This window comes from Aulonocara sp. 'chitande type north' Nkhata Bay, linkage group LG6 (assembly GCF_057382095.1).
Source record: "Aulonocara sp. 'chitande type north' Nkhata Bay isolate Kocher_YH1m ecotype deep benthic linkage group LG6, A_spYH_male_GT1.1, whole genome shotgun sequence".
Lineage (NCBI taxonomy): Eukaryota > Metazoa > Chordata > Actinopteri > Cichliformes > Cichlidae > Aulonocara > Aulonocara sp. 'chitande type north' Nkhata Bay.
In genome coordinates, this window is record NC_141349.1 from 4,602,335 (window position 1) to 4,673,475 (window position 71,141).

The 71,141-nt window shown below is 39.3% G+C and overlaps 4 protein-coding genes and 1 long non-coding RNA gene across 6 annotated transcripts; 2 read left to right on the forward strand and 3 right to left on the reverse strand.

Annotated features, from left to right (window-relative positions):
* Positions 1–14,215: 14,215 nt before the first annotated feature.
* Positions 14,216–20,354, reverse strand: LOC147327084 (uncharacterized). The gene is made up of 4 exons (XM_086297359.1): positions 20,116–20,354; positions 15,163–20,019; positions 14,352–14,598; positions 14,216–14,269 (listed from the first exon to the last, which is right to left on the reverse strand). Exons 2-4 carry the CDS (start codon positions 19,155–19,157, stop codon positions 14,216–14,218), a joined length of 4,296 nt encoding a protein of 1,431 aa, XP_086153485.1. The 5' UTR covers positions 19,158–20,019; positions 20,116–20,354.
* A 1,761-nt stretch (positions 20,355–22,115) lies between these two features.
* Positions 22,116–26,943, forward strand: LOC147327085 (uncharacterized). The gene is made up of 6 exons (XM_086294691.1): positions 22,116–22,196; positions 22,927–23,835; positions 24,104–24,200; positions 24,574–24,684; positions 25,133–25,299; positions 25,632–26,943. The coding sequence occupies exons 2-6, from the start codon at positions 23,480–23,482 to the stop codon at positions 26,092–26,094; spliced, it is 1,194 nt and encodes a 397-aa protein (XP_086150817.1). The 5' UTR covers positions 22,116–22,196; positions 22,927–23,479; the 3' UTR covers positions 26,095–26,943.
* Positions 26,944–28,966: 2,023 nt separating this feature from the next.
* On the reverse strand, positions 28,967–30,982 carry LOC147327086 (uncharacterized). 2 transcript variants are annotated; one of them, XM_086294692.1, is made up of 7 exons: positions 30,941–30,982; positions 30,744–30,832; positions 30,529–30,631; positions 30,177–30,279; positions 30,045–30,097; positions 29,854–29,932; positions 28,967–29,632 (listed from the first exon to the last, which is right to left on the reverse strand). In XM_086294692.1, exons 2-7 carry the CDS (start codon positions 30,797–30,799, stop codon positions 29,097–29,099), a joined length of 930 nt encoding a protein of 309 aa, XP_086150818.1. In that variant the 5' UTR covers positions 30,800–30,832; positions 30,941–30,982; the 3' UTR covers positions 28,967–29,096. The 2 variants fall into 2 exon arrangements, with proteins under 2 accessions (XP_086150818.1, XP_086150819.1); XM_086294693.1 differs by having other exon boundaries at positions 30,744–30,947.
* A 17-nt stretch (positions 30,983–30,999) lies between these two features.
* LOC147327087 (uncharacterized) lies at positions 31,000–32,569 on the reverse strand. The gene is made up of 3 exons (XR_015129794.1): positions 32,325–32,569; positions 31,437–31,462; positions 31,000–31,134 (listed from the first exon to the last, which is right to left on the reverse strand). It is a non-coding gene; the product is annotated as an uncharacterized LOC147327087 (long non-coding RNA).
* Positions 32,570–54,214: 21,645 nt separating this feature from the next.
* Positions 54,215–60,525, forward strand: LOC147327088 (homeobox protein OTX1 B-like). The gene is made up of 4 exons (XM_086297472.1): positions 54,215–54,555; positions 56,384–56,575; positions 57,817–57,968; positions 59,163–60,525. Exons 2-4 carry the CDS (start codon positions 56,479–56,481, stop codon positions 59,955–59,957), a joined length of 1,044 nt encoding a protein of 347 aa, XP_086153598.1. The 5' UTR covers positions 54,215–54,555; positions 56,384–56,478; the 3' UTR covers positions 59,958–60,525.
* The last annotated feature ends 10,616 nt before the right edge of the window (positions 60,526–71,141 follow it).

Here is a 71,141-nt window from a genome sequence, read left to right on the forward strand (position 1 = left end):
AGAGTCTGTGACACCAAGCATGTCAAATCAAATCCACATAACCACCAAGAAAAAGGCATAGCATTAATATGCTAGAGTGCAACTCCTACAACACGTACTGGCATGAGCCCAGCCAAACTGCTCATGAGATGAAAAATCCACACCACTCTCCACTCATTAAAAATAAACTGATTCCAAAATGTTCAGATAAAGCTCTAATCAGAGGCAGAAATGCTGAAGCAAAGCAACAACAAGGCCTTTAGTTTAACAGAAGACATGGAGTGTAAGACTTTCCTCCGCTTCAGTCAGGAATCCAGTCATGGTGGAGCTAATTGAGGATACGAAATGGAAATGACTGGTGTGCTTGTATCAGTTGTACTCTCCAAGAGAGGGAGAGATGAGAAGGAACAGACAATATTTGCAGCTGTGGATATCATCAGAGGAAGCCACTGAAACCATGCCAATGAGGTCAGAGCCGGTAAGAACAGAGACATGTCAACAGGACTCTTGTCAGAAAGACAGTAGCAGTGATGCATGTAAAACTGGAAAGTCACACTAAAAATCCTTTTGGAAAAATCCTATAAACCTGCTGTGAGACTATGTTGGTTCAGAGAAATCAGAAAACTTGGGAATCTTTAAGTGGAAAGACATGAGATCTTTATGTCAATGCTTTTATGTTATGAGAAACTTTATTAGTTAAAGTTAAGTTACTAATTTTAAGAGAGAAATATTCAAGTATGTATTTGGTGCTTTAAGTGTTAAGATTTAAGGTTACAGCATTATTATTATTATTATTATTATTATTATTATTATTATTAAATTAATGTTTCTATTTGCAGACTTATATAACCAACCTTAAGACTCAGAGGGAGATCAGTTTATGGAGAACATGTCAAGGATTAGAATATTTGATATTTAATTACTGGTGTAATTGCAAGATGATTCCAAGGACCATTCAAACGTACACACACACCAAAGGACACATGTATGTAAAATAGTTGTGTATGGAGCTAACAGAGTTACATACTGAGTACAAATAAACTTTTTTTTTAATCTACACCTGTCAGCATCTCTGAGTTCATTGATTAGCATTTTACACCAGAGCTGTTAAATGTCTGTGAAGGTACATGTGCTTATGTAATGCACAACTAATTAATGATTCACAGTGACCCAAAGCAAGATGTATGAATTTCATGCTCACAAAAAATTATCACAGGTTTATTTGATTATTATCATTTTTCCATTGACTTCAATTATTAATGACTGATAATTCATCAATTTAATCCATTAAATTGATTACATAATCTGTGTCCATCCATGGGTCAACAACATTGCAACACTGAAACACTTAGTCAGAGAGAAACATAGGTTTGGCAATCAGAAAAGGAACCAACATGTCATCCTGTACCATGACTTTGACGGATGGATGGATGGATGGATGGATGGATGGATGGATGGATGGATGGATGGATGGCATTCTGCAGAACAGTAGACAGAGTGAAACTAGCATAGGATCATTTTAATAATAAAGGGATAATAAAAAGTGATAAATTACAAATGTTCGCTTGTTGAATGTCGATGTTCTCTTGCATCAAATGACCTTCACTGATATGTTTGAAATCTGATGGAAAAAGCCTAGAGTTCAGAAGATGTATATTTGTCAGGCTATTTATACTTGTACTATTGAAACTTGTAACACTGATCAGAGGTTAAAGACAGTTATGCAGTTAAGTGATGATTAATCAGCTCCTGTGTGGACGTCACTGAGTGAGTTCTTTCTTTCTCACCAAAATGCATTTTAAAACGTCCTGCAGAAGGTTTTAAAGATGCATAAACGTCTACTACGCTACTTTACAAATCTTAAAGCAACTTTAGCACCCATCCCATTTTCAAAACACAATGTGGGTTTAATGTGCAAAGATTGTGGATAAGAGAAGTTCACTTGTCAAATATTTGTGCAAAGCAGGTAGATAAGTTTAAAACATAACAACAGTGCTGATGGATCAGCAGGTGGCTATCAACTGCTTGCCGACAGCCTGTCATCCTTTCCATATCAGTTAATCTGCAAAGACTGAATCTCTCCCAGTAATCTGCCTCCATTCACATGCTAAAAGTACCCATCACTGCCATTTGTCAACAGTGTTTCAGGTATTGTGATTATCACAAATGAATGATTTTGGTTTCCAATCGAACCAGCCCATATGGAAAAGATATATATAAATCTTATAAAGTTTGTATCTGTCTTGTGTGAAACTTGTATGAAAAGCATACAAGAGTGAAAACAGATATAAGATCCCTTGAAAAATTATATAATGAAACTTGTATGTTTTGGATACTTACTAAAACAATGTATGAAGGTAATGCGAAAGTGGCCACTTTCATGAGTAAATCATGTAAGCCTTATATGATTTACTCATGAAAGTGGCCACTTTCATGAGTAAATCATGTAAGCCTTATATGATTTACTCATGAAAGTGGCCACTTTCATGAGTAATCACATATAAGTTTTTACTATTTCTTTTCCGTATGGGAGTCCTTGAGCTAAATCAGATATTATTTTTTGTTTGGTATGACATGCTGAACATGAATATATAGATACTACCAACTGACTGTCTTTCAGATTCAGAAAGGTCAGCACTCAGAAAGTCACTACTAATTATGTATTTATCTATTTTGTTATAAAAATTAATCAATTAAAAAAGAAGAAAAAACAATTAAAAAAACGAGAAGATAAAAATGATGTTCTTCGATCGCTATTATTTGAATGTCAACGCCGTTGAAGTTCATTTATTTATTCCCCCAACTTGTTCATTTTATCCGTTTCCTTTATTAGTAATATCATGATTTTACAGATGAGGTGAAATCTTCCTTCCCTGGTGGAATCTGACGCCTCAGACGGCTCCTGGTGCTAATGGAGTTAGATCAGCCATTAGCAAAGCAGATTGATTCATTACACTAATGTGAGTCTAACCCTGTTGGCCCTGTTGAAATGCGTGCAATATGACACTTCTCAAATTTGTTCTAACACATGCCCTGGGGAGCCAAACAGAGCTGCGCTAATGGGGGAGGTGGAGTCAATTATGCAGGGAAGAGCTGACTGTCAACATATATTAGCGCTGTGTGCTATCAGCTGGCTCAGCCCACTCAAACACAGCAACGGCTCTTCTTCTCTTAGTCTGCAGAAAAGCAGTTTTACAGTTTCACAGTTGATAAGAAGAACTTTTTTTAAGTAAAAAGTACCTCAAACCCACCTGTTACTATCTTTAAAATTAATGATGATTGATGACGAGTCCGTCTGTAAGAACTGTTAGATACAAGGCCTTTAGCTTGTATTTATTTATGAAGGTCTGCATCTGCTTACATCATTTAAATAAGTCATATTTAAAAGTATATATGGCCACATATAGATTTTGGATATATCAGTTACAAAAACATATAGGCATAAGTGATTTATTTTTCATAAAAAAGTATATAAATAGGAAGTTAACTTCAGAGTATTTTAATTCTTTGCTTTTCCCTATGAGCTAGGAACTTTTTAAATGATTTGTGTTGTTTTGACTAACAAAAGTATATAAAACAAAATTCTTGTACACAAACCTACCCTTGCTGCAAAATCCATACAGCTAGCACTGATGAAGACTATCAAGTCACTGATGTCACCAAAACTGTAATTTTTATGTTATGTTCTTCCTGCAGACAAACTTATGGAGTATTTAAGTGTTAAAAGCATAATCCGTCAGATTCATAATCAACAGTGAAAACAGTAGCTAAAGCTGACCTGCTCCAAACATGGGTTGAGAAGAGAATATGCTAAGGCTGGGGGAGTGGAACAAACTCAATTTAATGGTATATAGTTCAATATAAATGCCAAAAAAATAAGTAAGACAGAAACAAAATATAATACAGATGCAGATCTATTCAATAGATGTGTTGCTTTTGGCCAGGACCAAAATAAATATCCTATCTGCATAGGACCTTGGCAATAGTCCTGGTTCAAATGTAAAACTTTACATTTGCATTGTCAGTGAATTTAAGAAAAGTCTGGCACTGAAAATAAACAAACTGGAACTAAACTCATACAAGACACACTTTCCTGCTTCAACATACATTTCAGGAGTGTTTTTCTGGGTTCTTTTACCAGTTGCAGCTTAGATAATCTGCATAAACTGTTTGCTCTTTAATAGCATGTTTGATCATCTTTTTGTAACAATTTTGTAATAAATTAAACTTTGTAATAAACTTTCATATCTTTAGTTAAAGATCATTTTGTAACACTAAACTACAAAAGCTTAACTGTATGGTTTTGGGCATATTCCTCCATAGGTTTCCTCCACAGAATTATAGGCTGACTGACCTCATTCAAGATTCAAGCGTTTATTGTCATGTGTACAGAAAAGCATTTCTCTGTACAATGAAATTCTTTCTCTGCTGTCCACACACAGATGCTGGTTAATATGTACAATAGAAGTAGAACAGATACTTACAATGAGTATATGTAAGTATTTGGTTAAAGCTTTATAGTCATTCCCCATTGAATGACTGGGAAACAGATAACATTAGTGATTCCATTATTGAGGTTGATACTAGTGTCTGAAAACAAACTTTGGGTTCAGCAAACCACAGATTGTTGTTTGTTTTGTTTTGGTTTTTGGTTTTTTTATTTTATTCTGTAGGGAAACGATGTCTGCGGCAAGTGGAGATAAGGCCAGTTCTTGTGGATGTGAGGGTGGGTGGTCTCTATTTACCTGTAACTGAAGGGGATTTCAGCTCCCTGCAGGTCACTGCTTTACATTGTGTCCCCCTTTTGTGCTTCGTCAGCACTCACGGCAAGCACTGCAGAGTCAACGGACTCATACACAAGAGACCAAGGAACATATGGTCACCCTCTCCTCATGAACGCTTTCATGCAAACAATGACAGGGATCAAAACATGGTGAAATGAGCTCGAAGTTTGCAATTGAGACTATAATATTTGGCTGTGGTGTATTCATAGTAGTAACTGACTATGGGACCGCACTGGTCTTCAAAAAATCCCAATGTGTGTTAAATAATAACTAATAGTAGTATGTTTTTTATTATAATTTTATTCTGATGGTTAGTTTCTGATGTTTTTCACAATAACTGTTTTCAGTAATAAAATATAGAACATTGGGTCTAATTTGGGTACTAAAGTAGATTTTCTGATAGGTAGTTACAGTATGCTTAATTGTAGAATAGTCACTATGCAAACACACTGGATATATTAATAATGTAGTATAATCCTAATGAAATTATATAAAAGCAAATTTTTTACATAGTAGTTTTTAATTTTGTTGTTTATTGTACCATTTATTATATTTCTTGTGGAAGTGAAGTGTATTTTAAGACACTTGGACAATATGACTGCCAAATTAATGTAATGCAGTGTTTATTAGTTGTTGCTTGGTTTTTTTTAATTTACTGATTTCTCATTCTTTGTGTGTTTGCTTACTGGGAGGATTTTTAAATGAAAGAGTTTTTTTGTAAAACACTATAAAACATCCTGATTCTTCATTTATAGTCAGTTTCTTTAAATGGGTAGACAAAACAAATCTGGTGGCATATATGTTTGAACCCATCTATTTAAAATCTTTTATGACAGAGCTTGCATCTTCGTTTACATTTATATCGATATATTTAACAACTAGTATGAAACACTCCACTCCATTATGTCTGCTTTAATTTTTGTAATGGTCACAATATTTTTTGGTCGTGAACTTCATGAATTAATTTTGAATCATGAAAAGTGTAATTGTTTTTGTTATATTACTATTGCAGAGCAGTGTAGTATCAAAATCTAAACAAAATTATTTTGAAAAAAATGGCACCTGTGACATTTCCTACAAATTAGCAACAAGTGCGGTTTGTTGAAATGATTTTCATAGTTTAAGAAAGTCAAATCCAAAATGTAAATTCAGCAATTTCCACACTGTGTTAAAGTTATTGTAGCAGTTATTAAAAATCTTGTGCAAATTTCAGGAGAATCTGAGAAAATCAAACCACTTCAGTTCGTCACCCCAGCTCCAAATTTATAAATTTTTGGCCAAGCAGTTCCTGCACTGTTTGTTCATTTGTGTGAATGGGGAGGTGTCCGTATTGCAGTACATCTGCTGTTTTAATAGCATAGCAAGGTCTGGCTGCTATGCCACGCAGGTGCGGCTCCTTCCCCCCAGAAGGCCAAATTCTTCTATAGCCATGTGCTGCCTGAGCAAACTGTGCTTCTAAGCAGGCCTATCCCATCGCTGACTGCCCACTGCCCTAGCAACATGCATTGTTGCTCTATGCAAATCCACTCACATTGGGACAGAGGGTTGGGGAGGGGTATCCTCAGCTCAGGAGCTGAGATAGAGAACGGAGGCCGGCCAATAAATGAAAGTTTGCCTTAAATCCTTTGGATAATAGAGGCAGAGGTTGGGACTGAGCTTCGAAGCCGAGATAAACAGAGGGATTACTCCTCGGTTTTGCATCGCTCAACCTCCTCTGGGTGGCCCTTAACCATCAGGAAAGCAAAGACGGGTGTGTGTGGGGGGAGGGGGGGGGCAAGAGAAGAAAAAAATGTTTAGCTCATAGACATTCACACACCACATACGTGGAAAGAAGTGAGCCTAATTCCAACAAAGACTAAGAAATTAGCAATTAATTTATTCCAACCTCCCTGCCCTGGCTCCTTTTCTATTTTCAGCCCAATTGTTGGTTAGTTCGGCAACATCTGGTCCAGAACAGTCAGTGCGCCTGATGATGGATGCACCCTCCATTAAAGTAGAATGGCAGAGAAAATCTTCCCTTTTTCATTCATTTCTTGTCCATGGGAGATTAGTTTGGTTCGATGTGAAAAGTAATCATTAAAAATGTTGCTCTTTTTGCAGGCCATGCATATCCACCTCAGGCAGCACCTTTATTTGCAATTGTAATTTGAAGAATAATTAAAGAAGTTAAATGATTCTGTAAATGTAAAACAACTTGAGTCTTTGTGCTCAAGGGTGCATGAACCTGCGTCTTATGGCTGGTTGCTCTGATAAACTCAGTAATGAAAGAATGTCATTTGTGTCTAATGACAAATTTTGAAGTGTTTTGGATTTGCTCACTCCCCTGTCTTCAACTCATGCGCCCTCTCATGACTGACTTTAATCTGGGCAGGCTCTGGGGAAGACAAACCGCAAAGAAGCCTGCATCAATCATTTCTATCAACTGGTCACTCAACTGGTCAATTTAGGATTTTATCTGTGAAATATGTTTGTTTGTTTTTTAATTGTTCATTCATTTGCAGATTATCAACACATCTGTTTGGTTTGTTTTAAAATTTATGAAATTCATAGAGTATTAACATATTTGAATGCTTCACTTGAATAAAAGAGAGAAATTTGTTGACTCAGCACCAACAAATTAAATCTCTAGCCGCTACTTTATTCAGTAAAGTGGAGAGGTGGCTTAATATCAGTCACGTCAGTCTGCTTTTGAGCTGCATCACCAGCACTTAATATACGCCTCTCCATAACAAACACTCTCCTGCACACACACACACACACACAAACACACACACTGAGAACGAGAAGGCCAGATCTCGTGGAAATGAGCTGTTGACATTATTTAGTGTCATTGTCTATGATAACAGGACCAACTGCTGGGATTTAGCAGATAAACCCTTTGAGTGAAACCCACGTCCATTACAGTTTTCCATACGTCAGTTACTGTTGCCCCATTTAAACAGAAAGATTTTGGTAACATTTACATGGTTTTTAGGAAATTACTATAAGGAAATATGTTGAAAATCTTCCTAATGAGAAAGTGAGGAATAAAAGAACTCGTGACATCGACCTTGAATGAAATAGTGTCTGACGCTAAAAATAGATCTTTTGCACTATTGCAGTCATCCCTGGAGAAATTTCTTTAACAGTTTGAATAATAAAATATCAGTTTTAATTTGAAATACTGGCCATTAACACACATACACAGCTGACAACAAACATGATGCTGTGACTACATTTGCAACATTTTTTGGCCATAGCGCCAAATTACAAACAAAATAATAATAATGATACTCTGCTTGAGTAAAAACGCTATGCTGGATCAGAGAAAAATGATCACTGCAAGTTAGCTGCTCTTAATTTACTTTATTTTATAATGCAAAGCCAGAAAACAGTTCATAAACCTATAATGGACTAAAGATTTTTTTTAATCTCTATTTTATCTCTCTCTTTAATCTCTGCTTTTAGCTAATTAGGTTGCCAAAATCCCAGGGCTGAAGGATGTTTCCATTGTTTGTCCTCATATCCCTGATATATCCACATATCCTGACACCCATTATTATTTTATTTTTTAATATAACCATACCGTTTCATTTTATTTCATTTATATCACTACATCTCTGCAGCTACCTAAGCTTCATAGCCTGACACAATTCAGTGTTGGTAGTGTCATAGCAATGATGACACTATGGAAAACCAAGAGGAAATCAGTGTGTCCTATGTAACTAAAGGGTATGTAATCATACTATTTTGAGTTAATGTTCTAGGTTAACACAGTTGACTTTATTTATATGCATAAAGTCTGAGACACAAAGTCATATATTTAACACTAACCTGGAATAAAATGGGCTTATATTTAAATGTATACAAATCCAAAATAATCAAAGCTTTCTTCTGACCCACTGAGTTCACTTTGGGTACCTAATGTCTATTTGCTTTAACCAGATTTATTGCTGGAGTCTTCCTCAAAGCTCCCAGTACTTTTCCATTTGGAGATAGGACAATAATATGACTTCACTGTGTTTCATTGTGTAATTTCACTTTTATTTTGATCAATCCATTTTCCCATGATCCTATTTGCAACATCCCACCTAGAAAAGCAGTCGGACATAACAAAAAAAAAAATCTTGAAAGAACACAAAGGCACAAAGAGGAGGAGGGTACAGCAGTTGAGACAGCCGTCTCAAGCCTAACAGGGAACTTGGTCTTGCCATACAGCCGGGCCACTCCAATTCTGAGCGAATGCTAATGAGATTGCTCTGATCCCTCCAGTGCTTCCCATGTTTTCAACACCTTCAAGGACCACATGGCGCTTGCAGCATAAAGACAACTAAATGAGAAATCTGAACGTTTTTTGTGACGCTAGGGGCCTCCTTGCTTTTCAACCTGGCCGCCCATTCAATGTACCTCCCCAAAAAGAAAGGATAAGAAAGAGAGTGCTGCAGGGGGTATGGATGAGTAAACTTTTCAGGGAAAATGGCAAATTTGTGAACCTGAAGTAATAATCAATTTATGGCCAAGATAGGGCAAAGCCTTTGACGCAGGATGAATCATGAGTTGGAAAGACTGAAAGGGATGCGAATAGGAAGAGAGATGCTCAAATTTGGAGGCTGTTTCTCACAACCGCTGTAATGAGATCACTAACATCTTGAGCTTGCCTTCACTATAGCCACCAAACAACAGGCTGCTAGATGAAAGGTGAATCCGTCTAGGTTCCTGCTGGCTGGTTCAGAAGCACTTTAATAGCTGAACGCCCTATGAAAGGTTCCTGGGCAGTAGCTCATATTAGCGGCAGAGCACACTGCTTAATGGGATGATGCCTTTTGGCTTTTGTCACGAGATGATTAAGGCTTCGTTGTCACCGCTGCCTGTTGAGCGCAAAGGCACTAGAATCCACTTTGACTGGCTTATTGTGTGAGTCTATGTGGTAGAAAGAGGACCTTTTGATGAATACACCTCTCAGGGATCTATCAGGTGAGCTCTGCATTGGAGTCTCACATCTACTCCCCCTTCAAAATATCTTAAGTGCTTTGTTTTCCTCTAAAGACCCTTGAATCTGTCGTCATCTTTGGGCAAAGACAACTGCCTGAAAGGGGAGCAGCAAAGAGAAGAAACTTGAAGAAAAAATTAGTACATATGTGAAACCAGTTCACTTTATATAAGTTTATGTGGGTGGGAAGTATAGTTGATGTGCTTCTTCAAGTGATTTTAACAGTTAAAGACAGTCATCCAATAAAATTCATTGTCTTGCTACACTATTCATGATAATTGCAACGGAACAAGTTCAACAGCCAGAAAAAAGTAACGAATTTAAAGAATAAATTTGTTGTTAAGCTACATCAAAGCCAGTAAGTCAGAATTAGTTTATCACAATCCTTTGTCAGCTTTAGCAGCGTTCAGGAAACAGCACGGGTGAAAAGACAATAAATTTGAAAGCTTTCAATACAAGGACAAATGTGTGTGTGATACACTGCAATTTACCCCAGAAAGAAGGTTATTAAACCAGAGGACATTAAACAGAGAATGCACCATGTTCATTTTTTGCAATCAATGCAGGTCCTTTCAATTGGGAGAGCTTCATACCCGGGATTACTTTGGTGACTTAAGAAGCTAGACTACCTCTGTACCCCCACCATCTGCAACTTCACCCCCTCCACCCTTCTTCAACCTCTCCACCCCCCCCCCCCCCCCCCCCCCTCAAAAATAGCACAAGGATACTGCCAGCCTTTTCATTCCCTCCTAACAAGGCAGCTCCAAAGCACAGGCCCACTCCAAGTAATTAAATCAATCCCTTTGTATTGCCCAATATTCCCCTTCAGTGAGTGAATGCCCAAGATCTGATTATGGCTCTTCATGCATATTCAGGCTGAAGCTACAACTTGTCTATAGCAGTCTCTTATGTTTTATGTTCATCGTTATGAGCAGTTAACATGCAACAATTTCCTTTTTTTCCCTTTTCCTCCAAACTTTTTTTTCACATACATCAGTTTGCTCCAGCAACACTGGGAAATGAAGTGCAGTCACTGACTCTGGAGGCTCCGGCACATTTAAGAGAAAGCTGTAAGATAAGGAGAAGTTAGGGTTGGAGCCCAAAAGACAAATTGGATTAGCAAGTATTGGATTAAAGGTAAAACGGAGGGATAACAAACAAGAAAAGCTGCCTGTGATCACAGGGTTTAATATATTTCTTTTCCTCTCGGATCCCTTTCTTCTCTCCCTCCCCCTTTTTCTTTCTTTCTTTCTTTTCGAGCAAAGATCCCAGGCTTAAGACAGACTTATTAAAACTGGGATTAATTTGTAATGCTCTCCTAACCCTCGGGGTCAACGAAAGATTTGTTATCTAAAGCAAACAGGAAAAAATGTACTATAACAACACGACACGCGCTTTAGGGCAGTATCTGTGGGGCTTCTGAGAGATTGTAGCTTTGTGCGAAAGCTGTTATCCCTCAGATATTTATTTAAGCGGTGAAATAAAAGCCTTTTGGGATAATCTGTGTAAATATAATAATTGCTCCAAATCTTTGGAATATTGTATCCTTTTTTTATTTCAAATATAACATATGAAATTGTGACTAATAAAACATTTTCATAGCTATAATATCATATATTATTATATATTAATAATCTATAATAGCAAAAAAAGGCTCTTCTTTTGTTCAGCAGACAACGAGACATAGCTGTTCTCATAGGCCGTTCTCATTAGCCTTATCTTTTTAATAAAGCACTTGGCCAGATTGTGATCTTAATCTTATTTGCTTATGGAGGCTTTGTCCACTCAGATAAGTACTAAGTTCTTTGGGGAAAAAAATCAGCACCTCTGCAGAAAATAAATAAATATCAGCCAACTGTTTTCTGGCCTTTGGGTTTCTTCCTCAGGGTTTGCAGTTCAAGGGACCAAATCTCTTGGCCCATTGCCCATTCCTGTGTTGTTGAAATATCTAGTCTTCCTCAGTGTTGTGTTGTACAAGACTATTACTGCGCTACAAAATAAGATTTAAATTAAAAATAAATAAATAAATCTTACAGTCTGTAAGTTACAGTCTTTCACAATATATCAAGATTTTGTTATTGTCTTTGAAATTAGGGCTAAGGGCTAAAATAATATATTTTAAAAAAAATTATACAGCAGTGAGACATGACATTAAATGCCATTCACTGTAAATCTGATTCTATAATTTAAAAAAAGTGTAAGTTTGTTGAGCAATTTCTTAGCACAGAGCAGAAAACCCGTCAAAGTCGAGGCACTGGACAAATAAAAAAATTGAGATACTGTTTGCTTTATATATCTGTTCTTTGTCTTCAGCTGAACTAGACTGTATGTGCAGAATTTTATAAAGTGGGTCTGGTAGATGATAGTTTCATCTACATCACTTTTGTAAATGATCAACCTGTAGAAGGGATATTTTTGTTTCTTTAACTGACAGAAAAGTGCTGAAGCCTCTGATTTTTTAGTCTAAATCTATGGCCATCGCCAAAAATATAACCTAAAAATGAAGGTTTTGTTATTGGGCGAAAAAAGGTGATATTAGGATTTTGTTTTAGCGGACCTAAAAAATGCCTCCATCCTGTTTTAAAAACAACATAAAATTATGTTGCTTTTATTAATCATTTTCTTAACCAACTTTACAGTTCAGGGTCACATTGTCACGGTTCTGGGTCAGTTTTGACCCAGTATTTTGAGTTTCTCGTGTCTTGGTTTAATTTTGTATTTTGATTCTTTTACATTGTTGACCATTATGAGAATTATAGGTTTCTGTTTCTGTTTTAGGATTTGCTCCTTGTGTAGCTCTCTTCACGACAACACAGACACAGGTCGGTTCTTTGAAACGGGCGTTTATTACTTGGGCCTTCTCTCCTCAGCTTCACCATCACCAGTACGCCGATACGCCATTACGCCATTACGCCGTGAGAACTGGTCACGAGCGAACAGTACAAACAATTAGCAACTTTACAGTACACATATTAAGTCCAAACACAAAATAAAAAACATTTCTCAAATGACAAATACCTCGTTGGCTGCTTGTCCTGAAAAGAGGTCCTTAAGTCCTTGTATTGCCCTTTCTTTTAGTAAACTTTTAGCTTAAATCGCTTCATGAGAGACATCTGCTCCCTCGCAGTCCATGAAAAGTCTCGTGTGCTCTCGTTAAGGGTATTCTCACGAGACACTAGCTCTCACCTTACACATGTACATTTCAAATAAAGACATTTCAACGCAAACTATATATATTCATGAAATTATGTAACTTAACATTTTAACAGCATTTACACTCCCACCAAAATCACTCATTGACTTAAAATGAGAGATTTTCCTCAATGAAAATTATAAGGAAGTGATGTGTGAGTGTACATTTAAGTGTAGGTCATTTAGCTTTACGTGTGTTTTAGGTGGCCTCAAGTAATGTAACTACTTTGTGAACAGGCCTCTCAAGGAAAACTGATTTAGTGATTGGTTTTCCCTTATCAAAAGTAGTGTCACTGAGCAGAAGCTTTAGCTTTCGCACCTTGCCATCTGCGCTGGGCAGGGCTTCCACAACCCTTGCAAGCTTCCACTGGTTTCTTGGTGCACTGTCATCCTTTAATATTACAATGTCATCTGGTTGCAAGTTTCGTGACAGCTTCTGCCATTTCTGTCGTTGTTGGAGGTTTAGCAGGTATTCTCGTTTCCATCGTTGCCAAAATTCATTGGCCAAAAACTGCACTCTTCTCCACCTTTTGTGCAGATAGAGATCTTCTTTGCAGAATTGTCCAGGGGGTGGCAGAATTACAGATGATTTCATGGTTAGAATGTGGTTGGGAGTGAGGGGTTCCGGACCAGTAGGATCGTGAAGATGCTCGACACTTAGTGGCCTGCTGTTGATTATGGTCATTGTTTCATACAGAAACGTTCTTAGAGTTGTGGTGTCAAGTCTGCTGGCGGACTTGTCGAGCATAGCTATCAGGATGCTTCGGATTGTTCGAATCTGGCGTTCCCAAACTCCTCCCATATGACTAGCTGATGGGACATTCAGCACAAATTCACAACCAAGCGCCCTTGTACGGTCTTGATCCATTCCTTCAAGCAATTCAGAAAGCTCCTTTCTAGCACCAACAAAGTTTGTGCCTCTATCACATCTTAGCTGGCGCACGGGTCCTCGAATAGCTATGAATGATCGAAGTGCATTCATGAATGCGTCTGTTGTCAAATCGTCAAGGGTTTCTATGTGAACTGCTCTAGAACATAGGCAGGTGAATAACAATCCGTATCGTTTCAACTCTCTCCTTCCTTCCTTCACAATAAAGGGGCCAAACACAATCAAGCCCACAATAAGTAAAGGGGGGAGATGTCTCAATTCTCTCTCCTGGTAGATTTGCCATTTGTTGAACCTCAGTTGTTCTTCTGTATCGTCTACATTTTACACACTTGTAAATGTGTGAGGAGACCACACTTCCACATCCTAGGACCCATATTCCGCTTGCGCGCAACTCGTTCATGGTCATGCCCCTTCCTTGATGGTGTATAAGCTCATGATGATGTTTGACCAGCAGAGCTGACACATGAGATTTTTTCGGAAGAATCGCAGGATGCTTTACATCATGGTGTAAGGCTGACTGAGACAGCCGTCCTCCCACCCTAAGAACATTGGTTTCGTCCAGGAAAGCATTCAGCTGGCGTAGCCTGTTGTGCCTGCTCAAAGTGTGTTCCTTCTTGCCTCTTATTTTCTTTATGTCTTCAGCGAAAGCGTCTTCTTGTACGAGTTTGATGATGAAGATCTCTGCTTCTCTTCGTTCTTCAAGATTAGTCGACTCATTAGTTCTCGACTGAAATCCCTTAAACTCTCTGACAAATCTCTTGAGCCTGGCAATGGCTCTCACCACTCTGGACCAGTCAGAAAATTTAGTTAAACGGTTTACCATTGGATTCTGTTCTCTTGCTTTAACTGCATGAACATGTGCTCTCCGAAGTTCAGGATCAGTAGCCTCAACTTCTCCCACCATTCCCACTTCATGTGGGAGATTTTGCTGCCAAAGGAAGTTGGGTCCTTTCAGCCAGCTAGATTCTTTCATTTGAACTGCAGTCAATCCTCTTGAGGCTCCATCAGCTGGGTTGTTTTCAGAGTTGACATGTCGCCATTGTTCAGGTTTTGTGCTAGATCTTATTCGCTGGATGCGGTTGGCCACGAATGTTTGGAACCTTTTAGCATCATTGTTCACATAGCCAAGGACCACCTTTGAGTCAGTCCAGTAATACTCTTGCACATTTTCAATCTCCAGCTCGCCTCTAATGATATCACCAATGCGGACTGAGGTCACAGCTGAAGATAACTCAAGCCTTGGGATGGTTGTTAGTTTGGTAGGGGCTACTCTTGCTTTCCCCAAGACAAGTGAACAACTTATCTGTCCTGTTTCACTCACCGCTCTAAGGTATGAGCATGCACCATACCCTTTGAAGCTTGCATCAGAAAAGTTGTGAAGCTCATATAGTGAGACTTCACCAAAGTTTGATGGAAGGTAGCTTCTTGGAATCTTTAGAACTGCCAAATGAGGCAGATCTTTGAGCCATGACTCCCATTGTGGCTGGATGTGCTCGGGGAGAGGTTCGTCCCAGCTTACCTTGTCTCTACACAGTGTTTGAAGAATCTGTTTGCCGATAAGTAGGAATGGAGCCACGAAACCTAGTGGATCATAGACTGAGGCAACAGTTGAGAGAACGCCTCTCCTTGTCAGTGGGTTTTCTTTTACCACCACCCTGAACTGAAATTCATCCGCCTCAACACACCACTGAACTCCAAGTGCTCGCTCGATATGAAGTTCTCCTAGAGCCATGTTTAGATCTTTGGTCTGAACATATTCTTGTGGTGGAATTGTTGCAATCACACTCTCATCGTTGGATACAAACTTATGTAGCCGTAGATTTCCTGTTTTGCACAGAGCTCTTGATTCCTTTACCAGGCGTATAGCTTCAGCAGTCGACCTTACACTTGTCAGGCCATCATCTACATAGAAGCTTCTTTGGATGAACTTAATGGCTTCTTTGCTGAACTTGCCTTGGCCTTGTGAAGCTAGGTATTTCAGTCCAAAGTTGGAGCAACCGGGGGATGAAGCTGCCCCAAAGAGGTGTACCTTCATCCTGTACACTGAGGGTTCAGAATCCAAATTACCTCCATCCCACCAGAGGAACCTGAGATAATCTTGATGTTCCCTTGCAACGTGGAACTGGTGAAACATTTTTTCGATGTCGCACATTATGGCTATAGGACCCTTTCTAAATCGACACAACACACCAACTAATGTGTTAGTCAGGTCTGGACCTGTCAAGAGATGGTCATTTAGAGAGGTTTCTTGGTAGCGTGCCGAACAATCGAAAACCACACGGATCTTCCCGGGCTTGTGGGGATGGTAGACACCATGGTGCGGTATGTACCATGCTGGCTGGTTGTCTAATTCAGACTGTGGCACCTTCTCAGCATCTCTTCTACTTATGATTTCATTCATGAAATTGACATAGTCCGTGTAATATTGTTCATTTCTCCTCAGTCGACGCTCTAATGAGCTGAGCCTGTGAACTGCACACTGTTTATTGTCTGGAAGATTAGGTTTGTCTGTCTTGAAAGGAAGCGGAAGTTCATAGTGGCCATCTTCCTTCTGTCTTATTCCAGCTTTCACTTTAGACAGAAAGAGGAGGTCCTCCTGAGAAACTGGATTATCATCTGTTGAGTGATCTGTGAAATCTGATTCAAAAGTCTTAATTATGTCAAGTGGGTTGATCTCTTTGACTTGAGTCCTGCACGCAAAGTGCACTTCCTTCTTTAGCTGAACTGATGGATGCACAGTTGGTGTCACTTGTCGTACTATGATTCTATGACTGAATCCTATTGGATCGCTGTTGTCGCTTGCTGAATGTGAGCAACCAACAATGCTCCAGCCCAGATCAGTCCGCTGCGCATATGGATGATTTTCGTCACCAGACAGGATCTCTCTTGGGAGGAGGGCTCGTTGACAGTTGTAGCCTATAAGAAGGCCTACTTCGCAATCCAACTGTGGTGGAATCTTTTCTGACAGTTGCTCTAGATGTGGCCATTTTAGAGCTGTTTCAGAGGTAGGAATGTGCAGCCTGTTTACTGGAATAAATTCTCTTGTGAAAACAGGTGGTAGTGGAATCCTTTTCTCTGAGTTGTATCCTCTCACTTGTAGACCTGTCATTTTCTGACATGGAATAACTGTCGACTTGGCAGACATTGTGGACAGTCGCAGACTGACATTCTCTCTGTTTGTGTTCAGGCCTTGAGCTACTTCATCTAGTATGAAGGTGGTATCACTCTGTGTGTCTAAGAGTGCATAAACTAGCAGTTCTTGATCTGGCTGCTTAATAGATGACACCCAGACTGGCAAGATAGAAGATGTTCGTGTGCTTAGACCCTCTTGAATAACTCTGTTGGAAGTGGCTGTTGCGGTCCTTTCTGTGGTGTCTGCCTTGTCCTTTGAAATTTCACTTGCATTTAGGTGGATTGGCCTTTGACGTTCCTTGAACTTATCGTCATGCAAACATGTTGGGTGTCTCTTTTGGCATTTCTCACACGTGCTTTTGTTATCACATTTTCTTGAGTGATGACCGGTCTTCAAACATCCAAAGCAAAGCTTCTCTGTGTGTACAAACTTAACACGATCCTGAACTGTCTTTTCTGTGAAACTTCGGCATTTGTCTAGGATGTGTCCTGTCCTTTTGCAGAAAACACATGATGTAATACTGCTCTGTGTTGTAGTTGTGGTCAGAGTCTTTGCTTGAACTATTTGGCTTCGTAGATGCCTTGGTTTCTCGCTTTCAACACTCTTAAGTGCTTGTATTGAGGAAATTGGATCGCAAGCAAGATCTGCTTCCTTTGATAGGAAGTCAACAAACACCTTGAATGGTGGGTACTCAGCTTTCACTTGTCTGACTTCCATCACTTTGCGATTCCAGCTGGAAACCAACCAATCTGGCAATTTCAGCAGAATCCTCTGACTCTCAACGCAGTCATTCAAGACCTCCAGCATCTTGACATGAGACATGGCAGCCTCACAGCTCTTGAGAAAGTCTGCAAATTCTCTTAGCTCGCAAGCATCCTTAGAACCTATCTTTGGCCATGCATGCAGCTTGTCTCTGAGTGACTTCCCAATTAGGAATGGGTCTCCGAAACGTTTCTCTAAAAGCTTCCAGGCTGAGTCATATGCTGCTTCTGTGCCCAATAGAAGAAATCCTTCCACGGCCTTCTTTGCTGTGCCACCTAAGTACTTTCTTAGGTAATACAGTTTTTCATTCTTTGGGATGTTCTTCCTTTCTATTAATGTTTCAAAGGACAGTTGCCAGTCTTTGAACTTCAAGGGATCTCCTGTAAACACCCCAGGCTCTGGTGTTGGGAGCCGGTTTGCACTCATAGCTTCTACTAGTGCATTGACTAGATCTAAGCTATTCTGCTCTTGAGGCCTCAACACTGAGGCTGGAGGAGACTGAGGTAGCTGTTGTGGACAAGGAGCTTGACTTGTGACTGCTAGGGATTGAGGAATAAATGGGGGACTTGATGCATTGAGAGAATGGGTTGTGACTGGAAGTACTGTGGAGTCAGCGACTCTAAGCTCTGGCAGTACTTCACTACCATACGACAAATCAGTTGCTTCTATGTTTTCTTCAGCTTCATCATAGACCCTCACTCGAGCTCTAGCAGCATTTAGCTTCTTTACTTCTTCTAGGCGTGCAAGTTTTCTACGTTTATCTTGGATTGCTTGCTGTCTGGCTAGGTTCTCAGCCTCTAACATTTGAAGTTCTGTTTCTTCCCTTTCTTGCTCCTCCAACACTGCCAAGACTTCCTGAGTTGCAGCAGCTTCAGCTACAGCCTCTATTCTTTTGACAGAGTGGCTGCTAGAGTGGGTAGAACTACATCCTTGACGAGACAGTGGTCTAGAAACAGAACCTGTTGAGCCTAGAACAGATCCAGCATCAGGCCAAGACTCTTCATCTTTATCTGCTTCATGACCTTTAAGCTGTCTCTCTGCTCTTTGAATAATAAATTCTGAGAATGACATGCATGTATCAACCCTGCGCCGCAGGTCTGGTTCAGGGGTTTGCGCTTGACGCAGCTCCTCATAAACCACCTTTACATCAGAACAGGTGCTTTTGATGTTCTCAATAAGCTCAGTTAACTCATCCTTAGAAGCATCACCACTTAATAACTCTTTGCCTATTCGTGCATGACACCTCCACTTCTCATAGATGATTTTGTATTTGCGTTGAATGTGCTTCAGTCTCTCATCTTGGTATGCTCTTCCCCTTTCTGTTAGGGTACGCGCCCTCTCACTTCTTCGAAGCCCCTCTAGTTCTGCTGCAGATTCAGTGACAGTAGCTTCAGCTTGAGCGGATTGTTCAGCATCTTTATGGCAGGTCTCTCTGCTTATGTTAGACATGTTGAGATTATAGCAGTGTGATTGTGCAGCTATTAAACTTCAACTAGATTTCTTCTGGACTATGTGTAAGTGAAAGTTGCAATAAACTTAATTTGAATTAAGGTTCATAAATGTATGTATGAGTCTTCCAACACACTGTTGACTTCAATACTGAACTTAAGTTTCAAACAGACAAGAACAACAAAAATCACCTTATCACAAATATACAATAACAGTGTAAATGTACTTAGAAATACCTTAAATCCTTATCATTTACATTACTAAAGGTTTTCAAGTTTTCACATCAGTATAGTACCCCTTTAAAATTCACATAAGGTGCCCTTTAAACTCAGCAGATTTTGTATAACTCAAAATTACTCATAACCTGTGAGCTTGTTAAATATTTACTTGTTTGTTCTATAAACCTTGTGATGTACAACAACTATAAATGCAAACACATTGGATTAATCTCTACATTAAGCAAGCAAGAATAACAGATGAGTCCCTTAGTTGCAATTTTCACATTTAACCACTTCTCACACCACCTTAACTTCACTTTGTGGTAGAGCTTCTCCTGATCTTAAACGTGAAAATTAGCGCTTTAACTCAGTCTAACCACCGTTGCTTGTTAATGCTGTGCCGATATGCGTTATGCACTCTGCTTATCTGACGTGATGCACCGGATCCGCGTCGTTTCGTCATCCGCGGCGATCCTGTCCTCTCCTACCCGTGTTGAGCAGGCGAGTTCTCACTGTAGCTCTCTTCACGACAACACAGACACAGGTCGGTTCTTTGAAACGGGCGTTTATTACTTGGGCCTTCTCTCCTCAGCTTCACCATCACCAGTACGCCGATACGCCATTACGCCATTACGCCGTGAGAACTGGTCACGAGCGAACAGTACAAACAATTAGCAACTTTACAGTACACATATTAAGTCCAAACACAAAATAAAAAACATTTCTCAAATGACAAATACCTCGTTGGCTGCTTGTCCTGAAAAGAGGTCCTTAAGTCCTTGTATTGCCCTTTCTTTTAGTAAACTTTTAGCTTAAATCGCTTCATGAGAGACATCTGCTCCCTCGCAGTCCATGAAAAGTCTCGTGTGCTCTCGTTAAGGGTATTCTCACGAGACACTAGCTCTCACCTTACACATGTACATTTCAAATAAAGACATTTCAACGCAAACTATATATATTCATGAAATTATGTAACTTAACATTTTAACAGCATTTACACCTTGGTTGTGTTCTCGTGTTTATTGCAGGTTTAGTTCAGTGTCTAGGCTGTCTCTCAGTGTCTGCGTCTTTGTTTAGTGATTCATGTTTCCTGTCTTATTGTGAAAGTCCACATCTTATGTTAGTGTGTGCAGCTTTGCTCCCCCTGTCTCGTGAGTCCAATCCCTCCCAGCTGTGTCTCCCTCCTGTTGCCCATTCCCTGATTACCACCCTGTGTATATTAGGCCTGTGTTTTCCTGTGCTCTGCGTCGTGTCGTACCATCAGATTATGCCTATCTGTTTCTGTTCTCAGTAGTCAGTGGTCACTTCATGTTTTGTTTTCGTGCCAGCAATAAAGCTGAGGTTTTGAGGTGTATTCAGTGTCCGAGCCTCGCATTTGGATCCTCCTCTCCATCTGCCTGCACACAGAGCCCTGACACACGTGGGTTGATGGTAATACCTGAAACTAGTACACTGATACTATAATCTAAAATGCACAATAATTCTAAACAAGGACACTCAACAGCCCTCATTCTTACTTCTATTTTTTTTTTTTTTTTACTTTCATCATTCATCTTGATATCTCAATAAAACATCTTCTAGTAAAAGTGTTCAAAATAATGTATTTAGATCATTAGGATCTTTAGTTTGTACCATCTGTGTGCAAGTGGACAGCTGCCCTGACATGTCCGGGCATAAAATGGAAGGCAAGGAATAAATCTGGCCTCAAGCACTTGTGAAGGTCTATGAGATCATAGTCCAACATGTGTTAAACAAGAATATCATAAATTTTAGAAAAAGCTAGAGAGGCAAGGTTGAGATAGTTTGGAAATAAGCAGAGAAAGGACAGTTGTTACGGTAAATATGGAGCTGCCAGACAAAAGGAAACGAGGAAGACCACAGAGGAAATTCGTGAATGGCGTGAAGAAGGACATGGAGAAGGTTGGTGTGACAGAGAAGGATCCTAGGGATAGGGTGAGATGGAGGCAGATAAGCCACTCTAGTGACCTAAAGTGAGCAGCCAAAAGACGAGGACAAAGTAAATAAATCCATCAAAACATGTTAAACATATTTACGTTAGATTTAAATACCTCAGCTCGTCCTGTGATGGCCGGCATCTGGTGGGGTCAGCTGCCCGTGGCCTCTGGGTCTCTGGGGTACTTCTGTTTTTTGTTTTGTTTTGTTTTCTGGTTAGTTATTTTTTGTCTTTGAGGTGCTATTTATTTTTTTTGTGTGTTTCATTAAAGATGCAGCAGTTGAAGACCTAGTGTGCTCATGTGTGCTTTGTTATTTTTTTCACTTCCCCACCTTTTTTGTATCTCACTTTCTGTCCCTTTTCTTTTCCTCCTCCTTCTTCTCTCTTTTACCACCTGTCAGCTCTGGCTTTATATAACTACACAGAAAATAATTTAAATAATTATATAAAATAGATGTATAAAGAAAAAAGAGGGACCTATAGAGAGTCTATAGCACTCCTCTTGGCAAAGCAAATGTGTTTGGTAGAACAAAGCATTCAGACCATGAGTCTGCTTGCTAAAACTACTGGATACAACGGGTTAAAAATAAATAAATAAATGATCACCTATAATTTCGGACGATCTGATTTCCTCGTGTCAGCATTGTTCCCACATCATCATAATTAATGTTGTTCCAGGTTCAACATTGCAAGTGACCAATCACCTTCTTGTGACGTCATTCCTTTGCGACTTCGAAATACCCGCCTTCGAGTATTTCGAAATACAAGTGAAGAACCGAAAAACCGCCGCCTGTCCGCCGAATTTGAAGTCAATTCGCCTGTCCGCCGAATTTGAAGTCAATTTAGGATACTTTCCTTTAATAAACGGTAAGCATTATACATATGTTCCTCACTTGGCTTGCTGTTTGTTTGCTAGCGATAGGCTACTTGACGACAGCATTAGCTAACCAGTGTTCTCTAGACCAGCGTTCCCCAACTTTTTGGGTGTTTCGTGGCCCGGGGGTTGGGTCAGGCAAAATTGCAGTAGCTTCCCTGATCATTTTACAAACATAAGTGAACAGAATCTGGACTAAAAGGCCTAGACTTATGGTTGTGTGCTGAATCTATGAATCAAACTATCACCTGGAAACATAATTAACTGGTCCATAGCTGTGAAACTGGACATGAGTTCTTGATTCTATGGAGATTAACAGTAATCCAGAAATTTACAAATTTGTCCTGGTACATCACGTAGATGTTGTCCCTGGGACATCGCGTAAATGTTGTCCCTGGGACATCGCGTAAATGTTGTCCCTGGGACATCGCGTAAATGTTGTCCCTGGGACATCGCGTAAATGTTGTCCCTGGGACATCGTGTAAATGTTGTCCCTGGGACATCGTGTAGAAGTTGTCCCTGGGACATCATGTTAAAGTTGCCAGAGACATACCATATGAAAGTTTAGCTTCTTTTAGCCCCTGTTTGTTTTATATTATTTTATATATATATATTTTTTTAATATTATATTTAATATTTACATTGTATTGCAAAAACCCCCAAAACAAGTTAAAATGAATTAATGAATATTGACTAATTAAACCTTCGTTATTTTTCCACCAGAAATGGACGACATAATTAGAAGAAGTGTTCTGAATGACGAAAAAAAAAGAACTGGAAAAGACACACAACTTTGTGTGCATGTGTCACAATGCCAGGAGGACCCATTCAGTGTTGTGTTAGAAAAATTGAACTCATTAACCCTTCATGGACATTATAAATGTTTAAATGTTGCCTCAGGTAAAGACAGGAAAAGAGACTATTACAAATTCAACTGCATCAGAGCTGGGAAAAAAGTCGAAACAGCTACAGAGCAGTGGGCTGTAAGGCCTATGTTTCATTTAAAGTACTCAAATGTTGGAAAGACCACACAGTCATCGTGCAGCGTACATATGATAAGCATGATGGGCATGATCCTTCGGACCCAAAAGACGCACATTTCAACAATATTTCCAGTGATTTGAGGAGGAAGATTGAGGAACTGCTTTCCCTTGGAACTAAGCCAGCCATCGTACTAACCAAATGTCATAAATGGGCCAAAGAACATGGACACAGAGATCTTCACAACAGAGAGCATTTTGTCACACCACGTGACATTGACAGTGTTAGAACCTGCATGATGAGGAAGAAGCACTTTAACTGTGGAGACAGTCAATGTGTACATACCTTACTTAATGGAAAACATCAAGAACATGTTCTCTTCTATCAACCATACACATCTGACCAAGAACTAATGATTGTTTTGCAGACACCTGTAATGAAATCAAACATGGAGAACTATGCAAAACAGTTAGTATTTGTTGACACCACGCACTGCGTTAACCAGTATTCATTTCCCTTATTCACACTTGTTGTAAGAGATGATCATGGGCATGGAGTCCCTGTGGCCTATGCTATTGTCAGCAACGAAAGTCAGAAAACCCTGGAAACTGTTCTTGGAATAGTTTGTGAGCATTTCCCAACTTCCCCGAGGTAAATAATACATTGACAGCTATTAATTTTGAAATAATTCCTTTTCAAAAAAGTTATAACATGCCAGAATCTAATGCTATAGCTGCAGCATGGGCTGCAAAAAACTTTCCTTTCCAGTTGTTAAAGTTATTCCTATAGGCTGTATGCAGTATTTTATACATCTACTTGTGAGTTGAAATGTTTAATTTGGCATTGAAGTGGTGCTTTGAGATAGCAAAAACATTTTCATACTGTTTAATCTCATTTAGTGTTTTCTTTTTTTCTGTAGAGCATTTATGGTTGACAAAGACTTTGCGGAAATAAATGCTTTGCAGAAGGTTTTTCCAGAGTCAGCTATCCTTCTATGCTGGTACCATGTCTTGCAGGTAAACCACATTGTTTTCTTTTCACGTTGTCTAAGATGCACCTGAAACACATTTTTACAACAGGGTCCTGTTGTTATGATTTGCCTCATTGTGATATTCACCTACTCAGGTTAATGAATATAAAGGGATAAAATGTTGAGTGACTATGTCCATCCATTTAAGACCACAGTGCACTCATCTTCTGGTGGCTGCTTCCCAAAGCTCTTTTTGACATTTAAAAATATGTTTGCCTGGTTGATTTCTGTAATGCACAGGTCCTCTTGTCCAGTGAGTGACAAAGTTATTTTTGGACGTCAGCTTTCTTTTATGCTTTTTGTACAGCTGCTCCTCTGTCTCTCTCTCCAGATTAACTTTTTTCCTCTTACATTCACAGGCTGTTAATCGATGGCTTTCAAAATCAGAGTCCGGGGTCCATGGGCTTTCTAACACCCAAAAGAGAAATGAAATCATTTCTTTCTTTTGTAAGCTGAAAGCTTGCACATCTGTAAGTGTAATTTGTCTATTTCACATTTTGATTTCTTGATTACACTAAGAGCATAATAACTTTCAGTTGCTAAAAAAAGTTACAGAGAGATACAAAATAGATTTTTGAAACAATTTCTAAAACTGGCTTCTTATCTTGCTTATCAAAACAAGTACTTAAGCTGTGCAGAACATCATTGTGTCACCCACTGTGCAGTAGAACTTGTGAGTGGGATTCTTTCACAGACAGATGCTGAAACCAAATATGCTTATAGGTTTAGTGTTCCTTCTTAGCCATTGTAAGGGAAGAAATAATTGCTTCTTAATACAAAAACACGACATATTATTAATAACTTAAAATTCTTAATGTTATTCAATAAAAGGAAAAGGGCTTCAATACATAATATTAAAGATTTCAATAGGTCTGTTAAATGGATTGAAATATATTCTGTTGCATCCAATTCTCTTAGGAGGACGACTTTAAAGCCACATCAGCAGAGTTCTGCCAGACATTTAAGCAATACCCTTTGGTGTGCCAGTATTTTCAGAAGCACTGGGAAGGCATTGGCCACATGTGGTGTGACTACGGCCGTCGCTTCAGTCACGCTCGTTCTGAAACAAACAATGTGATTGAAAGGTATGATTTATTATTTTGACCTCATTCAATTGTATTGCTGAAAAAAAGATATTATGCTTTAATCCAAGAGGCTAAACTGAGTAGGTTCGTCATGTCATTGCCAGAACAGGTTTTAGGCAAATCCTTTAAATTCTAGCAGCGTTTTTTATGTTATCACAACAAAAAACAGAGTAGGTGGATTTGCCTAAATCAGCTAAACCGGCACAGAGCATTCCTTTATAAAAGACGTGTGCAATAGGTATTCCAATTTTTTAAAAAATAATACAGTCTTGATTAAAACTTTAAATTCCTTCAATTACAGTTACTAATCATTTCAAATAACTGTTTTTCAGATTTTTCCACCGCCTGAAATACCAGTTTTTATCTGGCTACAAGAATAGGCGTCTGGATGATCTGATTGAAGTGCTCCTAGGGAAAGCCGACGACTACTTCTCAGTCATAAAAACCCTGCAAGATGTGGGCCACATGAAAAACAGGTTTGCTGACACCTTGTCTCAAGTTTCAGACTCTGCTTCAAGACTGATGGAAAGTGGTTGGGCTCTTAAAATTACAGTCAAGAACAGCCATGGAGTTAATGCATATCAAGTCCCATCTGAGTCAAGAGAAGACATGGTGTATGATGTCTGCCCTGTTGAGTCCTACTGCAACTGTACATATGGCTTACGGGGACTTCTTTGCAAGCATCTAGTGTTACTTGCAAAATTAGCAGAGGCTGACAATGACATCTATCCAAACATGGAAACAGACCTTGGCAAGAATTGCAGTGAAAGAAAGGCATTACTTTGTACACTGTGAGGACTTGAAAGTGATAAAAATGCCAAGTTTGTTTGGAAATCTGTGTTTTTTTGCATCGGCTGAAACACTTCAGTGCACTTGTTGTACGTTCTCTCACTATAACACATGTGCTTGCCTGAAGGTGGCTTGTAGCCATTTTAAACAAATGAAAAACTCTCTGAAAAGTCCTCTATCAACTTTGAATGACACTCCTGTAGTTGAAAGCACAGACAAAAAATGCACAGAAGATGCAGTTGGAAAACTAAATGCTGTTTTAGACACAGTTAAACAGTGGGCATTCATTCCAGAGGGTATTACTGCAATGATAGATGAACTGCATACAAATGTCTTAAAAACAAAACAAGTAGGCAAAAGTATATGCCAGTACGAAATAAAGATGACAGATAATGCACGCAAAATTAGGCCATTGTATTCTAGCAAGAAACGTTCGGCCAGCATCGACATTCCAACAGTCTGAAAATGAATGTGAACAGTCGATAACCACTGAAAGAGAGACATCCTCTGGAGAAAATGAAAACCTTTTGGAATACAAAACAAAAAAGAGAAGAGTTAAAGCTAAGTATATGCACAAGTAGACTTTTGTGTGACATTTCAAAGGGACTGCATCCATTACTTCTGTTTATTGAAATCTAAAGCTGAATAGCTGTCTTAACTTTCTGCCAAGGAACAGATGAAAAGAAATTGTTTGGTCTCTCAAGCAGTTGTTATTTATGTGTGTTATTCATTACTTTGGCTTGGTTGCTGTTTTTGATACAAATTCATCTGTGCCCATTGTAATATTTTCATATGTTACTATTTTTATATTGCTATGCATTATAAATAAAGGATTACTTATTACTATTAAAGGTCTGCATTTGTAATTGTTGGTATTATTTATAAAATATGCGCTCTTAAGTTTTTTGCTCCATAAAACGATACCTGTCACTTTTTGGACATAGAGTATCAGCTGTTGAGAATCCTGGCTCATACAAAATAGAAGTAAAAGGTTTCAACATCCAGCCTTTTTATGATTAAATACAAAGTGTAATAACAGAGTTATTGGGGTGTGATTTTGTTAATAGTTAGTCTTAAGTATAAGTTTAATAGTAATGAGTAAGAAAATATAGCCAGAGTAATGGAATGAGACTAACACCTGACCTCACACTGAGATTTGGTATGAAGTGGCATGTTTGTGCTAATGCTGACATTGGGGCTCAGAGTTCCTCTGTGTGTATATATTTGTGAACGTTAACTTGGCTAATGTCCAAGGGTTTGACTGCTTTCCTGTTGGATTGTATCACAAAGAACAGGGATAAGAGCACCAGTGGCCGTGCACACCCTCATATCTCTCCTTCACCCGATCATTAGTGTTGGAAACCGGCATTAGCTCAGAGTAGATTAGACTTCAGTATAGTGCAAGTGATTTGATTTTATGATTATTTGATTCAGTTTTTTCTGTGTTCAAGCTCAATTACTTTAATAAAATATGTTGAATTCAAACAAATAAATAAACAAATAAACTGTGGACATTACCCTTTTAAACCTTTCTGAAACAAGACAGGTAAAAACCAGTGTATAAAAGTTTACATAGGTATAAATAGCTCTAACACTTTACTCCAGCCTGGCGTCCACACATGTGGACATCACATTTTGGGTTATTTAGACCAAAATACTAAATCTTGATCAACAAGTGCCTGATATACAGTTATGAGGACATTATACTGCAACTGTTCTATCGAAATTTCAAATTAATGTCCTCATATGTGGCTCTCATTTTTCTCAGAAACAAAAATTAGGTAAAAAAAAACAAAACCTGGTAATTCTTTCTTTTTACATTCATCGGGTTCCAATCGGCCCAAATATCAAAGAGAAATTAAAAATGCATGCCATGGAAGATTTCGGGTCTTAGGGGGTTAAAATGACCAGACCCCTCCGGCCTGTTTTCCAGGCCACTAAATTAAACCCAGTCAATTACCAATTGAACAGAATAAAAACCTACGAGGTCCACTAATAGTCCAAAAGTCCAAATCTTTAATAGAAAAGACAGGCAGAACTCAAACAAACAATAATCCAAACGAGGAGCATATATACACACTGGAAAGTAAATAATTATAAGTTATTAAATCAGACTAATTAAATACAGTAAAACTAATAAGGGAAGACGAACACACGGGAAATAAAAATAACAGTGTAAACATACCAAAACTCAAAATAAAACAGGAAAGCTACTACAAACCGAGTGTGACACAATTACATTCATATTGAAACATATGTGATAATTTTCTTTCTTTGTAGCATTTTTAAGATATGTGTTAGAACAGTCATTATGCTGTTTGGATTAGGAACCAATCATTTTTGCCAAATAGTTAACACAAACTTAGAACAACAATGAACAATTTTCAAGATTCTGATTTACAGAACAAACAAAAGTCACAAAAGGTTTCATTATTTAAGAGACAAGATCAAGTTTTTCACACAGGAATGAAATGACAGAATCCAGTGCAGCAGGGCCAAAGGTGTGTGTCAGCAAACTGAAGGTTGAGGAATCAGTCAGCTCATGTTTAAGATTGTGTTGGATTTTGAGAAGAGTCTGTCTGTTATTAGAAAGTAAGATTAACAATGTTACACCAATAACCCAAATACGGGGAAATGACAAATAATACCAAAAAAGATACAACTTTCATATTGTTTTACTAACTTACTTTGTCATATCAGCACTTGAATGGTCGATGCCTTTACAGACCATGTCTGTTGTGACATCGCAGGCCAATCTTCCGGCAAACCCGAGGGCTAGCTCCCCAGCCTCCTCTTCACTCAGAACACTAAACACTGTTACTTTAGTTTTGGCCTTCTTAGGCCTGTCAAGAATCAGTTTGGCTTTACGGCCCTAAAAAAGAAAAAGTGCAAACACCAAAAGAGCAGAGAGAGACACACACACGCGCACAAAGTTAAATGCTTTTGTTTACATGGTGTAATTGTGTATATGTTGCAGCAAATGCACAATTTCCAGCCACATTGTCACTTCATTGATACGAGTAACCCGGATTTATTTCAGGTGACATCAAAATCACGAAATGTATACCTACCCCAATCAAACCTCTGAAAACATGAACTGACATGTTCTCTGCGTTGATTCTGCGCTTGATCTCGTCTTCTGTTATTGTGTAGGTTTTCTTTTTTGAGCTTGGTACAGATAAGCGACCATGCACTCTGTAAACTGTACTAGTTCCTTCTGAATCAGTTTGAAATTCTGCATCTGCATCGATCCTGTCAACATCATCAGCAGCAGCATTATCTGTACTCAGACTTGTGCCGTATACTTCTGCTTCTTTTTCGTTGTCTTCAGTCTGTGTACCTTCATCTCTGACTGTCAGTCTTCCTATCTCACTGTTACTTGTCGATTTGCTGCAGATGTTCTCTCCCTTAGGAACTTTTCCTTTGTCATTCGCTGCCTGATGCTTTCCCTGATGACATTCTTCACTGGCTACTTCTATTGCTCCTCCTGTATAGCCACCCACTATGCTGCACAACTCCTTTCCCTCTGCTGTGCTGCACTGTGCTGTTACATAAAGAAGAATGATATAAACAGCACTATATCAATTTAATTGTGAAGAGAAATCCCCACAATACGACACAGTTATGTCTAAAATAGTTTTGTGTAAAAACTGGATCTTGAAACGTCCACTTTAATTACACAGTCCTGGTGTGCAAAGGCAAAATTACGAAAAAAAATTTCACTTTAAACATTTTTGGACATTGTTTAGTTATATTGTGACTTACTCTCACAGAAGATACAGATGCCACAAACAGACTTTGAACAACGCATGTGCTTGTATGCACCACATTTCTGGCACTGCACCTGTGAATAAAAAAAAAAAAAGAAGAAGAAGAAGAAATAAACAAACAAAAAACAAATGAACAAAGTCCATTAAATAAACAATCTATATGGCTAAGGACATGTCATAGTGTACCCGGTCTTTGGCTGCAATCACACACCAGCACTGACTGCACTTCCTAGTTCGATCTGCAAAATATAATTTGTTTAAGTACAAGTTACATTTTCCAATGTTAGAGAAAAAGAAGGCAGCTAATTTTATCTTTACCTATTGAGGAAAATAAGTAGCGGCAAAGTCGGGACCTGAGCTTTGTGATTTCAGTGTTGTACTCCTCCACTTGTGTTTTACCGTCAATGAGAGATTGGGCAAACTAATAATTGACGAAAAAAAAAAAAAAAGAACAAAAAGAATTAGATTAACAAAGAAATGTTTGTTTGTTTTTAACCCCCCCCCGAGGAAAAAAAAAAAAACAGAGCAACCAAAGCAAAGCATTACTGCTGAAATGGTTCAATCTACAAAAAAAATTTAGATTTTACCATCCTGCCTCTAAGGCTTTAAAAACTGAATAGGCAAAAATGTAAACATTACTTATATAGGTTAAAGCTATAGTTTTCAGTACCATTATGACATGCACTCCACATGAGTTCCCATCCTGTTGATGTGGGTGGCTCACATGTGACAAGGTCCACTCTCCAGCGCAGCCTCTTGCTGAAGCAAATGAGCTGAGAGATCGCAGTTATTACAAATAAAAAGCATATAGAGAAATCAATAACCACGTTCGGTAATGATTTCAATTAAATTAAATATGTTATGTTAAATATGTTAATTAATTACCTCCAGTTTTTCAACACCGCACTTTTTCTGACCTCCGACTCGCCAAATGAATTCATATAGACTATGGTCCTCTTGGGTATGTCACAAAACTGTTTTGTAAAAAGATGGATATGGTAGGCTTGGGCCTTGAGCTTTCCTAATGAGGGACACTGAAAAGTATCATGCACTAGAGAGAGTGCAAAATCTGTGCAACTTACAAACAAGGTCCAGTGGCTGCCGTTTTCCAGACAGGCTCCAATCAATTTAAAGCAGAATTTAACATTAGTTTTATGACAACATAAAAGGATTTTTATGTCAAGAGGTACCTCATCTGAAATGTTAGTCTGGTCAAACAGGGATTTCAAACTTGAAATACCAATAGAGTTTGGTCCAGCTACTCCCACAAGGTAATCTGTGAGAAAGCATATGCTGTAGTCAACAGATATCATTTTCTTTTTGCATGCTGCAACCATCATCCATTTCAGTCTTCTAGGAGCTTTGTCTGGTTGTAGTTCTTTTTTCTCCTCCTCATCTATTAATTAAATTGTTTTCTGACCTTCCTAACTGTTTCCGACCTGTCTTTCCAATGTGATGTTTAAGCAATATATGTATGGTCAGAAGGGGGTGAAATTTTCATTGCAGTTGTACGTGTAACATTGCATGTGATAATAAAAGGCTTGATTGGTTGATTATTCAACATGAGTTGACATTTACCTGACATTGTGAAGGAGTCACAGTTTCTGTAAGGGTGTAAGAACATAACATGTGGATTTGTTACACTTCTTTTTCACAAGTTAATAACAATCAATAATTTTCATTCCATTATTTACAAGCTATCACACGATGTCCCAGGGACAACATTTACACGATGTCCCAGGGACAACATTTACACGATGTCCCAGGGACAACATTTACACGATGTCCCAGGGACAACATCTACACGATGTCCCTGGGACAACATTTACACGATGTCCCAGGGACAACATCTACACGATGTCCCAGGGACAACATCTACACGATGTCCCTGGGACAACATTTACACGATGTCCCAGGGACAACATCTACACGATGTCCCAGGGACAACAATTACACGATGTCCCAGGGACAACATTTACACGATGTCCCAGGGACAACATCTACACGATGTCCCAGGGCAAATTCTACATGATGTCCCAGGGACAACATTTACACAATGTCCCAGGGACAACATTTACGCGATGTCCCTGGGACAACATTTACGCGATGTACCAGGACAAATTTGTAAATTTCTGGATTACTGTTAATCTCCATAGAATCAAGAACTCATGTCCAGTTTCACAGCTATGGACCAGTTAATTATGTTTCCAGGTGATAGTTTGATTCATAGATTCAGCACACAACCATAAGTCTAGGCCTTTTAGTCCAGATTCTCTTCACTTATGTTTGTAAAATGATCAGGGAAGCTACTGCAATTTTGCCTGACCCAACCCCCGGGCCACGAAACACCCAAAAAGTTGGGGAACGCTGGTCTAGAGAACACTGGTTAGCTAATGCTGTTGTCAAGTAGCCTATCGCTAGCAAACAAACAGCAAGCCAAGTGAGGAACATATGTATAATGCTTACCGTTTATTAAAGGAAAGTATCCTAAATTGACTTCAAATTCGGCGGACAGGCGAATTGACTTCAAATTCGGCGGACAGGCGGCGGTTTTTCGCTTCTTCACTTGTATTTCGAAATAATCGAAGGCGGGTATTTCGAAGTCGCAAAGGAATGACGTCACAAGAAGGTGATTGGTCACTTGCAATGTTGAACCTGGAACAACATTAATTATGATGATGTGGGAACAATGCTGACACGAGGAAATCAGATCGTCCTATAATTTCTGTAAATCTTACATGAAACTGGTCAGCTGTAGAAAATATGAGCTACACAAAACTGAAAGAAGTCCCAGTCACACACTTGTTTTCCCCACTGTGGACAGTCTTTACCCTTCAAGCTTGAGTCCTCTTGGTCAGGTTACTGAGTGGGAGAAGCCACAGAACAGAAAAGAGGTACAAATGTTTGAAACACACATATTTTAAAAAGTCACAAGGAAAACTCCATAAAGTTACAATTAAAGAACTTTTTCCCACAAGCGTTTGATGAATTCTAGAGTCTTTACCTTACAATATAAATCCAATTAAACTGAAGAGAACTGAACTCAGCATGGTGGCACAGTGGTTAGCACTGTTGCTGCAGGACGGCGCTCTTCTGGACAGCGATCTTGATGTTAATCCTGGGAGTAGCTGGAGCTACTCACCCAAGTAATCGAAGCACTTGGGGCAGTGCTTCGATTACCTGGGTGGGGGAGCACTGTTGCCTTCACCCTCCACATCTTCTCAAGCTTTCAGCCCTTGGTATTTCTCAAGTTTCTCATTTTCCTTCCTTGTGATGAAGGAAGGATGTATAGCTACATCTTCCTCTGCTTGTCCACCACGACTATTCTTTATTATCTCCAGTCTTGATCCATCCCTCAAGACTGTAAGACCAGACTAACCAACCTGCACTACCTGGATTAACTACAACAAAGCCTATGACTCACAGTGCCTCACACATGGATCCTGGAATGCCTAGAACTGTACAAACCCAATAGGACCCCAAGAGCCTTCATCTGGCAATGTGGTGCCAGGATAACCACCTCCAGCTGAACGTCGGCAAGACCAAGGAGCTGGTGGTGGACTTCACAAGGAGTCAGCACAGGAACTACAAGCCCATTATCATCAGCAGAGCTCCAGTGGAGAGGGTGCAGTCCTTCAAATACCTTGGTGTCCACATCTCCTCAGATCTGACATGGTCTGCTCACATTCAGATCCAGTTCAAAAAGGCTATTCAGAGCCTGCACCACTTACGACAACTGAGGAAGTTCAGGGCCTCTCCAGGGATCCTCAGGACTTTCTATATAGTTGCTGTGGAGAGCATCCTCACACAGAAAGTCCTGGTATGGGAACAGCTGTGTCAAGTACAAAAAAACTCTTCAGAGAGTGATCCATACAGCAGAACGCTGCTGCAGGACTGCTCCTCCCTCCCTACAGGACATTTACACCAAAAGATACTGGACCAGAGCCACTCAGATACTGAAGAACCTGTTCCACCCCAGCAATAAACTGTTCCAACTTCTGCAATCAGGCAGAAGGTTCTGCACCATCCGGGCAAGAACAGAGACCCTCAAGAGGAGCTTCTACCCTCAGGCCAGCCGTGTGTTACATCAGAACCCCCCCCCCACACACACACACACACACACACACACACGCACACTCAACCATAACAAACTGAGTCAGGACTCACATACTCCCAATCATGCCTGATCCTTCTGACTTCATTGGGGCACTTTAAGTCACTTTAACACCCCACTCACGCAATGTACATTCCCAGATTTTTGAACTGTGAATTTCCAGGTTGTTTTATTCTATTTAACTTAGTGTATATAATCCACTCACTTATTGCACATAATGTCCTCTTTGTGTATATCTACTTACTTACTGTATAATGGGGGTTTTTCTCTCTCTATTTTGCACAGTCGAGGAGCGTATCAGGTCACATTTCACTGCATGTTATACTTGTATAACTATGTACGTGATAAATAAAAGGATCTTGAATCTTGAATCAGGAATGCAGTGGAAATAGAAAACAACACTAGTGACCAACGTCAAACCAACAGCACAAGTCACCATTAAGTACAGGATTGAAATGAGAACCATGAAGAGGCCACTAGGAAAACTGCAACCATCAAATCCCTGTAGAGAGTAAGTCCTGAGGAGTCAGCTGAATGGGAAGAACAGGATCTAGGAATTCAGCACCTATCCCCTGCCTGTCATCAGATACCCTGCTGGGATAATAAGCTGGTTAAAGGAGGAGACAGACGCCACTGGCATCAAGACAAGAAAGCTCCTTACCATACATGGAGGGCGTCACACCACATCCAGCAGTCTGAGACTGTACACTAAACAGACGAAGGGTGGCTGGGAGGGCTGGTGAGTGTCAGAACCAATATCCAGGATGAGTTAGTGAAGATGCTCTCTCATCGCGACCATCAAGATGCTAACAACTGATAGTGTGCTTAGTGAATATCTTTCTCTATGTGTTCCCTATGTGTCAAATTCAAATTCAAATTTTATTTGTCACACACACATAACCATACACAGTATGACATGGGGGTGAAATGCTTGTAGCTGTACAATGCCCGACCATTAAATGACAGAAGAAAAGTTTTACAATATTTTCAATTTACAGTTTACTACAAAAATTTACAAATTAACTTAGGAATTTACAGTAAAGAATGTGCAAATAGCAGAAGAGATTATAAAGATAAGGATTATAAATTATAGGAATTATAGGATTATAGGAAATGTGTGGTGGTGCGTGTGGTGACGTGTGTGAGAGTCCAGTCTTATAGTGACGTGTTTGGGAGAGTCCAGTCCTACACCTGGTTCAGGGCCCGAATAGCCTGGGGGAAGAAGCTCCTCCTCATTCTCTCTGTTTTGGCCTTAAGGGAGCGGAAGCGCTTCCCAGACCTCAACAGTGAGAAGAGTCCATTGTTGGGATGGGAGAGGTCCATCATAATCTTCCTAGCTTTGGACTTGCACCGCTTGGTGTAGATGGACAGCAGGTCAGGGAGCTCTGATTGAATGATGCGTTCTGCCGAGCGCACCACCCTTTGCAGATCTCGTCTGTCCTGCTTGGTGCTGTTCCCAAACCAGGTGCAGATGTTTGCCGTCAGGACGCTCTCGATGGTGCAGGAGTAGAAGTTCTTGAGCACCTTCAGAGGCAGATGGAAGTCTCTAAGTCTTCAGAGGAAGAAGAGACGCTGACGGGCTTTCTTAACCAGGGTGTTGATGTGGCAGGACCATGACAGGTCCTGAGTGATGTGGACACCCAGGTATCGGAAACTGTCCACTCTCTCCACTGGCGTGCCACTGATGATGAGGGGTTTGTAATTCCTCGCCTGCTTTGTAGTGAAGTCCACGAGCAGCTCCTTAGTCTTGCTGATGTTTAGGAGGAGGTTATTCTCCTGGCACCAGGTCTCCAGGTTCCTAATCTCCTCCAGGTAGGCCGTCTCGATGTTGTCGGAGATCAGGCCCACAACAGCAGTGTCGTCAGCAAACTTGACAATGGAGGTGTGCTAAACATAGTGCTAAACATCTGTTTTATTCATTGCAGCTTTAAAAGCCAAATCCAGACCTGTTAATATTGTGACTGTAGGTGGTCTTGTTGAGGATGACACTCTTGAAAAAATGATTCGATTTTTCAATAACTCTCTTTTAGAGAGTATCTTCCTTTTAAACTTGCTGAAATCATCAGAAAAAGTGAAGACTTAGTCATCTTTTGACAGAGTCAAACTGCCTCATTTCATTCCTGCTACTGAAAGAATGATCAGTGTCTTTGACATAATTTTTCCTTTTTAGTAATCCTGCACAAATTGCCCTGTGTTGCAGTTTGTGTATCAGCTATTTGCACTGGATTAATGTGACTTAATGGTGGCAAGTGTTCAAATCAATGTTTATTAACGGTTTCTTTAAGTGTTTAAAGATTAAGTCATTAACATATTGATGAAGTTTTCAAAGTTGCTCAGGGTGGAAAAAAAAGAGTGTTGGAGACCTGGAGAGGGCCTGACACTAGCCACAGAAAAACAAGGTGGAAACAAAGAAAATATTTCTTCAGAGGAAAGCATCAGGCAATGTTTCTTCTCTTTTATAAAATACAACATATCGCCACCAAAGAAAATTTCACTTTACAGTGTACACTATTCTCCCTGGCAAGATCTGGTGATCCGTTCATATTTACTGAGTAATGTCATGTATAAAAAAACATGATTTTCAGCCTTTTTAAAAGAAAGTGTTTTAGCTGTGTTCTCCTTGGGATGTGACACACTCAGCTTAGATTGATTTTCTCATTCAGCAGTGACCTGCTGCAAACCTTTGGCTCAGAATGGTAATTCCCTCTCTTACCTGATAAGGTACCTGATCCATAATAAATCAATTGTAATTAGTTTTATGTTTGCAGGGAATGAAGGAGGGGCTGCACTTTGCTAAGGGGACCCTCTGCTTTTTCGCCCCACCCTACCCACCATCCTTATTTGTTTCTAGCCACCATCATCTGCACACCTGATATCAGTTAATCTCCTGATTATTAAGTGGGGATTATTGATGCAGGAGAAGTGGCTGTATTTGCTGTAGTCTCTTCTGTCGAGGACATGATGCTTTTGTTTGCTCTTCACTGTTTGTGCTAAGGGTTTTATGTGTTTGTGTGTATGCATGCATGTTTGTTTTGTTTTGTTTTGTTTTGTTAGTCCAATAAAAGTTTACTGCCTAACCTTGTTTCACTTTTTATTTTTTGGCATGACATTTATGATTTAACATCCAGTCTGTCAGCATTTTGTCTCAACTAGTCTAAAACTAGTCTAACTCCTGCAGCAGCCAGTTTGTCACATGACTTGCTTGTGTCGAGGTCTGAACATTATCCAGTACTTTCTCATTTGAAAATGGTAGGCAGTCGACCAAATGACTGTGAGGCATACAAAGAGGAGTCCATTATTTTATATGTATTGTTTTACATCTGTATTTAGTACAAACTACATACAGAATCCTGAATCCCTCTTAGTTATGATGCAATAGGTGTAGGTTGCTGGGGGAGTATTTCTTCTTCAGTCACCTTTTTCACTCACTATAGGTAGGGATGGGTATTGATAAGATTTTAACGATTCCGGTTCCATTTTCGATTCTGTTTAACGATTCGATTCCTTATCGATTCTTTTTTTTTAAAAAGGAGAACACTAAAGTCGATTAGCTTAGAACTGTGTTTTATATCTTCTCTTTGAACAAGATAGAAATTTAGGAGTAACGTGGCCTTACAAACCCAACAGTGAGATCTTAAGAGATCCACAGCCTACGGCTCTTCAATGGGGTGTCACAGGGTCCCCAGGAAAAAAAATGTAAATGTAAAATAATAAAATAAATATTCTCCTGTAGCAATAACAAAGTTTAACATAAATTATTCTGTAGCAATTACACAAGAATATCCAGTAATGTCCCTGCCTACAATTAAACACATTCACTTACCAAAGTGAAATCGGGGGCATCTGCTGTGGCAAATGGGTGCAAGCCTTTGACCACAAACTTAGACACTGCTGGGTGACATTCGTCTATCCTGGCCTGAAAGGAGACGCTACCGGTAGACTGCAGTGAGAACTGCCAGCATCTGAGCCAGCCAGACTCTGTCTCTCTCATCATGGTTATCTAAATGCAACGCACAGTAATAGCAGGTTTTGTAATAAGGTAGATCGCGCTAACATAATATGCAATGCTAATTGATTAGTTACCTGCAGTATTAACGGGAGAGGACGTGGAAACGCTACCGCTGCTGCTGGGTTGAGCTTCGCTAGTCCGGAGCGGATCAAAAACACGACATTCGTTGAAAGCAATCGCGTGTTTTTTGAGCAAATGCTTTTGCATATTCGTAGTGTTTCCTCCCTTTGATGAAATCTCTACTTTGCAAGTATTGCACGTTGCCCTGTTGTCATCCTTTCTCATAAAGTGTAACCAAACTTTTGAGCGTTTGTGCCGCTCAGGCGCCGTGTTTCCTACTGGGTAAAAGACGCTACTCAACGTGATGACGTCATTCGGGGCGACTGGAATCGATAAGGGAATCGTTTTTAAAAGTGGCAAACGATTCCAAGGAATTGAAACAGTGGGAACCGGTTCTCAACAAGAACCGGTTTTCGATACCCATCCCTGACTATAGGGGTGTCCAAATTCATAGGCGGTCTACGTGGGCCAGGTCCTCCGAAGGCTGGGTAGGCCGGACGTGAGCGGCTGTGAAATTGGACGGTCTAGCCTTCAGTTTTGCGTCACCAGCTGTCTCGGTGGAGTTTAATAAACTCAGCCGTTTGCTCCTTGCTATCTAAAATATAACAGGACACTGGCGTAAATTCTCGATCATCTTAGACTTCTGTTTAATCAGTTTTCCGTTTGACATTTGTTCAGCTGTATCCTCAGCCAAACCGATCTACTCAAGAACAAATAAAACACTAAAAACAATAACAGTTTTAAGTTTAACCTAAGTAGCGAAAGACCGCAGGAGGTTTGAAAACGATGTGTGAGGAGTTCGCTGTTATCGCCCCGGCTAGCTATCGAGCTGGTGGGTAACAGACGTCTCCAAAAATGTTGGAGTTGTTTTACAAATATGTGATGTCTTGATAAACCAAGCAGATATTTGAAGTTTACACAGCTACATTCTCACCTGAAAATATCTTAAAAGTTTATTTTGTGACCCAGAAAAAGTAATAAGAATAATATTAAAACTAAGTAGCTGTCACCATTGTTGGAAACTGGAATTGGCTGGGCCGCGCTATGAATCCTGGGATATGGTGGGCCACGAAGGATTACACCCGACCCATCCTTCAAATCTGAGGAAAAGGAGGACGCATTTGTAGGAGTCTATGAATTTGGACAGCCTTTGTCACGTCGCTGTGATGTAATCGGTCTAAAAGTGCAGCGTCAGGAGGATGCAGCCTATGAATTTGGACACCCCCTATGTGTTAATAGACCTATCTGCATTGAATCATACTTGCTCTCTTCCACACCATGTCTTTTATCCTGTCTTCCTTCTCTCACCCCAACCAGTCGCAGCAGATGGCCCCGCCCCTCCCTGAGCCTGGTTCTGCCGGAGGTTTCTTCCTGTTAAAAGGGAGTTTTTCTTCCCACTGTCCCAAAGGGCTTGCTCATATGGAGGTCATATGATTGTTGGGTTTTTTCACTGTATGTATTATTGTAGGGTCCACCTTACAATATAAAGCGCCTTGAGGCAACTGTTGCTGTGATTTGGCACTGTATAAATAAAATTGTGCATATTTGATATTATATAGTTACACTGAGCAGGACTTTTGTTCCCAATATTTTTTAGTAACTCTAACACTTTTAACTAACTAAACCAATCAAACTTACAATCACCAATAAAGGACATCAGAAAACAACAGCACATTTTATAGTAATAATAATGACATACAACAGATGGTGTTGGTTTTGTACAGAATGTGACTCCTCTGTTTATCTGGCAAAAATGAATTAATCCAAAGATTGCTCCTCTGGGAAATATGAACTTGTTACAGAGAATTCATCTTGTAAATCTTTGAATCAGTGAAGTGGAAATGGAAGTGGAAAAAAGTTTTGTTTTTTCTTGGATTAAAGATTATATAACAAGTGATCAGTCCCAGGGCATTTACCCAGGCCAACCCCAAAAATTTAATTTGGTCACTTTTAGTGCACTTCAATACAACACTGAATGACTAAAACTGTTTGCAAAAACCATACTGAACTTTAAGGAGATGTTAATTCACTTTCTCCTGTTGTTATCATCATTTAAAATTGTTTTAAATATGAATACTATTCATGTGAGCCACATGATCACTCAATTCAATTAGTATACAGAAACATCTGTGCCGAGTATGTATGAGAAATGGAGTATGAGTTTGAGTAATTTAGCTGTTCCATTTCCATTATCGATCACTTATTGATTCAATCTCTTAATCTATTCCCTTATCGATAGGGATGGGAATCAAGAACCGGTTTTTGTACTACTCGTTAAGTTACTATCATGTTACTCTATAAAATGATCTGAAACTCACTGTCTCATAATTACCAATTAACAATATAAACCTACAGGCTACAGTCCCACCCACCAACACAAATCCCTATCCTAATGAGGACACACACACACACACACACACACACACACACACACACACATATATATATATATATATATATATATATATATATATATATATATATATATATATATATATATATATATATATATATATTAGTAGTTAGGTATGAACACAAAGCCAACAATACGAAGCAAAGATGAAAACCAAACTTTAAAGTGATGGTCATGTTGATTCTACTATAGAAACATGAACAGGTGGAAATGGAGGCTGCAGCCTGACTTCTCATCCCTTTTTTACCTGTTGAAGTTTAGCAGTGGCTGACTTCACCACAAATAACAGCTCACTTTATGACGATGCTGGGCTGGGGTCAGCATTCACTCAGCTTTAAGATTACTCTGTGTTCTTGGCTAGCTTAGCATTAGCATGCTGTCTTCGCAGGTGCTTGCAAGGACCCGAAGTTGTATTATCAGCATAATTGTTACTGTCCTGGAGCAGCCTCCACTTTACCATCATGCTCTCATCCTTTTCTGCGGTAAAAAAATCAAAGTAATATCCTCCTCTTCACACACCGAGGTTAATTATGGAGTTCCACAAGGTTCAGTGCTAGGACCAGTTCTTTTCACATTATACGTGCTTCCCTTAGGCAGCATCATTAGAAGACATAGCATACATTTTCACTGCTATGCAGATGACACCCAGCTCTATCTGTCCATGAATCCAGATAACACACAACAATTAGTTGAACTGCAGGAATGTCTTAAAGACATAAAGACCTGGATGTCCTCTAACTTTCTGCTTCTTAATTCAGACAAAACTATGGTTATTGTACTCGGCCCTGAAAAGCTTAGAAATATGGTATCTAACCAGATTCTTACTCTGGATGGCATTACCTTGGCCTCCAGTAACGCTGTGAGGAACCTTGGAGTCATTTTTGACCAGGACATGTCCTTCAGTGCACATATTAAACAAATATGTAAGACTGCTTTCTTCCATTTGCGCAACATCTCTAAAATTAGAAATATCCTGTCTCAGAGTGACGCTGAAAAACTAGTTCATGCATTTATTACTTCCAGGCTGGACGACTGTAATTCATTATTATCAGGATGTCCAAAAAACTCGCTGAAAAGCCTTCAACTAATCCAAAATGCTGCAGCAAGAGTACTGACAGGGACTAGAAAGAGAGAGCAGATTTCTCCTGTTTTGGCTTCCCTTCATTGGCTTCCTGTTAAATCCAGAATTCAAAATCCTGCTCCTCACATACAAGGTCTTAAATAATCAGGCCCCATCTTATCTTAATGACCTTGTAGTACCATATCACCCTATTAGAGCACTTCGCTCTCGCTCTGCAGGCCTACTTGTTGTTCCTAGAGTATTTAAAAGTAGAATGGGAGGGAGAGCCTTCAGTTTTCAGGCCCCTCTTCTGTGGAACCAGCTTCCAGTTTGGATTCAGGAGACAGACACTATCTCTACTTTCAAGATTAGGCTTAAAACTTTCCTTTTTGCTAAAGCATATAGTTAGGGCTGGACCAGGTGACCCTGAATCCTCGCTTATTTATGCTGCAATAGGTGTAGACTGCTGGGGGATTCCCATGATGCATTGAGTATTTCCTTTTCAGTCGCCTTTCTCACTCAACATGTGTTGATAGACCTCTCTGCTGAATCACACTTGTTATTAATCTCTGGGTCTCTCAACCAGTCACGGCAGATGGCCGTGACTGATGCATCCTTTTCCTTCCCACTGTCGCCAAAGTGCTTGCTCATAAGGTTTGATCATATGATTGTTGGGTTTTTTCTCTGTATATTTTATTGTAGGGTCTACCTAACAATATAAAGGCGCCTTTATTCTAAAGACTGTTGTTGTGATTTGGCGCTATATAAATAAAATTGAATTGAATTGAATATCCACGCTGTAGACTGCCCCACTACTTTCCTTCTCCTTCTGGGAGCTTGAGGGTCCTGCACAGTATCTTAGCTGTTCCCAGGACTGCGCTCTTCTGGACAGAGATCTCCGATGTTGTTCCCGGGATCTGCTGGAGCCACTCGCCTAGCTTGGGACTCACTGCACCTAGCACTCTGAATAGCAGCTGGATAGCGTAGTGGTTAGACTACATGCCCTTGGAGCAGAGGAGCGCAAGTTCAATTTCTGCCTGGGGCGTCTGTATCCAGTAAGGGTCCTAGGCTAGACTATATATATATATGTATATATTAGGGGTGCAACGATATTCGTATCGATATTGAACCGTTCGATACAGTGCTTTCGGTTCGGTACGCATATGTATCGAACAATACAACATTTGTAATTTATTTTATCAACTTTCCTTCTGACGATGCTGTCTGTGTTGAGCGCTCAGTGAATCTGCGTTCGACTACTCCGCCTAGGCTGCACTTTCCAGCGTAGATCCACTGAGCGCTCCACACAGACAGCATAGTCAGAAGGAAGAGCGCAGGGCAAGCTAGCGAGACAGAAGTTAAGCTCTCCTTGCAACAGGCAAATTGAACCTCATTCAGATCTGGCGTTTGGAATTATTTTGGTTTTCATGTGACGTATGACCCTGAAGGTAAGCGAGTCATGGACTAAAGTAAAACAGTATGTTGGATGTGCCGTGCAATGCTCAATTACATTGGTGTGAACTAGTGTGTTAGCGCAGTTAGCTCGTTAACGTGTTGGCCGTCTAGCCCCATGCACGGAGAGATCGGCGGTAGCTCGTTAACAGAGATTTGCCGTGTTGTGGCGTTAAGGTCATTTCAACGAGATTAACCTGAAAGCACTAGTGGGAACACAACGAATATGACTGCACATTTACGCCGACATCATCCTAGTGCAAAGACAAAAACAACAAGCATGCTACTAACTTTAGCCGAGTCATTTAGACAGCTGTTAGCACATGATTCTCCTTATGCTGCTGAGAATATAGCCCAGAAGAAGCGGATAGTATAGCTTTTATTTTGGAAAGAGACATTTCTCTGTAATAAACTCTCTTTTCCAAAGATGAGTGATTCCTCAATCAGATACAGGGCTTGCAATATCGCTAGCCCGACGTCCCGGGGCTAGCGATTTTTTTCAGTCGGGCTACCAAAATCTATCTCTTCCCTGCCCGTCGGGCTATTGTAGGAAAAATATATGTCAATGCTTTTGCATTCTTTCAGAAATGTAGCTGGGTAATTATGTCATTGGCATCGGTGAGCCACTGTCAATATGTGACATATTGAAATCGCGTTTGAATTTGCGCTTGTTTTTTTGCTTTCACTTTGCAATCGTGCGAACTGTGTATAGAGAGCGACAGCACTGATCTGTGAGTGATGATAATTTGTGCACCAATTCCTCTGACATCGTCTTATTAATCGTTAGCTTACTATGCAAACATGACAAGTGAAATCTCCCGCAGCAAGCTTAAACATGTGAGAGGTTGATCGCGCAGAGAATCGCTGAGCTTATGTGAGTCCGTGTGTAAAAGCAGCAGGATATATATTTTAGTTCTGCTGAGCCAAATAAGACAGGTCGGGGTGAAGAAGTGACAGCCAAAGAAAAGCTTACCACAAAACGGAGAAGTTATGACAAATCAGACTATAAGGCAAAAAGAAAGTGCAGCTTTATGGTTTCATGGACAAAAGAATTTCTGTGGCTGCGATATGATGAGCTAAATAACCAGGGCTGTACATAAGTGGTCCGCAGGTGCGCATTCGCTGTCAAAATAAAAAACACGCACAAGGGTTAGGGTTAAATTTAAAAACTGTACTTTTGAGTTAAAATATATATTTATAATTTTAATAAATGACAAATTAAAAATGCATGAACATTTTTTTGTATCGAAAAAATATCGAACCGTGACACCAAAGTATCGAACCGAACCAAACCGTGAATTTTGTGTATCGTTGCACCCCTAATATATATATATATATATCACATGAATAGTCCCTTCATGATGCTTTTCATTGTGAAGACCCCACAATAATACTCAATGACCAATTTGAGCAAGCAATTGGCAACAGTGGGAAGGAAAAATTCATTTTAACAGGAAGAAACCTCTGGCAGAACCAGGCTTTACCCACGCTCCCTAAACCCAGGCTGCTAGTAGAACGTCAGTTGTGTACCACATAGTTGCTTTCTCACCGTGTGAACTAAACTGACTCACCTTCCATCTAATTTTTTGCAACATGTTTTCACAATGGTAAATGGCCTGTATTTGTATAACGCTTTACTAGTCCCTAAGGACCCCAAAGCGCTTTACACATCCAGTCATCCACCCATTCACGCACACATTCACACAATCACTGAAAAAAGCTGCTATTTTGCTTTTTTAATCACGTAATCATTTCCAATAAAGGCCTATTTACTTCAGTACTTCCAGCCATTTATCAGTTTCCTTCCACTTATCCAATTCAAGGTCATAGGGTCCTGGAGCCTATTCCAGCTGTCATAGGATGAGAGGCAGGGTACACCCTGGACTTCATACATATTTTAATCATTCATAAAACCATTAAATTGTTCAGCTGTACTTGAGTTACAAACTAGAACTCCCATAGAAACGGCCCATCATCAAAAATAACGTGAGAAAGTTTTAGGATTTACAATAAAGTAGTCATCACAATCAGAAGAAGCAAATATACCACCCTCTCACCTCCAACATGAAGAAGTGAGGGAGACTTATGATTCCCCAGTTAACAATGTGCCACCATAGTTCATCCCTGCCATTGATTTCTCCTCCATTTATTTCTGTTTTAATTCATGCTCCGGGTCTCTGTATTTGAAAGTTCATGCTCCTCTCTGAAAGACAGATTCATGAATAGAGTCCGCTACTTTTGTAGTCTGCTGCAGTTTTATACAATAAGCTTTTTTAGACGTTCAAAATCAATATTTAATCCTGTGCAGAGGCTAATCCCCAGGACTGGACCATTTGTGAGGTTCTTTGAGCTTTGTTACACATCTCCTGGCAGCTCTGTGCTGCAGATTGATTAGCTGTAGTGCCAGAATCCTATCAAATGCCCAGCCCTGATGATAGAGCAAACTCTCTCACTGCTTCTAGTTGACTGGACTACAAGATAAGGACAAATGGCAGTTCCCTTTTTCGTGTACACTAAGGACAGGGTGGGAGTGTCATGTGCATAAGATCAGCAGTTGTTTGGGAAGGTGTAAATTCACATTTTAGACGGCTCTTTTCCAAACAGTTATACAGTGAGCAGCTAATCAGTCAATCCAAAGACAATATATAGATGACTATTATTACCAAAGTAAAACAGGAAATAACTATGAATACTGAAAATGAGTGAACATAAAACGGTAATGAGGAAGATAGAAATTGAAATTGAAATTGAAAGCACTAAGGAAATGCAAGAAGATAAAGATATGAACAATAACTAACTTGAGAATCAAGCAGAAAATACTTAAACAAGTATTTGAAACCAAGTATTCAAAAACCCTTAATCCAACATCTAGGACCATGAGAAGACATATTGCTCATTTATACTTATCTGATAATCATACAAAGGTTCCAGATCGCCGCATGAATGTCCCCATTTTGTGCTGTTGTGCTGTGATGTGTCAGAACTGACAAATGTTCCAACTGAAAAATCAAGTTATTGATTTGTTTCTAACATTCAAAACAACCCATGAAAGTGCCCTGAAACAATTATGTTTCCTCTGTTAAGGGTCTAATGAGGACCTTCAAAGGAAAACTATTTGGGATTTGGTTTTAAGCACCAATACTAGCTGGTTTATTCAGGGGTTTTTTGTTTGTTTGGTCAGTTGCTAGGTTGGTTAGGGTTTTTTAACAAATAATTAAATAAATAAATACACTCTTTTACACCCTTTTATAACTGTAAATTTAAAAAAAAATTAAAAAACAGCTTAGTTTTCAGCAATGCAGACCAACTATGGACGAAAGATTTGGCCTGTCTAAGCAATGCAAAGTCCCCAGCATCCAACATCAGCATGGAGGAGAGAAAGGCATTCACATTGCTTAGTAATGACGACAACATTATCATCCATCTGGATTGTCCGGATTGAACAATTGTCTGTAATTATCAATCTGTTGGTAGGCAGCTTTAAACACCAAATCCAGAACACTTTGGATTTTTTTGAGAAAATGAGAGATGCCGTTAGGGAGGCAGATGAAACAATGGCCTCATGCGATGTTCTCTTTACTTGTGTTCCAGTCAGTGAAGCAGTTTAAGTAGTTCGTAAGAAATTACAAGACAACCCCAACCTCAGCACCCACGAAGTGTGTTTGCTCTTGGAACTGTGTCTTGATTCTGCATATTTCACATACAAGGGTTGGTACTACAGGCAGAAACATGGGTGTGCCATGGTTTCCCCAGTTTCACTTATTCTGGCCAACTTATAAATGTAAGAAGTGGAAAAGAGGACTCTGTGCTCCAACCCTGGAGCACCAATAAGTCATCGGTTCAGGTACAGTGGCTTGCAAAAGTATTCAACCCCTTGAACTTTCCCACATTTTGTCACATTACAACCACAAACATGAATCGATTTTATTGGAATTCCACGTGAAAGACCAACATAAAGTGGTGCACACGTGAGAAGTGGAACGAAAATCATACATGATTCCAAACATTTTTTACAAATAAATAACTGAAAAGTGGCGTGTGCATAATTATTCAGCCCCCTTTGTTCTGAGTGCAGTCAGTTGCCCATAGACATTGCCTGATGAGTGCTAATGACTAAATAGAGTGCACCTGTGTGTAATCTAATGTCAGTACAAATACAGCTGCTCTGTGACGGCCTCAGAGGTTGTTTAAGTGTCATGGTTTCGGCTGTGTGGCAGGCAGGAATTGGACCCAAACGCAAACTCACGGGGACACGGGGGATAAACTCAAAAAGCACAGCTTTATTGCTGGAAAAGCACCTCACAAGTTATAGAAAACTAAACTGGGAAAAACTAAATATAAAGCTCACCAGAAAACACAAGGAGAATCACACACAGTCATGAGGGAGAACGCGACACCGAACTGAGGGAGACGCGGACGTAAATCCACAGAGGGTTAAGGAGGGAAGTGGGAGCACACGGGGAACACAGCTGACACAGATAATCGTAACAAGACAGGGCAGGAGTGAACACAACATGATGCATACTGATGAGAGACTGTCAAAGTAAAACAGGAAGTACACAGAGGTTAAGACAGAAGGAGAGAGAGAGAGAGCACAGACATAACGGGCTGGGGAAAACATTGAATGAAACACAAGGAGGGGAGATGAGGGCTCACAGATACAGAGGGGCACACAGAGGGTAAAGGTCACAAGGGGAAATCAAAATAAGTAACAACTTAACAGAGCAACCCAGGAACCGTGGCCTAAATGTGGAAGAAGGTGCTCTGGTCAGATGAGACCAACATGGAACTTTTTGCCCAAAATGCAAAACGCTATGTGTGGCGGAAAACTAACACTGCACATCACTCTGAACACACCATCCCCACTGTCAGATATGGTGGTGGCAGCATCATGCTCTGGGGTGCTTCTCTTCAGCAGGGACAGGGAAGCTACAACTGTAGCTTGCCTCCACCAGTGTATGAATGTGAGAGTGAATGAATAGTGGTATTGTAAAGCGCTTTGAGGGGTCCCGAAAAGCACTATATAAATGCAATCCATTATTATTATTATTAAGCTGGTCAAAGTTGATGGGAAGATGGATGGAGCCAAATACAGGGCAATCTTGGAAGAAAACCTCTTGGAGTCTGCAAAAGACTTGAGACTGGGGCGGAGGTTCACCTTCCAGCAGGACAACGACTCTAAACATAAAGCCAGGGCAACAATGGAATGGTTTAAAACAAAACATATCTATGTGTTAGAACGGCCCAGTCAAAGTCCAGATGTAAATCCAATCGAGAATCTGTGGCAAGATCTGAAAACTGCTGTTCACAAACGCTGTCCATCTAATCTGACTGAGCTGGAGCTGTTTTTCAAAGAAGAATGGGCAAAGATTTCAGTCTGTAGATGTGCAAAGCTGGTAGAGACAGACCCTAAAACACTGGCAGCTGTAATTGCAGCAAAAGGTGGTTCTACAAAGTATTGACTCAGGGGGCTGAATAATTACGCACACGCCACTTTTCAGTTATTTATTTGTAAAAAATGTTTGGAATCATGTATGATTTTTGTTCCACTTCTCAAGTGTGCACCACTTTGTGTTGGTCTTTCACGTGGAATTCCAATAAAATTGATTCATGTTTGTGGTTGTAATGTGACAAAATGTGGAAAAGTTCAAGGGGGCCGAATACTTTTGCAAGCCACTGTATGTGGCAAACACCTGGGTGAAAGTCAAATCTCTAATTGCTATGATTTATACATCCAGGGAAACCAAACAACCTCTGGTTAAGCAGATAGCACAAAACAGAAGAGCTAACTCATTAGGCCAGGACTCCGCAGTCTATTTACACCTACAGACAAGTGGACACTCTTTCAATGATGAGGCTGTACACATCCTGGACAAGGGAAAAGACCATCTCTGAATCGAGGAGGGGGCCTAAGGGTACATCTTTCACCATCTTACAATGCTGTGATTGCAACCATTCCCCAACTCTCTGTGAATGGTACTCATGACCATTGATCAGTTGTCACTGATCAATGTTCTTTGATCAGTGGTTGTTAATCAATGGTCATGTGAATTTGCATATTAACGATCATAAAACTGACCTTACAGCCCATTGTTCGTAAGTGGTGCTAATTTCGATCAGTAAGCAAATGTACTGTTTATAATGTTGAGGAAACCTCCAGTCAGCTGAGACTGAAGAAGTTAGTCGGATGAGCGATGACGTTTCTCCCAATGAAAAACGTTACATCCAGCTGAACAGAATCAACTTTTTGGGCAGCTTAACTCAAGCATTATTATTCGTATGAAAACTGAAAAACAATTAGGTTTTTGCAGTGCAGACTTTGAAAAAAATTTATTGTTCCAACTGTTAGCATGCAGTGTAATTCTGACCCTTTGTTGGCATCCAGAATTGAAAATGACGTATTTCCTGTCTCCCTCCCGTCTCCCCAAACAGCTCACTGCAGATGGCCCCGCCCCTTCCTGAGCCTAGTTCTGCTGGAGGTTTCTTCCTGTTAAAAGGGAGTTTTTCCTTCCCACTGTGGCGAAAGTACTTGCTCATAAGTGGTCATCTGATTGCTGGGGTTTCTCTATATTATTGTAGGGTCTTAACCTTACAATATATATTAAGTACTTTGAGGCGACTGTTGTTGTGATTTGGTGCTTTATAAATACAATGTAAATGTTTTATGCAATACTTTGAATTTACTAATAAAACTGGTGAGGGGGAAATAAGAAATTATGCTAGTTTGCCACATTCTGATTGGATGGGACTGATTTAAACAATAAAATCAAAGAAATTCAAAAGAAAGAAAATTATGATGAACGAACTTTTTTTTTTCATTAAATCAAATCAAAGGTGCTTTTATAGGGGGGGGAAGCAGGGGATATTTTTTTAATGACCCAAACCTTTTTCAAGAACTGTAACTTTTGCACTGCAAAGATCACATGCAGTACACACATCTTATTTCTCTTTCAAACAGAGAAGTACTTTAAGGTAATAACCATTTTAAAATAACCATTCCTGGGAAATGCTTCATCACCTTCAGTATGTTTTTTTTTTTAAATCCGTTTACAGGGAGGGTTACAGGGAACTGAATTTGTGCATTCCTGCATGCCTTGCCAGCATTCACATGGTTACCACTGCTACACATTGTTAGAGACATCTGAATGAGTGCTGGCTATGCAAGTTTTAAGGTGATTGCCCGAGGGGCAGTAGAGTGAAAGAGCGAAGAACAGAGCCAAAGGGGGTGTGGAGTTGGAGGGGGCATAATCCTAAAAGGATTGGAAGTCTACCCCCCATCCCACCACTCACCCACACACACAATATACACATGCACACATCCAAGTCATTCCCTCCATACATATCCCTCTCTGTGTTTCAGGGGGTGATGGGTACTGGATGGGGTCAGTTGGTTTTGTGGCCCTGGTGTCTGATTTCTCCCTGCTTGTAAACCCCACCACCCCACCACACCCTCCCTCTATCTTCATTGTTTGCCTTCTTAATGAGAGGGGTGTGGCCATAGGGGCCAGTGACTGACAGCTACATACTCCTCACTCACTGCTCTTCACTTTGTCTCTGTCAGTGTTCGCTGCTGTCTGTTCTGTACCTGACACTGAATAACGAGACATGTTTCATTTCAGGTTTCTGCCTTCTGTCAGTCCAACACCTGGGTGGATTCGTAGCAGTACCGTCAGAGTGTGAGAAAGGACACTTTCTGGAGAGCACAGTTTCTTAAGGGGGAATTAACAGAGTATTAACAGAGAACACACTTTCATGGAAACTACACAGGTTTCAACAGGAGGCACTCGGGGATCCACCCTGACTGCCTCCTGTATATAGATGGGTCTATACTGCTCATGCTTTGGGTTGACTTTTTAAAAGGCATGTTAACCAACGCATTGCCTTTCCATTTGCCAGAATTAGCGTGTGTAATAGAGATATGAGCAAGGCATCCTTTAGCACTGAGGCTTAATCTATTAACATAAAATCAAAAGAATATTTCAAACCTAGTTTCAGAATTTCCCTAAAATTTAGTGATTTAGTCACACAGACTTATACTTGACAAAACCTTAGGGGGTTAACAGTGTTGATAAAGTGCACATTACCAGATTTCTCAGGATTTCTTTTACTTGCATAATGGAAATGGGTTAATGAATAGAAAGGTTTAACTTCAGACTTTAATCAGTCCACTATGTTGCATTTTCTTTAATCAAGCAGAGCATGTTTCTCTATTTGTTTAAAACTCTGGACAACGTGTTTAAACATTTCCCTCCCTGTTTACATTTTGAAATTCTGGTTTTGATTTACAGATTTTAAAAAAACTTTAGTTTGAAAAAAATAGAAAAAAGATAGATGTCCCTGGGCACGGGTCCTCTTTCAGTGCACTTTTTGGAAACTACAAGTTAAATCTTTGAAATACATGAAATCTAAAACTCTTGAGATGCCGATGGCCTGAAAAGAAATGTTGACACATACATGGCTAACGAAAGTATATCTTAGAGTGACAGTGTCCAACTTGACAGATGGACACCTCTAAACAGATAAATCTTTTCATACCTGTGCACGCCCATTTGGTGATCATAAAATGTGTATTCTCTCTGTTACATATGCACATAACCAAAGAGATTGAAAGGTAATCACCAAACGGTATTTATTATAACCGTAGCAACAGCCCCCTCACTCGAGGTGCAATATCACTGATCACACACTGCACCTCTCAATGCACCTGCTCCTCAGATGGCATGTATGTATATGTATGTGTGTGTGTGTGTGTATATATATATATATATATATATATATATATATATATATATATATATATATATATATATATATATATATATGTGTGTGTGTGTGTGTGTGTGTGTGTGTGTGTGTGTGTGTGTGTGTGTGTGTGTAAGCATGTATGCGGAAGTATGTACACACGCATGCATATATGCATGTATATATACATGTATGTATGTGTATGTATGCAGGTGTATGAATAAGTTGTACATATCTTTCTTGTGTAAATGTAAATCTATCTGTGTTGTTATGTAAATACTTACTTACGCTATTGTGTATTTCACACGGAGAGATGCCAAACTGCCTTTTATTGTTCTTGTAACAGTGACAGTAACAGCTTTTCTATTCTATTCTATTCTTATCAGATTTAGGGTTGTGGTATCATACAAACTGTGTGCCTAAATGACATGATCTATAAATCAATATTGCAAAAATATGTTTAAATTTATTGGTAGTCTTTTCTGATATTAAAAAAATATATATGTAAAATGTAAAAAAAAAAGGCTTGACTGCTTTTAAATATAACAGATAATTTTAAAAGATTTTTTTAAACTGTGTACTTCACAGTATAAAATCGCTGTGTTAACTGCAGATGGTCTCTTGAGCTTGAGCCATCACGATATCAGATTTTCATATGATTTTTCCACATCATTGTGCTGATGAAATAAATCATATTTTTCTGTAATATGTCTGGGAAAAATACTAATGATGCTCTCAGTCAAATTTATCTTTGTTTACTGTGTGCTGTCTGTTTTTGGGGAAAAAAATTAATTAAACTCAAAATACCTTTGTCTGGTAAAAGAGTCTATAACACATCCAAAAAGGACAGTTACATGATATTTTGAAAATTCAATATAGGTCAGTACATGTAAAACATTTCTTGTAGTAGCATCTCCTCAATGTAATTGTCCTGAGGAGGTGTTACATAATCACATTCTCATCATACTGAGAAATTTCCAGAAAAATATATGAAAGACAAACTGCAGATCAGCTGTACAGACTCATTTCCTGTAGCGTAAGAAAACAGTTCAAAGACCCAAAGCTCAGTAAGAACTAGATCACTCACACTTACCACAGCAGTTTTCTACAGATTATCACATGACACAGTCTTGGGGAAATAATGCATTAGAGAAACAATCCTAAATTTACATCACCTAAGACAATGCATCAGATTAGAAGATTTTTATACAGTTTTGCCTCTTACTGAGGCAATTTTTCAGTATTATCAAGTTTTAGTATTGCTTACCTGAAAGTCCCAGCTGGGCAAGAACTGAGGAAAATCACAGTCATAGCAGATAGTGTGTTTTAGTTATCCAGGATCACGTGTTCTCCCCCTAAAATCTTCTCTGCACACTGAAGATTTTAGGGGGTTTCTGCCCTGCCTGCATGGAAGGTTCTATGTGAGATTTTCATATACAAGGTGGGAAAATGTGCAGCAACCTAGCCAAAGCCTCCTCCATGCTTTCTGATAACCTGGGGTTTTATGCATCTTGCTTTTAATAAGCACCAACACCACAGATGAGAGCCTCTCCAAACTTAACCCCCACCTCCAACACACACACACACACACACACAAACCTCTTCAAGCTGCTTGATCCCTGGATTTACGGGTTTAGTATTAAGAAAATACTCCTGCAATTTGGGATTAGACCCACAAAAACCCTCCACAACAATGATTCCGTCCATTTGATATCTTGATACTAGTGATCAATCCCTGGCTTTGTCACCTTCGTCAACAGCCAATTTCCGGGGGAAAGCGATGAGATAGATTACAAACTTGTTCATACTCATTTACCCAAACAACATACCGATTTTATTCTTTTTGATTATTATTCATTTTTTTTCCTCAAGGCCACAAGGCAGACTTTCTCCATTAACATAGATTATTTGGTTATTTACTTGATGTGTTGTCAATAGAAGAACAAGGTTGTTTGAGATATGCTTGTGATTAACTCGGAATAAAACAGGTTTATTTTTTTCTATTATTGCACCTTAAATGAAACACTACAATGTTTTTTTCTAATGTGATAGTTAATAGTTTGTTTATTTGTGTTTTCTTTCGTTTAACTGTTTTTAAAAGCTCTGCCATTTTTATTATCTGATGGAAATTCTTTGAAGTAAATATTAATGCGACCTAAGTGTGAAACCATATTGGAAATGACTTAACACTCAAAACACTACGCCTAATAAATATCAATGTTTTTCGTTACTCTTCAAAGCCAGATTAAAGCTAGCGTTTAATTTAATGAATGTTAACATTATTTGTTATAAATGTTTCTTTAATTGTATCAAGGTTCCATCTCAGGTTTTGCACCTGAATCGTGGTTTTCTCGCTGTAATGGCAGCCGAACCACTCTCCAACTTTCTGACCTGAACTTTTCACTCATGTCACGTGATGTGACTTAGATTCGCAAGGGGCGGGCTTTTCGGTGTCAAACTCGGGGGCTGGTTGGTCGCTGTCGTGGCTTGTATAGGCGCAGAGTGCCGTGATTGGCTCGCAGAAAGAAGGCCCGTGTGCTTTCTGGGCTCATAGAAGCTAGGGCCCTAGAGACGTTCATTAATCTCCATCCGTCAGCGTCGGCTGGAGACAAAACGCTCGCGGAAGAGAGAAATAAGGCCTATTTTTTAGTTTTTGTTCATTTCTCCGTACGCATTTGTTTAACAGATCGAAGACAGGTGTGGTTTTCACGTGGAGCTTCCGAACCTTTTTTCTTACCTCTGCCAAATAACAAAAAAAATTGCGCTTCATGAGGATATTTTTCTTGAACTTTGGATCTTACTGTTTTGACACTTAAAGGGAATTTTAAAATAAGGAGCCCGAAGAAGGTGAGACTGAAATGTGTTCCTAATTTTAATTGTTCTTAATGATCTATTTTTCTTTTTCTCTTCGCTTGTGAACGTGTCTTTCTTTTTCCTTTTTGAATATGTAATCGTTTTATCAACGAAAACTAGCTTTAAAAGGCAATGTTTAAAAACAAGTCAGTCAATCAAAAAATATAATTATTTATCAATGACATATTTCACAACTTTAACAACACAAAACTTTTAAACGTATCAATCGCTCCAGCTAAAAGTTGTTTTGTTTTTTGTTTTGTTTTTTGAGGGGGGGGGGTCTTACTTTCTATTCTGTCGGTGGACTTTCAGCCCGCAGCCTACCAGTTACTTTCCTGATAAGGGCACTCTGCTAATTGTCGCACTGTTGACCTAATCTAAATTGTAATGGAGTTCATTTGCACACAAGTTTAGCATTTACATTGCGCGGTTTGTCTGCTTCCTGTGGTTATGGAAATAAGTCGGGCTTTATTTGGCGCTTGAGGCCTCAGTTCAGATCCAACAGGAGGCCCGCGGCACCTTCCAGGTGCTGCCAAACGGACCCCAGTGGATTTTGGAAATTCTGAGCCAATATTTAGCCCCACACTAATGTAGACTCGAGTTTTACAGAAAAGGATAAATGAATCAAATCCAACATGATGGATATTCCCTGTAAATTTAGATATGGAAGCTTTCTGTATTTTATCATGTCTTTATTGTTATATTTTCTTACCCCAGTTTAGGTTATGTTACTTATTTGAACTCATTTTCAGCGAAAAGCAGTAATGTTACATGTGTCCGATGATTACGTGTGCCATTTTGCGCATTCTTTTTTTTTTTTCAGAAGAACTGCTGGAGAAATACAAAAGAAATAATAAAATATGAGCTAGAACAGGAATAGCAAATACTTCTTTTTTTAATTTATAATATTAAGATCTAGTGAGCAACCACTTAAGACTCTGATACTTGCAAAGACGTCTGCTTGAGAAAAAAGTTCATTTGGACTGACGCAAACCTACGTTGCTGCAGATCGATTTTATTGATCTATTGAATTAATGAAATCATAATGAAGATCTGAGTGATAACAGGGCTGTTAAAACATCCTGGTGGATGTTTAAGAAAAGTCAAAAATGTGATTACTAGATTAATAGTTTAGCGGGAGTTTGAGGTTTTCTTTATGAGAAAAAAGAATTCAGTTTCCCCGTAAGCATTTTTTGGGGCGCGGGGCGGGGGGGGGGGGGTGTCTCTAAACTGATGTTATCTTCCAACACGGGCAAAGTTCAGGCGTTTTGTAACACTTTGTTCCAGTTTATTTTACTGCTGGAGTTGGGGGGTTTCCCCAGCACAAATATGTGAAAAGGTTCATATGGTATATGGTTTGTGTTTTCCTTTAAAGCTTCTTGGTGGGTAATTTGGTTTCCAGTGATTATTATTGTTCATAATACATTAACATTCATGGGCTAAAATGATTTTAAACGCCCCAAATATAAAATAAAAATATAAAAAATCAAATGTTTAAATTGACGATCAATATTGTTATACTTTTTCTAACAGCATGAAATTGTATTTGTGTTTTTCGTGTTTTCAGAGTGTTAAAGGCTGTGATTAATGTTTGGGGTTGTTATTATTATTGACAGGCTTCTCCCCAAAGTCAAGTTTTGCATCGTTTCTGCGTGTGTGGTTTTTTGTTGGTTGTTTTTTTGTGTTTGTTTTTTGTGAGTTTTATTTCTCAGCGAACAGTTTTTTTTTTTTACTTACGTGATAAGCTTACGAAATTACCTCTTTTCAATAAGTTTCTTTTATTATGAGTATTAATTGTCGCGCATCTGCGTCTCACAACCAGAGCCGGACACAGGGGAGCTGAACACTCGACAACCGGGAGATCTACACCTGCCCTCTCCGTCCAGACTCCGGTCTCTCCTCCCGCTTGCTTCTAGCATGATGTCCTATCTCAAACAGGCCCCGTACGGCATGAACGGGCTGGGCCTGAGCGGAGCTGCCATGGACCTGCTGCACCCGTCTGTGGGATATCCCGGTAAGGATCCGTGAGCTGCAGGGTCGGTGCCAAACTGACGACTACGTGAACTGGAGATGCAACATACTGAGACGGGGAGGGAATCGATTCACCTTCCTATTCCATGAAAAAGCATTATAAAATTATCATTTGCCGCCTGTAACATAGAAATGGAGCCGCAGTTAGAAAGTCCATAAATATCAGTCTCAGATTATAGCAAAGCAGGAGAGGCGTTTTCTCTAAGTGCAGAAGTGGATTAGTTAACTCACCAGGACACCAGAACATCTGACTAGCGCGCGCATAATATTCCTCCACGCTTTTTTTCTATTTGTTTAGCAGTTTTCAAGCTTTAACCGTGCTTTAAAACAAGTTGTACAAACTGATGAAAGACCTCTTTTTAATTTCAAAGACTCTGACCTGCACAGGCCCATCTGCTCAGTGTCCTCCTCAGTCATGCTGGTTACCCCGATCGCTGCAGAGACTCTATACTGTGAACTGAATAAACTGGGTGGCAGTGGCAGATATGCAGTGGCATATCTGGGATATGAGTGTTTAAGTTTTTCATTATCAGACTGTAATAATTAGACTTATAGTTCGAGTGTATTACTAGTGACATTACTGGGTGGGCCCGGACCCCTGAAGCCCGTGTTAACGCTGGTTAGCTGTGAGAACCTAACGCAGACTACCGCATGAGTTTCAGCCAAATTATTCCCAATAATATCCTTATAATAATAACCAAATTGCCATAGCCTAAAAAGTGTTTTGCTTCAAGCTAATGGGAGGTTTGGTTTGTTTTCCGTTTTCGTACTGCTAAGCAGTGAGTGTAATGATTGTGACAGATCCCTGCTAAGCGTCATATTATCGTCCTTTAACATTTTTGGAATTTCGATGGTGAATTTGTAAGGAGCACTGTTATCTGGTAAATGTTCTTATTAGATAAATTACTTTGAAATCCAAAAGTGAAACTTCAAGACCGAACTTTGTCATTGCTTTATTTCGCAGTACTTCGCAAGACCTTAATATGATATTTCATACAGGCCTATCACTCCCCTTTGTCTCGATTGGAGGAAATGCTTATATGTCAAGATTTAATTAATCTTAAAAAGGAATATAACTTCTGCATCCAAAAATTAAAAGCAAAAGACTTAATGAAGGTGCGATATGCTCGAGGTTTGGAAATTTGTAATTTGGGACGAGCAAACTAGTATTATACGGTATTCAATAGACTTCAGTCCAATACTAAACAAGCACTTCGTTTTCAGCCAACCCGCGGAAGCAGCGCAGGGAGCGAACCACCTTCACCAGGACTCAGCTGGACATTCTGGAGTCGCTGTTCGCCAAGACCCGTTACCCGGATATCTTCATGAGGGAGGAGGTGGCGCTGAAAATTAACTTGCCGGAATCAAGAGTGCAGGTCAGCCACACACAAAACCTGTTTCCTGGTTTAGAACTTAAATGTTTAAATGTAGGACAAGAAAAGGCACTTCCATGCACCGAAGTTGTCGTTTTACATTTCGTGGCACCTTTCGATGGATTTTTTAAAACCTCAGGCATCTGCATGATTGTGAGAAAAGTCTTTAGTGTAAGGGAAGGATTTGGCTGGGCTGTGGCAGAACGCAGGGCCACCTTTTGATGTGGTGAGCTTTCTTTAAAGAAGGCTCTGAAAGGTTTTCCATGGGTGGCTTTAGCAGCCCTCTGCTGGGATTATAGCATATCTGGGATATGACACTATGACAAGCCCAGATATCTGTATTATTATTTCAGCTGCAGTGGTTGATTTTCTTATGGAGATTTGCATTTAAAAAACGCTTTTTAAATTGATGTTATAAACCACAAGGTCATAGAACACCATTTTACATTAATATACTCATCGTATAGTTGTGACCATAAACGCCATCACAGGATTTATTAAAATAAAATGCGATAAAAAGAGTTCTTAGGCAGTTAATATAGTTTAATGCAATCTTTTGAACATTATGAAAGCAGTGTATCAGACTTACAAGATGTAATGTTTCAAAACTGATAATTTATTTACATTTAAAAATCAAAATATTTTAGAATACTTTTATTTATCAGCATTTTCCACTTTTTACAAAATATTTTCTAAAGCATGTCATCACTTATATACATCACCACAGCACTTACTGAAGGAGGCACCAGACAAAAGTTTAAAGTTAAAGATGTCGCTGGCATGCATCAGGTATTTTTAAAATATCATCAACACTGGACATTGCATTCACCACAATTTATAATTTACATAAACATCTTAGTGTTAGATGCCTTAAATCTTTGGCAAGTTTGAAAAAATGAGTAAGAAACAGATTTGTTTTTAATTGTTTTTGTTTTCATAATTTTTATTCATTTCATTCGAAATATTTTTAGTGCCAAAAACATCCCATATTTACACATTCTAAAGATTAATTAATTAATTTATGTATTTATTGTGCAAGTGTGTACAAGAGGTAAGGTGGGATTACATGAGGAAGTATAATAACAAACAGCAACAGCAAGTGTTTCCTTCATGCTATTTCAGCCAGGTTTTACAGTTTGTTATTTCTGACCTGGTGCATGCATGACGATGACCTTTTGACCTCTTCTCCTTTCTCAGGTCTGGTTTAAGAACAGACGAGCCAAGTGTCGGCAGCAGCAGCAGCAGAGCAGCAACAGTGCCAAGGTAAAACCACTGAAGAAGAAGTCATCTCCAACCAGAGAGAGCACTGGTTCAGAGAGCAGCGGTCAGTTCACTCCGCCAGTAGTGTCCAGCTCCTCCTCCACCTCTTCCTCTTCATCCGCCTCCTCTTCCTCATCTGTCTCCTCTGGTCTAAGTGGACCTGGTCTTATTAGCACATCTACCTCCATCACCGCTCCAGTGTCATCCATCTGGAGCCCGGCACCTATCTCACCAGCACCAGCACCGGCCACTCTGCCTGACCCTGCCGCCCCTACCAGCGCGTCCTGCATGCAGCGCTCTGTGTCATCATCTGCGACAAGTGGAACGTCGTCCTATCCTGTTTCCTACAGCCAGACAGCAGCAGCGTACAGCCAGGGATACCCGGCTTCAGCATCAGGTTCCTATTTTGGTGGCGTTGAGTGCGGCTCATACTTGGCACCCATGCATTCCCACCACCACCCGCACCACCCTCACCAGCTCAGCCCAATGACTAGCAGCTCCATGTCAGGACACCCACATCATCACATTGGCCAGACGTCAGGACACCACCATCATCACCACCACCCACCGCACCACCACCAGGCATACAGCGCACCCAGCCTCGCCTTTAACTCCACAGACTGTCTGGATTACAAAGAGCAGACAGCAGCTTCAGCCTGGAAACTCAACTTCAACGCCTCCGACTGTTTGGACTATAAAGACCAGGCCTCATGGCGTTTCCAAGTGCTGTGACTTCCTGTATTTTGTTTTCTCTTCTGTGCTTTTAAAGAAGTATTTTTTTTTGTTGTTGGTGGTTTATTTTTGGAGATCCTTTAAAGTAAAAGTAGTGACATTTGAAAAAGGAAAAAAGTTTAACTGTGAGCCAATCAATATAATTTGAAGCCTCAACTTTGACTGTGTGCTTTTCAGTGGAGTGATTCATCCAGGATTATTTTTCTACTCCAAGATTCAAGACAAACTGACGCTATACCTTTTGAAGGCCTTTATTAGTGAAACTTCAATGGAACATTTGTTATAGTCCAGTCTGGGATTGCCACACAGATCATTCTTCAGAAGATAAACACATCCTCTCTGAGATTAATATACACTGGACTTTTGAGTTGGCTTTTCTTAGATCTGAAACAGGATGCTGCTATCATTTTCCAACATGATTCTTGTTGAGGAACTGTGGGTATTTTATTTTGGAGACTTAATTGCAGCAATTGTTTGTAAGGTGAAAGATTCTGCTATTTGTTCTCTGCAGAGGAAAGAAAATTAAAAATGTGAATTTAGACACGCAACGTTAGTATTGCATTGAAATTTGAGAGATGTACATTCGTGTCTTTATAATAAAGTCTTGTATAAACATGAACAGTCTAACGAAACTTTTATTCCTAAATAAAGAATGAATCTCATCAACTTTAGCTAGTGAACAGCAGTTTAGAGTATCACACAATAACTAGCTTAGTTTTAAAATAAACCAGGCTAAACTGGCTAAACTGGTTTAAAAGGTGTAGATATGGTCACATGAACAACAGTTTGAACATTTTACTTGTTTTATTTATGGTGTAAGTTGTTGCTATGGCACCAAAAGGCATTTTTTTATGCTTGGTTGAAAAATATTGCTTTAAATTTTTTTTTTTTTCAGAAAGATTTCACCAAGTGTTTTATTTTTCATTTATTCTATTTAATTTATACATATTAGCACCTGGAAACTTGGCCAATCATTTCACCATGAGCAGGAGATGGACTAAATGCCTAAAAAATGCCTTATAGAAAAAATAATGGAATTATAGAAGCAGCAAATGAATGCAGCACCCTGAAAGTAAATCTCTGGGGTGTTGCATTTAAATTTAAGATCATTGTAAATGTATTACAATGTGTGTAATTTGTTACATCGTTTTTTACATAGTTTGGTCATAGTCCTGACAAAGAACTACGAGGAACTCGAGGACATTCAGTGAGTCAGTGATAAAATATGTTTCAGAGTGAGCCATGAGAAAGTTCAATTCATCTGAATTTGTGAGCTATTACCATCTTGGAGAATTTTCTATCCTATTCACTAACTCTTTATTCAATGAAAAAAAATGAGCATGCCTGAGAACAAAATATACCTAGTAGGTAAATCAGGTAGGAACGGGATTAAGTAAGAGACTGATTAAAAAGATTAAAACCAACAGCAGCAGATCTATCACTCTAAACATACTGCGGCTGAATGTTAATACAACCATATATATATATATATATATATATATATATATATATATATATATATATATGTGTGTGTGTGTGTGTGTGTGTGTGTGTGTGTGTGTGTGTGTGTGTGTGTGTGTGTATATATATATATATATGGTGGTGGCTAACCAACCGGACATAGTGGTGGTAGACAAACAGAAGAAGACGGCCGTAGTGATCGATGTAGCGGTTCCGAATGACAGCAATATCAGGAAGAAGGAACACGAGAAGCTGGAGAAATACCAAGGGCTCAGAGAAGAGCTCGCGAGGATGTGGAGGGTGAAGGTAACGGTGGTCCCCGTGGTAATCGGAGCACTAGGTGCGGTGACTCCCAAGCTAGGCAAGTGGCTCCAGCAGATCCCGGGAATAACATTGGAGAACTCTGTCCAGAAGAGCGCAGTCCTGGGAACAGCTAAGATACTGCGCAGGACCCTCAAGCTCCCAGGCCTCTGGTAGAGGACCCGAGCTTGAAGGATAAACCGCCCGCAGGGGCGTGCTGGGTGTATATATATATATATATATATATATATATATATATATATACATACATATATATATATATATATATATATATATATATATATATATATATACATATATATATATATATATATATATATATATATATATATATATATATATATATATATATATATATGTATATGTATATATGTATGTATGTATGTATATATAAAGAGAGAGAGAGAGTTAATATTTCATTGAACTAAATACACGTTAATTTTAAGAACTATCAGCTGCATGCATTAGCTTTGCACTCAGTTGTAATGTTATCTCTGGCAACCAGAAGAAAATATCACAAAAGCATGTCAATAATCAAACCCCTCCTTCCCCCCTGCAGTGATGGGCTCATAGCCGGGCAGGTTAGCAAACATGTACACTGGCATCCCTGCTGTTTGTTTGGCCATGTCGACAGTAATGTACAACTTATTTGATCCAAGGGAAAAAGGGACGAATCACGATTTTAATTAAGTGGCGTCCCGCTTCCTCACTGTGTCTGTCCAACAGCTGGACAAACAGCTTTTTGTAAACATGGCATCAGTGCTGTGTGTTTGCCCGCTCTGCATCCCGCTGGGCTTTAGCTGCACGCACCACAGATTCACGCAAACATGAGCCGAGATTTAGCACATTAGAACAAACTAATCTTCAGGCCATGTTCAGCCAATAAATGCAGTTTCATTTAGAGAAAGGACACTTCCCTCTGAGCGCCTGCTTCATATGCCTTATTGTGCAGTGGGCCGCTCCCTGAGGGTATGAATATTTACTTTCTGAATCCTTGTAGTGACTAAGTGACTCTGCTTTTTAGCTTCTCAGTTTTCCTGAAGGCTGCTGAAAACAGTGACTTCACAGGCGATCACCTCACTTTTCCTGATGTAACAGCACTTTCAAGGATATTAAAGTTTCCTCATGAGTCTTGTTGATTTAAAATAAATGATTCATAGAGGAGATGGTAGCAACACAGCAACTTCCTGGACTTAATGACAGGAGATCAGTCTTTATAAAAATCTTGCTAAATGTGCAGGTGAACGCAAATGTTTTCAAATTCCTCAGACACAAATAAGCACCACTCATGTTTCAGTTTTTATGTTTGTTTGTCAGTTGCAGAGTCCACGATGCATTTTGTCTAAGTTAGCACAAAGACGAGAAACAGAAACTATTACATCGTGTCTTTACTAGAGACTGAGACCTCTGTCAAATAATATGAATTGTTGTCAGATAAGCAAGTGCTACACACAGCTAATATGTTTTAGTAACATATCAGTTATGTGCAGATTTAAAATTTAAGCCCACCCAACAGGTGTTTTTATAAATTAATAGCACTTTCATTTAAAAAAAAAAAAAAAGCATCAATTTTATGACACAGGGAGGATGGAGTGTATCCCAGCTGTCACTGGGTGAGAGGCAATGTACACCTAAGACACTCTCCAGTTTATCACAGGGCTAACACAGAGAACCATTCACACCTACAGACAATTTAGAATCAGTAATTAACCTGCAAAGCATATATTTAGGAGGAAATGAGGGTACCAAGAGAGAACACAGACAAGCAGACTCTACCCACACATTCACAAACCTGTACACATTCACACCATACATTCACAATACTGTATTTGCAACATTGACAAACCAAGCAGTTTATACAAACCCAGAACCTTCTTGGTGGAGGGGACGGTACTAAACACTGAAATCTCTGTCAAACAATGCTGCGCTCTACTGACAGCCAGCTACAGTCACATTCACATTTGCTGCCAGTGTAAAGACACTAATTAACCCGACCGGTTACTATAAATAAGCAAACCATTATTATTAAATATGTTTATACATTTTCCATTTTTTTAGATTGATTTTTTTTCTCTCTCCCTCCAATTGCTTATCCATGGTTGTGTCATTCAGGTCAGCTAGGATTATAGGAACACTGTATTTGCATCATTTTGTGCCTGGGTGATAATAAGTATCATTAAGTCAGGCGTGTCAAACATAAGGCCCAGGGGCTGGAATCAGCCCAGCAAAATCTCCTCCAAAATGTAAAGGAATGCATAAATTTTGGTCTTTTAAGTCTATTTTCATAAGTCTTACAGAAGATGAATTTCTGTGAATTAACAAAATCTTTCTATTTTCTGTTCACAGAGTCCTGCTGACATATTTCTTTATCATGCAGAAAAAGAGTGCTGTTGAGTGCTGCACTTCTTTTTCTTATATGAATTAAATGTATGGTACTTAGTATTAGGATTCAAGTCCAGTGTCAGGATTCCTCCAGCTCTATACGAACAGAAGCATCTCTGTAAAGTCCTGGAAATTTCTAACTTATTCCTAAATTTACCTTGATTGCATTCCTCCAAATTTATTGCTGCACGTCATGATAGTGCATTGATTGTTAGATACACTATCACAATATTAGTGTGTATGTGTGGTGGGGTTTGTGTGTAATCATGGCAAAATGTCATCTAAGAGACACCTATAGCAAACATGTACTATACTTTGGTAGGTGTTCATCTGTGAAAAGATTTATTGAATTCAGGAATTAATTCTCTTTCTCAAGTAGAGAAACTAGAGAAAAGCAAAATTGTGTTTCAATTTTCCTGCAACAGATAATTTGTTTACCCCACGTTTTTGTATGCTGTTAGAATCTAAAAGAAGAAAAGCATCAAGGAAAAGTGGATAAAAAAAACAAGTACGTTATAATTTTGAACATTTACAGACTGCATCTCTGTGTGTATAGTTTCATATGGAAATCCCTTTTAGCATGGTGGGTAAATAGATTACTACCCTGAGGGATTAGGGATTGCCTTACTGCTGGCCCACTAATCCCAAGCGCAGACTGTCAAGAGCCCTGACATGTCCGGGACTCCTTCAGCACAAAATGGCTTCTAACCTGTTTAAGACGCCAATCTAGTCCCACACACACCAACTAACAACGCCACTTCCTCCACCACCAACATGAATGTTCCTATCAGAGCTGTCACCAATGGAAAAGACAATGACGTTTGTCTTCAAAGTGGGAAGATTAGATGCTGCATGAGACAAAAGCAGACTCTTTGAAGTGATTTCTCTTCAGCAACTTAGCTGCACAGGAAGTTGGTGAGATTTATAAACTTCAGTCAAACTTAAAGACGTTTATGATCAAACCTATGAACATTTGAACAATTTCAGGGTGTGAATGAGTTTTTAATGTCTTTCAATTTCTTCTCTTAAGCACTTCAGTTTGCTTGTTCACAACATATTTGTAATAGTAAAGTAATTGTGTGTGAATTTTTATTACTGGCTGACAAAATGGAATGATACGATAACTAAAGTCCTCTTAACCATCATGGACACACGGACTTCATATGCATTTTGAATGTAACGATTTAGATCAATTGTTTTTAATATTAATTTGAGAGAGTGGGGACAGCATGAGTGACATAGCTAAAAGTTTCTGTAGTCTTTGGATGGAGGCATCATGTTATTTATGACATTTATGCTTACATTAATAATATGACAGTGTAGGCATATTATTATTGATATATACTATCAGTGCTTCATTGATCTTTTAGCTTGTATGTCATTGTAAAACCCCTTGTAAATGTTTATCTATGCATTTGTAACAAGTTAACATTTTGTCTTTGTGATTCTGTATGTAAGGTGTGGACATTACTAATTAGTTCACCGCTAACCAATTCAATAAGTGTATCTGTACAATTCCAGGGCAGTAACCTATTGTAACATGAAAACAGCATAGGCTGCACCAATACCGATACCCTAAATCAGAGAGAGATGGAGTGTGTCTTGTTTTCAGTTTCCTACGTTTGATGCATTTTCTTTCCAAGTGCCTCCCAGTTCTAAGGTTGTGCTGGCTGAAGCACGGTCTCTCCTTGAAACAAATGGCGATAGGAAATCTCTTTGTCAGGACCGTGGCTAAGCCTAATCTAATGATTCTGATGACTGGGGGCCGTACTTAGCAGATTGCCACTGGCCTGCTTCAAACGAGCCGCTACGGATGGAAGTTTCCCAAGGATTAACACTTAAAGAAGAGCAAAGAGGGAGAGAGAAAGAAAGAAGACAGTCTCTGCCTTCTAGGGAATCCCCATTAAGTTGAGACTTGGGGTGGCAAAGAGGAATGTGTTTCTGCTGAGCTGTGATCCTGGTCTGTTTCACAAGTAATGGAAAAGCTGGCCTCCTCCATTTGATCTGTGACCGCTTCCAAGACTGAAACATGCAACTGCGATCGTTCCCCTGTCATATAATCTGACTGTAAACATGCACCCATTGATGGTAGATGTCATTTTGGTCTCTGTTAAAGAAGTAAGTAAGAATCTGCATCTGCTTTCTGCCATTTTTAAAAGCCTCCAACAGCAAAAACGTTTGTGCTTCAACAAAATACTACTGAGGTTCAGAAGAAATCCTCAGAAGGATCGACTGCAAAGTACAGGCCTTTATGCAGAAAAGGACATCCAGTGGGAAATGGTGATATGCAATCAGATATATCAGCTAACTAATTTGCCTAATCTTCATGGGGCTTTAGAGTGTGTTGAAAAAGAAGATAAAAGGGGCTAAAGGAACCATTCCAGACATTAGTCCCTGGAAATAAACATTATGAGGACTTCTGGAGAAAACACAGCATATGACAATAAAAACTTTGTTTGACAAAAATCGTCACTCAGAATGGAAACAACACCTGGCCAATATCTTGAAAGATTTTTACATGACAGATGGCATAATCGTAGCGGTCAAAACACACAAGGGCAGCATTTACCCATAAACAATGATTAACCACCGTAACTGTCACTGGCGCTGTATTGACTGGAGTAATGGGGGTTTCAAAATGGGAAGCACTATTTAAGCAACCCTTGGCACTACAAGTAAAAATCCCATTCTCTTTTTCCCAGAGGCAATGCCTCACGTCACAAGTCACTATTATGGCTCAGGTTGGAAGTAGCTCTGCTCATTTAATCATTATTCTTTAGAAAACATCTAATGGTAAAAGATACAAGTGTAAGCATTTGTGGTTTGCATAAAATCTGATTTCTCACAATGAAAAATGTATTAAAACTGGTGGCAACAATTTCAATCTCTGTGATCGGGAAGTTAAGGAAGTGTGACATGCAAAAATGCTGTTTATTTTATCTTTCCATTTAAAATCTAGGACTTATGATGACAATCATAAATCGAGATTACCTTTATCATAGTAGTTTTTTAAACTCAATGAAACTGCCATTTCAACCTGATATTTCCTGTACCTGGTGTCCCTGTACTTATCTAAAATTTACCCTGACAAGTGTTTTTTAAGCAGCAATTTTTTTATTTTATCCCATGTCAACAGCATCCACAAATGACACAGTTTCACTGGTAACCTGCGGGATTTAAAAAATCCCAAGTCGTCTTAATGTTAGACAAAGACCAAGTAAAACAGACTAAGACTAGCCTGGGAAATATCTGCTATGAGAATAACAAAAATAAAAACAACACAGAAAAATCACATATTAATGCAAAAACACTAAAAATATTATGTTAATAGAGAAGCAACAATTAGAGTCCTTCTATTGAAGATCATAGTGAACATCTTTAAATTGTTTGAAACCTGTAGTCACGAAACAGAAGACACTATTTTTCATTGTTTCCAATAAAACAGTTAGTCTCTGTGACACCATTCTGAAACGAAACAGTTTCTTGTCCACAAATTTCTATTGTATTGTTATTCAGTCACTATGAAAGTGTTTCATTAATTGAGCATTCCCGGATGGTTTTGTTTCTAGAGCACCAGTAACAAGTCAGAGCATGTGTATGCAGGTTTCATTGCTGCTGTCACTGCTTTGACAGACAGGCTTGTGCAACACAAGAACCCAGGATTAAATTTAGCCAGGCAAAAACAAACACTGATGTTTTAGAGAGACTTTTGACCCACTTTAAACTTCAGCCATGTTCCTTTTTTGCAGCACTAAGTCATATCTGTTGGCTGAAATCAGAGTTAGTGCCTGATCTGTTGCTAACTACTGCTATACACTTTGTTTTTGCAAACTCTCCGAAGTTAATATATAGAGTAGAGAAAGTCAGCGGTTTGATCCCTGGCTGCTCCTGGCTACATGCCAAAATATCTTTGGGTAAGATACACTAACCAGATGTGTTCATCAGAAACAAAAAGAAAGGGCTTAGACGGTCTCTTAAAATTTAGCAAACTTATCCCATTTCAACTTAGAGAATCATGGGAATATTTCACCAGATGCCGTTTGGGCCACAATGTTGACGCTGTGTAATATCACTACCTGGTTAATGATATTACGCAACGTGTCAATGTTGGTGTTAGCGCATCTTTAAAGTAGGGAGAGAAAAAACTTACGTTGAAATCAGATTAATTACATGATCTAGATTTTTCCGTGACAGCTGGGTTAGTTGGAATACACAGGATCCAGTGTTCTGTCAAGTCAACATACACTGTTGGATCCGCATACGTGTAGCATAATGTGACAGCTGTATTTGTTGTGACCAGCAGCAATCGTAACCCTAACCATATATCAGTAGAAAGAAAAATGTGCCTATTTTAAAATACACATCATTTACAGCTTGTATGCTGAAATGACAGAAAACTCCCCTTGACTCTGACCTGCATAAGCACAGGATGGATGGATGGATGGATGGAGGTAATGTAACACAAGATATGTGCTAATCTTATTTATTTAAGAGCTTTAGAGGCTCACAATGAGGAGCTTTATTCTAAGCAAAGTGGCAGCCTTATCATTAGCAGAGATGGAAGGCGATTAAGAGCAAATTATAAAACAAAGAATTAAATTGTGAGAGTCAATCTAGATTAGATCTCAGTTAAAAGGAATCAATTTGGAAAGTGTGGTGGCATCTGGACCTCACGTAAGGGAACGTCAGTCCTAAATGATAGAAAGCACACACTTTTTTTCACTCCCAGTATGACTAATACTGTCATCTAACAAAAAATGTGGCAGCCCATCAAATAACGGCACTCTTGCCTTACCATTTTCAATATGAGGAATATGAAAAAAAAAGACATCTATTCATTCCTTGATCTTTGGTGCCTTTTTTACTCTGTTCATTGCCAGAATATACTAACTACAATTTAAGCTGTTGTCATAGTCAACTTTTATATATTTATAAAATTCTTTACTTTTTGAGTCAGAAGCCTGACAACTTGAAAGTAAGAGTCTTTTCTAATGAGCCTTTATTTTTTTCCACTTGGAAGATGACCACATGTGATATTAAGGTACATTTTATTTTATAATAATAATGGATTGCATTTATATAGCGCTTTTTGAGACCCTCAAAGCGCTTTACAATGCCACTATTCAGTCACTCTCACATTCACACACTGGTGGAGGCAGCTACAGTTGCAGCCACAGCTGCCCTGGGGCAGACTGACAGAAGCGAGGCTGCCATATCGCGCCATCAGCCCCTCTGGCCAACACCAGTAGATGAAGTGTCTTGCCCAAGGGCACAACGACCGAGACTTTCCTAGCCGGGGCTCGAACCAGCAACCTTCCGATTACAAGACGAACTGCCAACTCTTGAGCCACGATTCGCTTTACTGATTATTTTCATTTTGTGTTTACTGCAAATGCAAGGGTATTCATGAAAAACAGCAGACACATTGTGTCTGTGTGTGTGTGCATTAACTGTGTTCTGTGTTCCACATAGACAATAAATGTGCAAATCTAGATTGAGTGCTGCAGAAATCATACATTCATCTTAGAGATGTCAGCGTCTGAAAGGGAACTCAAACCAGCTACCTGTGGGTTACCAGTCAGCGAATGTCTAATTTCCTGTGTATCAGATGCTCAGTCAAACATAGCAGGTTAGCATTAGCCCCAGCAGATGTAGAAATGCAAAACCTTTGGAGTGATAAAACTCTCCAAGGACAGTGTTTTGTAGTTTGGAAACTCACTTTCTGTAGGTTGTTTCTTTACATAATAATGTAAAACATACAAACCAAGTGAAGGTTATACTAAATTCACTTCCATTCCTTCCATGCCTGTAATTAACTGACTTGTGTTAAGCTGATGTTTAGAATAAAAAACAAATTTAAAAGTAAGTTTGTGTAATGATCAGAGATGGGCAGTAACACAAAATCCGATTACGTTTTTTCAAGTAGCGGGTAAAGTAAGGGATTACTATTGCAAAAAAAGTACTTTCCTGTAAGCATGCTGCGTTGCTGGGTTACTAAACCGTGAAGAATAGAATTGGGCTGAAAGGTCTATCGCTTTATTACGTATTCAGGTTGTGTATCATGTTTTTTTTAAGTAACTAAGTAGTAAAGTAACTAATTACTTTAGAAAATAAGTAATCAAGAAGGTAATGGGATTCCTTTCTTGGAGAAGTGATTAGTAACTAATTACTATCTTCAAGTAACTTGACCAACACTGGTAATGATCAGATTTAAACCAGATAAACTAAGATGATTAAAGGAATTAGATTTACATCTAACTTAAAAAACATAATTTCAAGGTTTTTTACAGTTTAAAAAACATCAGATACATTAAAAAAATATGAATGCATTTTGTTTCTATTTCACTGAGTATCTGCACAATAGTAAACACTGGGTTTCATTTAGGCAAACGTGCAGCAACTGGATGAGGAGACAACTTGCATCAGTTTTTAAGAAAGAAAGAAAGAACAGTGTCACAAATTTCAACACCAGCTGACCCAGAGGACAGATCCAGGCCAAACGTTAAGACTTTCACATCCGAATCGATACTTCTAATGTGTGAGCCAACTTTTCAGCTTTAATTAAAACAAAGTTTATATCAAACAAAAGAAAAAAAGCACTTAAATTATCATATGTGTATCCTAGTGTGTATTTTTGTGTTTGCAGTGGGTTCATTTAGAGACTAATTAAAGTAGAAATTGACCGACTGGGTGAAACATCAGTGCCCCAACCCCACCCCCACCCACACACACACACACACACACACACACACACATAGCCTCTTTTCTCATCATTAAAGTGGTCGTAGGAGTGTTAACAATTTGACTCCCCCCTAAAGGGTCTCTTAAGTGGTGGGGTGGAGGAGGAATTGTTTGAAGACTGACCCTCCCTTCTTGTTTTTTTGCCCCCCCACCTATTTCCTTTCTTCTTATTCACTTTTCTCCTGTTGTCTTCTTCTTCTATCCTCTTTCATACTCCACAGCCTCAGCTCCTCCTTTCCAATCTGCTTGGCTCAGTGGACGATTCTTACAGGACGAATG

Bases quoted from the DNA above. Each gene is read 5' to 3' on its own strand.
- LOC147327084 (XM_086297359.1), bottom strand. From the start codon at position 19,157: ATGTCTAACATAAGCAGAGAGACCTGCCATAAAGATGCTGAACAATCC. The intron at 14,599-15,162 runs GTATGGTGCATG...TGACTGGTCCAG, and splicing joins TCTGATGCAAGCTTCAAAGG to AGTGGTGAGAGCCATTGCCA. The intron at 14,270-14,351 runs GTGGGAGGACGG...CTCATGTGTCAG, and splicing joins ACGAAACCAATGTTCTTAGG to CTCTGCTGGTCAAACATCAT.
- LOC147327085 (XM_086294691.1), top strand. From the start codon at position 23,480: ATGATGAGGAAGAAGCACTTTAACTGTGGAGACAGTCAATGTGTACAT. The intron at 23,836-24,103 runs GTAAATAATACA...TTTTTTCTGTAG, and splicing joins CATTTCCCAACTTCCCCGAG to AGCATTTATGGTTGACAAAG. The intron at 24,201-24,573 runs GTAAACCACATT...TTACATTCACAG, and splicing joins GCTGGTACCATGTCTTGCAG to GCTGTTAATCGATGGCTTTC.
- LOC147327086 (XM_086294692.1), bottom strand. From the start codon at position 30,799: ATGAATTCATTTGGCGAGTCGGAGGTCAGAAAAAGTGCGGTGTTGAAA. The intron at 30,098-30,176 runs GTAAAGATAAAA...TATATTTTGCAG, and splicing joins CTACTTATTTTCCTCAATAG to ATCGAACTAGGAAGTGCAGT. The intron at 29,633-29,853 runs GTAAGTCACAAT...TTTATGTAACAG, and splicing joins CATCTGTATCTTCTGTGAGA to CACAGTGCAGCACAGCAGAG.
- LOC147327088 (XM_086297472.1), top strand. From the start codon at position 56,479: ATGATGTCCTATCTCAAACAGGCCCCGTACGGCATGAACGGGCTGGGC. The intron at 56,576-57,816 runs GTAAGGATCCGT...CTTCGTTTTCAG, and splicing joins CCCGTCTGTGGGATATCCCG to CCAACCCGCGGAAGCAGCGC. The intron at 57,969-59,162 runs GTCAGCCACACA...CTCCTTTCTCAG, and splicing joins TGCCGGAATCAAGAGTGCAG to GTCTGGTTTAAGAACAGACG.